The sequence below is a fragment of the Symphalangus syndactylus genome, chromosome 20 (genome assembly GCF_028878055.3).
Source record: "Symphalangus syndactylus isolate Jambi chromosome 20, NHGRI_mSymSyn1-v2.1_pri, whole genome shotgun sequence".
NCBI lineage: Eukaryota > Metazoa > Chordata > Mammalia > Primates > Hylobatidae > Symphalangus > Symphalangus syndactylus.
In genome coordinates this window covers 31,075,769-31,147,857 of record NC_072442.2, presented here as the reverse complement: position 1 = coordinate 31,147,857, position 72,089 = coordinate 31,075,769, and positions in this window count along the sequence as shown.

The window sequence follows — 72,089 nt, the reverse complement described above, 5'->3', positions numbered from 1 at the left end:
AGCAGCTCTGAAACCCTCCTTCTGTAGAAAGTGCAAGCAGACGTTCAGAGTGCTAAAGAGCCTGTAGTGGAAAAAAGAATATCTTCAAATAAAAACTACACAGAAGCATTCTGTGAAACTACTTTCAGTTCTGTGCATTCAAGTAACAGGGCTGAACATTACATTTGATTGAGCAGATCTGAAACACTCTTTCTGTAGAAAGTGCAAGCGGATATTCGAAGCGTTCAGGGGCTTATAGTGGAAAAAGAAATATGTTCAAATAATAACTACACAGAAGAATTCTGTGAAACTTCTTTCTATTACGTGCATTCAACTAACAGAGTTGAACCTTACCTTTGATGGAGTAGTTCTGAAACACTTTTTCTGTAGAAACTGCAAGCGGATATTCATAGCGCTAAGGGGCCTATACTGGAGAAAGGTGTATCTTCAAATAAAAACTACACAGAATCATTCCTTGAAACAATTTTGTGTGCTGTGCTTTCAGCTAGCAGAGTTCCACCTTACCTTTGATTGAGCAGTTCTGAAACACTCTTTCTCTAAAAATTGCAAGCGGACATTCACAGTGCTAAGGGGCCATTAGTGGAAAAAGGAATATCTTCAAATAAAAACTACACAGAAGCATTCTGCGAAACTTGTTCTTGTTCTGTGCATTCCACTAACAGAGTTCAATCTTACTTTTGATTGAGCAGATCTGAAACACTCTTTCTGTAGAAATTGCAAGGGGACATTCGGAACGCTTAGGGGCCTATAGAGGAAAAAGGATTATCTTCAAATAAAAACTGCGCAGAAGGATTCTGCGAAACTTCTTTCTGTTCTGTTAATTCAACTAGCAGAGTTCAACCATGCTTTTGATTGACCAGTTCTGAAACACTCTTTCTGTAGAAACTGCAAGTGGACATTCGCAGCGCTATGGGATGTACACTGGAAAAATGTATATCTTCAAATAAAAAATACACAGAATCATTCTGTGAAACTTCTTTCTGTTGTGTGCATTCAGCTAACAGAGTTCAACCTATTTTTGATTGAGCAGCTCTGAAACACTCTTTCTGTAGAAACTGCAAGCAGACATTCCGAGTGCTAAGGGGCCGGTAGTGGAAAAAGGTATATCTTCCAATAAAAACTACAAAGAAGCATTCTGCGAAACTTCGTTCTCTTCTGTGCATTCAACTAACAGAGTTGAATGTTACATTTGATTGAGCAGTTCTGAAACACTCTTTCTGTAGAAAGTGCATGTGGACATTCGAAGCGCTCAGGGGCGTATAGTGGAAAAAGGAATATCTTCAAATAGAAACTACACAGAAGCATTCTGTGAAACTTCTTTCTGTTCTGTGCATTCAACTAACAGAGTTGAAACTTACTTTCGAAGGAGCAGTTCTGAAACACTCTTTCTGTAGAAACTGCAAGCGGATATTCGCAGCGCTAATTGGCCTATTCTGGGAAAAGAAGTATCTTCAAATAAAAACAACACAGAATCATTCTGTGAATCTCCTTTCTGTTCTGTGCATTCATCTAACAGAGTTCCACCTTACTTTTGATTGAGCAGTTCTGAAACTCTTTCTGTAGAAACTGCAAGTGGACATTCAGAGTGCTAAGGGGCCATTAGTGGAAAAACGAATATCATCAAATAAAAACTAAACAGAAGAATTCTGTGAAACTTCCTTCTGTTCTGTGCATTCCACTAACAGAGTTACACCTTACTTTTGATTGAGCAGATCTGAAACATTCATTCTGTAGAAACTGCAAGCGGACATTCCTAGCGCTAAGGGGCCTATACTGGAGAAAGGCCTATCTTCAAATAAAAACTACACAGAATCATTCTGTGAAACTTCTTTCTGTTCTGTGCATTCAGCTAACAGAGTTCCACGTTACTTTGATTGAGCAATTCTGAAACAGTCTTTCTGTAGAAACTGCAAGCAGACATTCAGAGTGCTATGGGGCCTATAGTGGAAAAAGGGATATCTTCAAATAAAAACTACACAGAAACTTTCTGCGAAACTTCTTTCTCTTCTGTGCATTCAACTAACAGATTTGAACCTTACATTTGATTGAGCAGTTCGGAAACACTCTTTCTGTAGAAAGTGCAAGCGGACATTCGAAGAGATCAGGCGCGTAGTGGAAAAAAAGATATCCTCAAATAAAAACTACGCAGAAGCATTCTGTGAAATTTCTTTCTATTCTGTGCATTCAACTAACAGAGTTGAACTTTACTTTTAATGGAGTAGTTCAGAAACACTCTTTCTGTAGAAAGTGCAAGGGGACATTCGTAGCGCTAAGGGATCTATACTGGAAAAAGGAGTATCTTCTAACAAAAACTACACAGAATCATGCTGTGAAACATCTTTCTGTTCTGTGCATTCAGCTAACAGTATTCCAACTTACTTTTGATGGAGCAGCTCTGAAACATCTTTCTGTAGATACTGCAAGCGGACATTCGGAGCGCTAAGGGGCTTATAGTGGAAAAAGGGATATCTTCAAATAAAAACTGCACAGAAGCTTTCTGCGAAACATTTTTCTCTTCTGTGCATTCAACTAACAGCGATGAACCCTACATTTGATTGAGCAGTTCTGAAACACTCTTTCTGTAGAAAGTTAAAGCGGACATTCGAGGCGCTCAGGGGCGTATAGTGGAAAAAGAAATATATTCAAATAAAAACTGCACAGAAGGATTCTGCGAAACTACTTTCTGTTCTGTGCATTCAACTAGCAGAGTTGAACCTTACTTTTGATTGAGTAGTTCTGAAATTCTCTTTCTGTAGAAACTGCAAGCGGACATACGGGGCCCTAAGTGGCCCATAGAGGAAAAAGGAATATCTTCAAATAAAAACTACACAGAATCATTCTGTGAAACTTCTTTCTGTTCTGTGCATTCAACTAAGAGATTTCAACCTTACTCTTGATTGAGCAGTCCTGAAACACTCCTTCTGTAGAAACTGCAAGCAGACATTCGGAGCGCTAAGGTGCCTATAGTGGAAAAAGGAATATCTTCAAATAAAAACTACACAGAAGCATTCAGCCAAACATTTTTCTGTTCTGTGCATTCAACTAACAGAGTTCAACCTTACTTTTGATTGAGCAGTTCTGAAACACTCTTTTTGTAGAAACTGCAAGCGGACATTCGGAGCGCTAAGGGGCCTATAGTGGAAAAAGGAATATCTTCAAATAAAAACTACACGGAAGGATTCTGCGAAACTTCTTTCTGTTCTGTGCATTCAACAAACAGATTTCAACATTACTTTTGATTGAGCAGTTCTGAAATTCTGTTTCTGTACAAACTGCAAGCGGAAATTTGGAGCGCTAAGGGGCCTATAGTGGAAAAAGGAATATCTACAAATAAAAACTACACAGAAGCTTTCTGTGAAACATCTTTCTGTTCTGTTCATTCAACTAATAGAGTTGAACCTTCCTTTTGATGGAGCAGCTCTGAAACATCTTTCTGTAGAAACTGCAAGCCGACATTCGGAGCGCTAAGGGGCTTCTAGTGGCAAAAGGAATATCTTCCAATAAAAACTACACAGAAGCATTCTGTGAAACTTCTTTCTCTTCTGTTCGTTCTACTAACAGAGTTGAACCTTACATTTGATTGAGCAGCTCTGAAGCACTCCTTCTGTAGAAAGTGCAAGCAGACGTTCAGAGTGCTAAAGGGCCTATAGTGGAAAAAAGAATATCTTCAAATAAAAACTACACAGAAGCATTCTGCGAAACTTCTTTCAGTTCTGTGCATTCAAGTAACAGGGCTGAACATTACATTTGATTGAGCAGATCTGAAACACTCTTTCTGTAGAAAGTTCAAGCTGACATTCGAAGCGCTCAGGGGCGTACAGTCGAAAAAGGAATATCTTCAAATAAAAACTACACAGAAGCATTCTGTGAAACTTCTTTCTTTTCCGTGCATTCAACTAGCAGAATTGAACCTTACTTTTCGTGGAGTAGTTGTGAAACACTCTTTCTGTAGAAACTGCAAGCTGACATACCTAGCCCTAAGGGGCCCATACTGGAAAAAGGAATATCTTCAAATAAGAACTACACAGAATCATTCTGTGAAACTTCTTTCTGTTCTGTGCATTCAGCTAATGGAGTTCAACTTTACCTTTGATTGAGACGATCTCAAACACTCTGTGGAAACTGCAAGCGGACATTCAGAGCGCTAAGGGGCCTTATGTGGAAAAAAGAATATCTGCAGATAAAAACTACACAGAAGCATTCTGCAAAACTCCTTCCTGTTCTGTGCATTCAACTAACAGAGTTCAACCTTACTTTTGATAGAGCAATTCTGAAAATCTCTTTCTGTAGAAACTGCAAGCGGATATTCGGAGCGCTAAGCGGCCTATAGGGGAAAAAGGAATGTCTTCAAATAAAAACTACACAGAAGCATTCAGCCAAACAATTTTCTGTTCTGTGCATTCAACTAACAGAGTTGAACCTTACAGTTGATTGAGCAGTTCTGAAACACTCTTTCTGTAGAAACTGCAAGCAGACGTTCAGATTGCTAGGGGCCTATAGTGGAAAAAATATAGCCTAAAATCAAAACTACACAGAAGTATTCTGCGAAAATACTTTCTGTTCTGTGCATTCAACTAACACAGGTGAACCTTACTTTTGAATGTGCAGATCTGAAACACTTTCTGTAGAAACTGCAAGCACACATTCGGAGCGCTTATGGGCCTATATTGGAAAAAGGACTATCTTCAAATAAAAAGTGCACAGACGGATTCTGCGAAACATTTTTCTGTTCTGTGCATTCAAGTAGCAGAGTTCAACAGTACTTTTGAGTGACCAGTTCTGAAACATTCTTTCTGTAGAAATTGCAGGTGTACATTCTTAGCCCTAAGGGGCTTACAGTGGAAAAAGATATATCTTCAAATAAAAACAACACAGAAGCATTCTGTGAAACTTCTTTCTGTTCTGTGCATTCAACTAACAGAGTTGAAGCTTACTTTTGATTGAGCAGTTCTGAAACTCTCTTTCTGTAGAAACTTCAAGCGGACTTTCAGAGTGCTAAGGGGCCTATAGTGGAAAAAGGAATATCTGTACTTAAAAACTACAGAGAACCATTCTGCGAGACTTCTTCCTGTTCTGTGCATTCAACTAACAGAGTTGAACCTTACTTTTGAATGACCAGATTTGAAGCACTCTTTCTGTGGAAAGTGCCAGTGAACATTCGGAGGGCTTAGGGGCCTTTAGTGGAAAAAGGAATATCTTCAAAGAAAAACTGCACAGAAGGATTCTGCGAAACTTCTTTCTGCTCTGTTCATTCATCTAGCAGAGTTCAACCATTCTTTTGATTGATGAGTTCTGAAACACTCTTTCTGTAGAAACTGCAAGGGGACATTCGGAGCGCTAAAGGGCCTATAGTTGAAAAACGAATATATTCAAATAAAAACTACACAGAAACATTCTGTGAAACATTTTACTGTTCTGTGCATTCAACTAACAGAGTTCAACCTTACTTTTGATTGAGCAGTTCTGAAACACTCTTTCTGTAGAAACTGCAAGCGGACATTCGGAGCGGTTAGGGGCCTACAGTGGAAAAAGACATATCTTCAAATAAAAACTACACAGAAGAATTTTGTGAAACTTCTTTCTATTAAGTGCATTCAACTAACAGAGTTGAACCTTACCTTTGATGGAGTAGTTCTGAAACACTCTTTCTGTAGAAACTGCAAGCTGATATTCATAGCGCTAATGGGCCTATACTGGAGAAAGTTGTATCTTCAAATAAAAACTACACAGAATCATTCTTTGAAACATCTTTGTGTTCTGTGCTTTCAGCTAGCAGAGTTCCACCTTACTTTTAATAGAGCAGTTCTGAAACACTCTTTCTGTAGAAACTGCAAGCGGACATTCACGGTGCTAAGGGGCCTACGGTGGAAAAAGAATATCTTTAAATAAAAACTACACAGAAGCATTCTGCGAAACTTCTTCCTGTTCTGTGCATTCCACTAACAGAGTTGAATCTTACTTTTGATTCAGCAGATCTGAAACACTCTTTCTGTAGAAACTGCAAGTGGACACTCAGAACGCTTAGGGGCCTATAGTGGAAAAAGGACTATCTTCAAATAAAAACTGCGCAGAAGGATTCTGCGAAACTTCTTTCTGTTCTGTTAATTCAACTAGCAGAGTTCAACCATGCTTTTGATTGACCAGTTCTGAAACACTCTTTCTGTAGAAACTGCAAGCGGACATTCGCAGTGCTATGGGACATACACTGGAAAAAGGTATATCTTCAAATAAAAACTACACAGAATCACTCTGTGAAACGTCTTTCTGTTTTGTGCATTCAGCTAACAGAGTTCAAACTTATTTTTGATTGAGCAGTTCTGAAACACTCTTTCTGTAGAAACTGCAAGCAGACATTCCGAGTGCTAAGGGGCCGGTAGTGGAAAAAGGTATATCTTCCAATAAAAACTACACATAAGCATTCTGCGAAACTTTGTTCTCTTCCGTGCATTCAACTAACAGAGTTAGTTGAATTTGATACGCATTTGATGGAGCAGTTCTGAAACACTCTTTCTGTAGAAAGTGCATGCGGACATTCGAAGCGCTCAGGGGCGTATAGTGGAAAAAGAAATATCTTCAAATAGAAACTACACAGAAGCATTCTGTGAAACTCCTTTCTGTTCTGTGCATTCAACTAACAGAGTTGAACCTTACTTTCGAAGGGGCAGTTCTGAAACAGTCTTTCTGTAGAAACTGCAAGCGGACAATCGTAGCGCTAATTGGCCTATGCTGGGAAAAGAAGTATCTTCAAATAAAAACAACACAGAATCGTTCTGTGAAACTCCTTTCTGTTCTGTGCATTCCACTAACAGAGTTACACCTTACTTTTGATTGAGCAGATCTGAAACATTCTTTCTGTAGAAACTGCAAGCAGACATTCAGAGCACTAAGGTGTCTATAGTGGAAAAAGGAATATCTTCAAATAAAAACTACACAGAAGCAGGCAGCCAAACATTTTTCTGTTCTGTGCATTCAACTAACAGAGTTCAACCTTACTTTTGATTGAGTAGTTCTGAAACACTCTTTCTGTAGAAACTGCAAGCGGACATTCGGAGCGCTAAGGGGCCTATAGTGGAAAAAGGAATATCTTCAAATGAAAACTACACAGAAGCATTCTGCGAAACTTCTTTCTGTTCTGTGCATTGAACAAACAGAGTTCACCCTTACTTTTGATTGAGTAGTTCTGAAACACTGTTTCTGTACAAACTGCAAGCGGAAATTCGGAGCGGTAAAGGGCGTATAGTGGAAAAAGGAATATCTACAAATAAAAACTACACAGAAGCTTTCTGTGAAACATCTTTCTGTTCTGTTCATTCAACTAACAGAGTTGAACCTTCCTTTTGATGGAGCAGCTCTGAAACATCTTTCTGTAGAAACTGCAAGCCGACATTCGGAGCGCTAAGGGGCTTCTAGTGGAAAAAGGAATATCTTCCAATAAAAACTACACAGAAGCATTCTGCGAAACTTCTTTCTCTTCTGTTCATTCTACTAACAGGGTGGAACCTTACATTTGATTGAGCAGCTCTGAAACACTCCTTCTGTAGAAAGTGCAAGCAGACGTTCAGAGTGCTAAAGGGCCTATAGTGGAAAAAATAATATCTTCAAATAAAAACTACACAGAAGCATTCTGCGAAACTTCTTTCAGTTCTGTGCATTCAAGTAACAGGGCTGAACATTACATTTGATTGAGCAGATCTGAAACACTCTTTCTGTAGAAAGTTCAAGCTGACATTCGAAGCGCTCAGGGGCGTACAGTCGAAAAAGGAATATCTTCAAATAAAAACTACACAGAAGCATTCTGTGAAACTTCTTTCTTTTCCGTGCATTCAACTAGCAGAATTGAACCTTACTTTTCGTGGAGTAGTTGTGAAACACTCTTTCTGTAGAAACTGCAAGTGGACATACCTAGCGCTAAGGGGCCCATACTGGAAAAAGGAATATCTTCAAATAAGAACTACACAGAATCATTCTGTGAAACTTCTTTCTGTTCTGTGCATTCAGCTAACGGAGTTCAACTTTACCTTTGATTGAGACGATCTCAAACACTCTGTGGAAACTGCAAGTGGACATTCAGAGTGCTAAGTGGCCTTATGTGGAAAAAAGAATAACTGCAGATGAAAACTACACAGAAGCATTCTGCAAAACTCCTTCCTGTTCTGTGCATTCAACTAACAGAGTTCAACCTTACTTTTGATAGAGCAATTCTGAAAATCTCTTTCTGTAGAAACTGCAAGCGGATATTCGGAGCGCTAAGGGGCCTCTAGGGGAAAAAGGAATATCTTCAAATAAAAACTAAACAGAAGCATTCAGCCAAACAATTTTCTGTTCTGTGCATTCAACTAACAGAGTTGAGCCTTACAGTTGATTGAGCAGTTCTGAAACACTCTTTCTGTAGAAACTGCAAGCAGACGTTCAGAGTGCTAAGGGGCCTATAGTGGAAAAAAGTATAGCTTCAAATCAAAACTACACAGAAGTATTCTGCGAAACTACTTTCTGTTCTGTGCATTCAACTAACACAGGTGAACCTTACTTTTGAATGTGCAGATCTGAAACACTCTTTCTGTAGAAACTGCAAGCGCACATTCGGAGCGCTTAGGGGCCTTTATTGGAAAAAGGACTATCTTCAAATAAAATGTGCACAGACGGATTCTGCGAAACTTTTTTCTGTTCTGTGCATTCAAGTAGCAGAATTCAACAACACTTTTGAGTGACCAGTTCTGAAACACTCTTTCTGTAGAAATTGCAGGTGTACATTCTTAGCCCTAAGGGGCCTACAGTGGAAAAAGGTATATCTTCAAATAAAAACTACACAGAAGCATTCTGTGAAACTTCTTTCTGTTCTGTGCATTCAACTAACAGAGTTGAAGCTTACTTTTGATTGAGCAGTTCTGAAACTCTCTTTGTGTAGAAACTTCAAGCGGACTTTCAGAGTGCTAAGGGGCCTATAGTGGAAAAAGGAATATCTGTACTTAAAAACTACAGAGAACCATTCTGCGAGACTTCTTCCTGTTCTGTGCATTCAACTAACAGAGTTGAACCTTACTTTTGAATGACCAGATTTGAAACACTCTTTCTGTGGAAAGTGCCAGCGAACATTCAGAGGGCTTAGGGGCCTATAGTGGAAAAAGGAATATCTTCAAAGAAAAACTACACAGAAGGATTCTGCGAAACTTCTTTTCGTTCTGTGCATTCACCTAGGAGAGTTCAACAATTCTTTTGATTGTTCAGTTCTGAAACACTCTTTCTGTAGAAACTGCAAGGGGACATTCGGAGCACTAAAGGCCTATAGTTGAAAAACGAATATATTCAAATAAAAACTACACAGAAACATTCTGTGAAACATTTTACTGTTCTGTGCATTCAACTAACAGAGTTCAACCTTACTTTTGATTGAGCAGTTCTGAAACACTCTTTCTGTAGAAACTGCAAGTGGACATTCGGAGCGGTTAGGGGTCTACAGTGGAAAAAGTAATGTCTTCAAATAAAAACTACACAGAAGCATTCTGCGAACCTTCTTTCTGTTCTGTGCATTCAACTAACAGAGTTGAACCTTACATTTGATTGAGCAGTTCTGAAACACTTTCTGTAGAAAGTGCAAGCGGATATTCGAAGCGCTCAGGGGCTTATAGTGGAAAAAGAAATATCTTCACATAAAAACTACACAGAAGAAATTTGTGAACCTTCTTTCTATTAAGTGCATTCAACTAACAGGGTTGAACCTTTCCTTTGATGGAGTAGTTCTGAAACACTCTTTCTGTAGAAACTGCAAGCTGATATTCATAGCGCTAAGGGGCCTATACTGGAGAAAGTTGTATCTTCAAATATAAACTACACAGAATCATTCTTTGAAACATCTTTGTGTTCTGTGCTTTCAGCTAGCAGAGTTCCACCTTACTTTTGATAGAGCAGTTCTGAAACACTCTTTCTGTAGAAACTGCAAGCGGACATTCACGGTGCTAAGGGGCCTACAGTGGAAAAAGGAATATCTTCAAATAAAAACTACACAGAAGCATTCTGCGAAACTTCTTCCTTTTCTGTGCACTCCACTAAGAGAGTTGAATCTTACTTTTGATTGAGCAGATCTGAAACACTCTTTCTGTAGAAACTGCAAGGGGACACTCGGAACGCTTATGGGCCTATAGTGGAAAAAGGACTATCTTCAAATAAAAACTGCGCAGAAGGATTGTGCGAAACTTCTTTCTGTTCTGTTAATTCAACTAGCAGGGTTCAGCCATGCTTTTGATTGACCAGTTCTGAAACACTCTTTCTGTAGAAACTGCAAGCGGACATTCGCAGTGCTATGGGACGTACACTGGAAAAAGGTATATCTTCAAATAAAAACTACACAGAATCACTCTGTGAAACTTCTTTCTGTTGTGTGCATTCAGCTAACAGAGTTCAAACTTATTTTTGATTGAGCAGCTCTGAAACACTCTTTCTGTAGAAACTGCAAGCAGACATTCCGAGTGCTAAGGGGCCGGTAGTGGAAAAAGGTATATCTTCCAATAAAAGCTACACAGAAGCATTCTGCTAAACTTCGTTCTCTTCTGTGCATTCAACTAACAGAGTTGAACGTTACATTTGATTGAGAAGTTCTGAAACACTCTTTCTGTAGAAACTGCAAGCGGACATTCGAAGTGTTCAGGGGCGTATAGTGGAAAAAGAAATATCTTGAAATAAAAACTTCAGAGAAGGATTCTGTGAAAGTACTTTCTATTCTGTGCATTCAACTAGCAGAGTTGAACATTGCTTTTCATGGAGTAGTTCTGAAACACTCTTTCCGTAGAAACTGGAAGCGGACATAGCTAGTGCTAAGGGGCCCATATTGGAAAAAGGAATATCTTCAAATAAAAACTACACAGAATCATTCTGTGAAACTTCTTTCTGTTCTGTGCATTCAGCTAACAGAGTTCAACTTTAGCTTCGATTGAGACGATCTCAAACATTCTTTCTGTGGAAACTGAAAGCGGACATTCAGAGCGCTAAGGGGCCTTATGTGGAAAAAAGAATATCTGCAGATAAAAACTACACTGAAGCATTCTGCAAAACTCCTTCCTGTTCTGTGCATTCAACTAACAGAGTTCAACCTTACTTTTGATAGAGCAATTCTGAAACTCTCTTTCTGTAGAAACTGCAAGCGGATATTCGGAGCGCTAAGGGGCCTGTAGGGGAAAAAGGAATATCTTCAAATAAAAACTACACAGAAGCATTCAGCCAAACAATTTTCTGTTCTGTGAATTCAACTAACAGAGTTGAACCTTACAGTTGATTGAGCAGTTCTGAAACACTCTTTCTGTAGAAACTGCCATCAGATGTTCTGAGTGCTAATGGGCCTATAGTGGAAAAATGTATAGCTTCAAATAAAAATTACACAGAAGCATTCTGCGAAACTACTTTCTGTTCTGTGCATTCAACTGACACAGGTGAACCTTACTTTTGAAAGTGCAGATCTGAAACACTCTTTCTGTAGAAACTGCAAGCGGACATTCGGAGCGCTTGGGGCCTATATTGGAAAAAGGACTATCTTCAAATAAAAACTGCACAGACGGATTCTGTGAAACTATTTCTGTTCTGTGCATTCAAGTAGCAGAGTTCAACAGTACTTTTGAGTGACCAGTTCTGAAACACTCTTTCTGTAGAAACTGCAGGTGTACATTCTTAGCCCTAAGGGGCCTACAGTGGAAAAAGGTATATCTTCAAATAAAAACTACACAGAAGCATTCTGTGAAACTTCTTTCTGTTCTGTGCATTCAACTAACAGAATTGAACCTTACTTTTGATTGAGCAGTTCTGAAACTCTCTTTCTGTAGAAACGTCAAGCGGACATTCAGAGTGCTAAGGGGCCTATAGTGGAAAAAGGAATATCTTCCCTTAAAAACTACAGAGAAGCATTCTGCGAGACTTCTTCCTGTTCTGTGCATTGAACTAACAGAGTTAAACCTTACTTTTGAATGACCAGATTTGAAACACTCTTTCAGTGGAAACTGCAAGCGAACATTCGGAGGGCTTAGGGGCCTATAGTGGAAAAAGGAATATCTTCAAAGAAAAACTGCACAGAAGGATTCTGCGAAACTTCTTTCCATTCTGTGCATTCAACTAGCAGAGTTTAACCTTACTTTTAATTGAGCAGTTCTGAAACACTCTTTCTGTAGAAACTGCAAGCGGACATTCGGAGCGGTTAGGGGCCTATAGTGGAAAAAGTAATATCTTCAAATAAAAACTACACAGAAGCATTCTGCGAACCTTCTTCCTGTTCTGTGCATTCAACTAACAGATTTAAAACTTACATTTGATTGAGCAGTTCTGAAACACTCTTTCTGTAGAAACTGCAAGCAGATATTCGAAGCGCTCAGCGGCTTATAGTGGAAAAAGTAATATCTTCAAATAAAAACTACACAGAAGAATTTTGTGAAACTTCTTTCTATTACGTGAATTCAACTAACAGAGTTGAACCATACCTTTGATGGAGTAGTTCTGAAACACTCTTTCTGTAGAAACTGCAAGCGGACATTCATAGCGGTAAGGGGCCTATACTGGAGAAAGGTGTATCTTCAAATAAAAACTAAACAGAATCATTCTTTGAAACATCTTTGTGTTCTGTGCTTTCAGCTAGCAGAGTTCCACGTTACTTTTGATTGAGCAGTTCTGAAACACTCTTTCTGTAGAAACTGCAAGAGGACATTCACAGTGCTAAGGGGCCTACAGTGGAAAAAGGAATATCTTCAAATAAAAACTACACAGAAGCATTCTGCGAAACTTCTTCCTGTTCTGTGCATTCCACTAACAGAGTTGAATCTTACTTTTGATTGAGCAGATCTGAAACACTCTTTCTGTAGAAACTGCAAGGGGACATTCGGAACGCTTAGGGGCCTATAGTGGAAAAAGGACTATCTTCAAATAAAAACTGCGCAGAAGGATTCTGCGAAACATCATTCTGTTCTGTTAATTCAACTAGCAGATTTCAACCATGCTTTTGATTGAGCAGTTCTGAAACACTCTTTCTGTAGAAACTGCAAGCGAACATTCACAGTGCTAAGGGGCCTACTGTGGAAAAAGGAATATCTTCAAATAAAAACTACACAGAAGCATTCTGCGAAACTTCTTCCTGTTCTGTGCATTCCACTAACAGAGTTGAATCTTACTTTTGATTGAGCAGATCTGAAACACTCTTTCTGTAGAAACTGCAAGGGGACATTCGGAACGCTTAGGGGCCTATAGTGGAAAAAGGACTATCTTCAAATAAAAACTGTGCAGAAGGATTCTGCGAAACATCAATCTGTTATGTTAATTCAACTAGCAGAGTTCAACCATGCTTTTGATTGACCAGTTCTGAAACACTCTTTTTGTAGAAACTGCAAGCGGACATGCGCAGTGCTAAGGGACGTACACTGGAAAAAGGTGTATCTTCAAATAAAAACTACACAGAATCATTCTGTGAACCTTCTTTCTCTTGTGTGCATTCAGCTAACAGAGTTCAACCTTATTTTTGACTGAGCAGCTCTGAAACACTCTTTCTGTAGAAACTGCAAGCCGACATTCCGAGTGCTAAGGGGCCGGTAGTGGAAAAAGGTATATCTTCCAATAAAAACTACAAAGAAGCATTCTGCGAAACTTCGTTCTCTTCTGTGCATTCAACTAACAGAGTTGAACCTTACATTTGATTGAGCAGTTCTGAAACACCCTTTCAGTAGAAAGTGCATGCGGACATTCGAAGCGCTCACTTGCGTATAGTGGAAAAAGAAATATCTTCAAATAAAAACTACACAGAAGCATTCTGTGAAACTTCTTTCTGTTCTGTGCATTGAACTAACAGAGTTGAACCTTACTTTCGAAGGAGCAGTTCTGAAACAGTCTTTCTGTAGAAACTGCAAGCGGAACTTCGTAGCGCTAATTGGCCTATGCTGGGAAAAGAAGTATCTTCAAATAAAAACAACACAGAATCATTCTGTGAAACTCCTTTCTGTTCTGTGCATTCATATAACAGAGTTCCACCTTACTTTTGATTGAGCAGTTCTGAAACACTCTTTCTGTAGAAACTGCAAGCGGACATTCAGAGTGCTAAGGGGCCATTAGTGGAAAAAGGAGTATCTTCAAATAAAAACTAAACAGAAGCATTCTGTGAAACTTCTTTCTGTTCTGTCCATTCCACTAACAGAGTTACACCTTACTTTTGATTGAGCAGATCTGAAACATTCTTTCTGTAGAAACTGCAAGGGGACATTCCTAGGGCTAAGGGGCCTATACTGGAAAAAGGCCTATCTTGAAATAAAAACTACACAGAATCATTCTGTGAAACTTCTTTCTGTTCTGTGCATTCAGCTAACAGAGCTCCACGTTACTTTGATTGAGCAGTTCTGAAACACTCTTTCTGTAGAAACTGCAAGCAGACATTCAGAGTGCTGTGGGGCCAATAGTGGAAAAAGGGATAACTTCGAATAAAAACTACACAGAAGCTTTCTGCGAAACTTCTTTCTCTTCTGTTCATTCAACTAACAGAGTTGAAACTTACATTTGATTGAGCAGTTCTGAAACACTCTTTCTGTAGAAAGTGCAAGCGGACATTCGAAGCGATCAGGGGCGTATAGTGGAAAAAAGATATCTTCAAATAAAAACTACGCAGAAGCATTCTGTGAAACTTCTTTCCATTCTGGGCATTCAACTAACAGAGTTGAACTTTACTTTTAATGGAGTAGTTCTGAAACACTCTTTCTGTAGAAAGTGCAAGGGGACATTCGTAGCGCTAAGGGGCCTATACGGGAAAAAGGAGTATCTTCAAATAAAAACTACACAGAATCATGCTGTGAAACTTCTTTCTGTTCTGTGCATTCGGCTAACAGTGTTCCAACTTACTTTTGGTTGAGCAGTTCTGAAACACTCTTTCTGTAGAAACTGCAAGCAGACATACAGAGTGCTAAGGGGCCTATAGTGGAAAAAGTGATATCTTCAAATAAAAACTGCACAGAAGCTTTCTGCGAAACATTTTTCTCTTCTGTGCATTCAACTAACAGCGATGAACCTTACATTTGATTGAGCAGTTCTGAAACACTCTTTCTGTAGAAAGTGCAAGAGGACATTCGAGGCGCTCAGGGGCATATAGTGGAAAAAGGAATATATTCAAATAAAAACTGCACAAAAGGATTCTGCGAAACTACTTTCTGTTCTGTGCATTCAACTAGCAGAGTTGAACCTTACTTTTGATTGAGTAGTTCTGAAATTCTCTTTCTGTAGAAACTGCAAGCGGACATACGGAGCCCTAAGTGGCCCACAGTGGAAAAAGGAATATCTTCAAATAAAAACTACACAGAATCATTCTGTGAAACTTCTTTCTGTTCTGTGCATTCAACTACGAGATTTCAACCTTACTCTTGATTGAGCAGTCCTGAAACACTCTTTCTGTAGAAACTGCAAGCAGACATTCAGAGCACTAAGTTGTCTATAGTGGAAAAAGGAATATCTTCAAATGAAAACTACACAGAAGCAGGCAGCCAAACATTTTTCTGTTCTGTGCATTCAACTAACAGAGTTCAACCTTACTTTTGATTGAGTAGTTCTGAAACACTCTTTCTGTAGAAACTGCAAGCGGACATTCGGAGCGCTGAGGGGCCTATAGTGGAAAAAGGAATATCTTCAAATAAAAACTACACAGAATCATTCTGCGAAACTTCTTTCTGTTCTGTGCATTGGACAAACAGAGTTCAACCTTACCTTTGATTGAGCAGTTCTGAAACACTGTTTCTGTACAAACTGCAAGCGGACATTCGGAGCGGTAAGTGGCGTATAGTGGGAAAAGGAATATCTACAAATAAAAACTACACAGAAGCTTTCTGCGAAACATCTTTCTGTTCTGCTCATTCAACTAACAGAATTGCACCTTCCTTTTGATGGAGCAGCTCTGAAACATCTTTCTGTAGAAACTGCAAGCGGACATTCGGAGCGCTAAGGGGCCTATAGTGGAAAAAGGAATATATTCCAATAAAATCTACACAGAAGCATTTTGCGAAACTTCTTTCTCTTCTGTTCGTTCTACTAACAGAGTTGAACCTTACATTTGATTGAGCAGCTCTGAAACACTCCTTCTGTAGAAAGTGCAAGCAGACGTTCAGAGTGCTAAAGGGCCTATAGTGGAAAAAAGACTATTTTCAAGTAAAAACTTCACAGAAGCATTCTGCGAAACTTCTTTCAGTTCTGTGCATTCAAGTAACAGAGCTGAACATTACATTTGATTGAGCAGATCTGAAACAGTCTTTCTGTAGAAAGTTCAAGCTGACATTTGAAGCGCTCAGGGGCGTACAGTCGAAAAAGGAATATCTTCAAATAAAAACTACACAGAAGCATTCTGTGAAACTTCCTTCTTTTCCGTGCATTCAACTAGCAGAATTGAACCTTACTTTTCGTGGAGTAGTTGTGAAACACTCTTTCTGTAGAAACTGCCAGTGGACATACCTAGCGTTAAGGGGCCCATACTGGAAAAAGGAATATCTTCAAATAAGAACTACACAGAATCATTCTGTGAAACTTCTTTCTGTTCTGTGCATTCAGCTAACGGAGTTCAACTTTACCTTTGATTGAGACGATCTCAAACCCTCTGTGGAAACTGCAAGCGGACATTCAGAGCACTAAGGGGCCTTATGTGGAAAAAAGAATATCTGCAGATGAAAACTACACAGAAGCATTCTGCAAAACTCCTTCCTGTTCTGTGCATTCAACTAACAGAGTTCAACCTTACTTTTGATAGAGCAATTCTGAAACTCTCTTTCTGTAGAAACTGCAAGCGGATATTCGGAGCGCTAAGGGGCCTATAGGGGAAAAAGGATGGTCTTCAAATAAAAACTACACAGAAGCATTCAGCCAAACAATTTTCTGTTCTGTGCATTCAACTAACAGAGTTGAACCTTACAGTTGATTGAGCAGTTCTGAAACACTCTTTCTGTAGAAACTGCAAGCAGACGGTCAGAGTGCTAAGGGGCCTATAGTGGAAAAAAGTATAGCTTCAAATCAAAACTACACAGAAGTATTCTGCGAAACTACTTTCTGTTCTGTGCATTCAGCTAACACAGGTGAACCTTACTTTTGAATGTGCAGATCTGAAACACTCTTTCTGTAGAAACTGCAAGCGCACATTCGGAGCGCTTAGGAGCCTATATTGCAAAAAGGACTATCTTCAAATAAAAAGTGCACAGACGGATTCTGCGAAACTTTTTTCTGTTCTGTGCATTCAAGTAGCAGAGTTCAACAGTACTTTAGAGTGACCAGTTCTGAAACACTCTTTCTGTAGAAATTGCAGGTGTACATTCTTAGCCCTAAGGGGCCTACAGGGGAAAAAGGTATATCTTCAAATAAAAACTACACAGAAGCATTCTGTGAAACTCCTTTCTGTTCTGTGCATTCAACTAACAGAGTTGAACCTTACTTTTGATTGAGCAGTTCTGAAATTCACTTTCTATAGAAACTTCAAGCGGACTTTCAGAGTGGTAAGGGGTCGATAGTGGAAAAAGGAATATCTTCACTTAAAAACTACAGAGAAGCATTCTGCGAGACTTCTTCCTGTTCTGTGGATTCAGCTAACAGAGTTGAGACTTACTTTTGAATGACCAGATTTGAAACACTCTTTCTGTGGAAAATGCCAGCGAACATTCGGAGGGCTTAGGGGCCTATAGTGGAAAAAGTAATATCTTCAAAGAAAAACTGCACAGAAGGATTCTGCAAAACTTCTTTCCGTTCTGTGCATTCACCTAGCAGAGTTCAACCATTCTTTTGATTGATCAGTTCTGAAACACTCTTTCTGTAGAAACTGCAAGAGGACATTCGGAGCGCTAAGGGGCCTATAGTGGAAAAAGGAATATATTCAAATAAAAACTACACAGAAACATTCTGTGAAACATTTTACTGTTCTGTGCATTCAACTAACAGAGTTCAACCTGACTTTTGATTGAGCATTTCTGAAACACTCTTTCTGTAGAAACTGCAAGCGGACATTCGGAGCGGTTAGGGGCCTACAGTGGAAAAAGTAATATCTTCAAATAAAAACTACACAGAAGCATTCTGCGAACCTTCTTTCTGTTCTGTGCATTCAACTAACAGAGTTGAACCTTACATTTGATGGAGCAGTTCTGAAACACTTTCTGTAGAAAGTGCAAGCGGATATTCAAAGCGCTCAGGGGCTTATAGTGGAAAAAGAAATATCTTCAAATAAAAACTACACAGAAGAATTTTGTGAAACTTCTTTCTATTACGTGCATTCAACTAACAGAGTTGAACCTTACCTTTGATGGAGTAGTTCTGAAACACTCTTTCTGTAGAAACTGCAAGCGGATATTCATAGCGCTAAGGGGCCTATACTGGAGAAAGTTGTATCTTCAAATAGAAACTACACAGAATCATTCTTTGAAACATCTTTGTGTTCTGTGCTTTCAGCTAGCAGAGTTCCACGTTACTTTTGATTGAGCAGTTCTGAAACACTCTTTCTGTAAAAACTGCAAGCGGACATTCACAGTGCTAAGGGGCCTACAGTGGAAAAAGGAATATCTTCAAATAAAAACTACACAGAAGCATTCTGTGAAACTCGTTTCTGTTCTGTGCATTCAACTAACAGAGTTGAACTTTACTTTTGAAGGAGCAGTTCTGAAACACTCTTTCTGTACAAACGGCAAGCGGACATTCGTAGCGCTAATTGGCCTATGCTGGGAAAAGAAGTATCTTCAAATAAAAACAACACAGAATCATTCTGTGAAACCCCTTCCTGTTCTGTGCATTCATCTAACAGAGTTCCACCTTACCTTTGATTGAGCAGTTCTGAAACACTCTTTCTGTAGAAACTGCAAGCGGACATTCAGAGTGCTAAGGGGCCATTAGTGGAAAAAGGAGTATCTTCAAATAAAAACTAAACAGAAGCATTCTGTGAAACTTCTTTCTGTTCTGTGCATTCCACTAACAGAGTTACACCTTACTTTTTATTGAGCAGGTCTGAAACATTCTTTCTGTAGAAACTGCAAGCGGACATTCCTAGCGGTAAGGGGCCTATACTGGAAAAAGGCCTATCTTGAAATAAAAACTACACAGAATCATTCTGTGAAACTTCTTTCTGTTCTGTGCATTCAGCTAACAGAGTTCCACGTTACTTTGATTGAGCAGTTCTGAAACACTCTTTCTGTAGAAACTGCAAGCAGACATTCAAAGTGCTGTGGGGCCTATAGTGGAAAAAGGGATAACTTCAAATAAAAACTACATGGAAGCCTTCTGCGAAACTTCTTTCTCTTCTGTGCATTCAACTAACAGAGTTGAACCTTACATTTGATTGAGCAGTTCTGAAACACTCTTTCTGTAAAAAGTGCAAGCGGACATTCGAAGCGCTCAGGGGCGTATAGTGGAAAAAAAGATATCTTCAAATAAAAACTATGCAGAAGTATTCTGTGAAACTTCTTTCTCTTCTGTGCATTCACTAACAGAGTTGAACTTTACTTTTAATGGAGTAGTTCTGAAACACTCTTTCTGTAGAAAGTGCAAGGGGACATTCATAGCACTAAGGGGCCTATACTGGAAAAAGGAGTATCTTCAAATAAAAACTACACAGAACCATGCTGTGAAACTTCTTTCTGTTCTGTGCATTCAGCTAACGGGGTTCCAACTTACTTTTGATTGAGCAGTTCTGAAACACTCTTTCTGTAGAAACTGCAAGCAGACATACAGAGTGCTAAGGGGCCTATAGTGGAAAAAGGGATATCGTCAAATAAAAACTACACAGAAGCATTCTGTGAAACTTCTTTCTGTTCTGTGCATTCAGCTAACAGAGTTCCACGTTACTTTGATTGAGCAGTTCTGAAACACTCTTTCTGTAGAAACTGCAAGCAGACATTCAGAGTGCTGTGGGGCCAATAGTGGAAAAAGGGATAACTTCAAATAAAAACTACACAGAAGCTTTCTGCGAAACTTCTTTCTCTTCTGTTCATTCAACTAACAGAGTTGAAACTTACATTTGATTGAGCAGTTCTGAAACACTCTTTCTGTAGAAAGTGCAAGCGGACATTCGAAGCGATCAGGGGCGTATAGTGGAAAAAAGATATCTTCAAATAAAAACTACGCAGAAGCATTCTGTGAAACTTCTTTCCATTCTGGGCATTCAACTAACAGAGTTGAACTTTACTTTTAATGGAGTAGTTCTGAAACACTCTTTCTGTAGAAAGTGCAAGGGGACATTCGTAGCGCTAAGGGGCCTATACGGGAAAAAGGAGTATCTTCAAATAAAAACTACACAGAATCATGCTGTGAAACTTCTTTCTGTTCTGTGCATTCGGCTAACAGTGTTCCAACTTACTTTTGGTTGAGCAGTTCTGAAACACTCTTTCTGTAGAAACTGCAAGCAGACATACAGAGTGCTAAGGGGCCTATAGTGGAAAAAGTGATATCTTCAAATAAAAACTGCACAGAAGCTTTCTGCGAAACATTTTTCTCTTCTGTGCATTCAACTAACAGAGATGAACCTTACATTTGATTGAGCAGTTCTGAAACACTCTTTCTGTAGAAAGTGCAAGAGGACATTCGAGGCGCTCAGGGGCATATAGTGGAAAAAGGAATATATTCAAATAAAAACTGCACAAAAGGATTCTGCGAAACTACTTTCTGTTCTGTGCATTCAACTAGCAGAGTTGAACCTTACTTTTGATTGAGTAGTTCTGAAATTCTCTTTCTGTAGAAACTGCAAGCGGACATACGGAGCCCTAAGTGGCCCACAGTGGAAAAAGGAATATCTTCAAATAAAAACTACACAGAATCATTCTGTGAAACTTCTTTCTGTTCTGTGCATTCAACTACGAGATTTCAACCTTACTCTTGATTGAGCAGTCCTGAAACACTCTTTCTGTAGAAACTGCAAGCAGACATTCAGAGCACTAAGTTGTCTATAGTGGAAAAAGGAATATCTTCAAATGAAAACTACACAGAAGCAGGCAGCCAAACATTTTTCTGTTCTGTGCATTCAACTAACAGAGTTCAACCTTACTTTTGATTGAGTAGTTCTGAAACACTCTTTCTGTAGAAACTGCAAGCGGACATTCGGAGCGCTGAGGGGCCTATAGTGGAAAAAGGAATATCTTCAAATAAAAACTACACAGAATCATTCTGCGAAACTTCTTTCTGTTCTGTGCATTGGACAAACAGAGTTCAACCTTACCTTTGATTGAGCAGTTCTGAAACACTGTTTCTGTACAAACTGCAAGCGGACATTCAGAGCGGTAAGTGGCGTATAGTGGGAAAAGGAATATCTACAAATAAAAACTACACAGAAGCTTTCTGTGAAACATCTTTCTGTTCTGCTCATTCAACTAACAGAATTGCACCTTCCTTTTGATGGAGCAGCTCTGAAACATCTTTCTGTAGAAACTGCAAGCGGACATTCGGAGCGCTAAGGGGCCTATAGTGGAAAAAGGAATATATTCCAATAAAATCTACACAGAAGCATTTTGCGAAACTTCTTTCTCTTCTGTTCGTTCTACTAACAGAGTTGAACCTTACATTTGATTGAGCAGTTCTGAAACACTCTTTCTGTAAAAAGTGCAAGCGGACATTCGAAGCGCTCAGGGGCGTATAGTGGAAAAAAAGATATCTTCAAATAAAAACTACGCAGAAGCATTCTGTGAAACTTCTTTCCATTCTGGGCATTCAACTAACAGAGTTGAACTTTACTTTTAATGGAGTAGTTCTGAAACACTCTTTCTGTAGAAAGTGCAAGGGGACATTCGTAGCGCTAAGGGGCCTATACGGGAAAAAGGAGTATCTTCAAATAAAAACTACACAGAATCATGCTGTGAAACTTCTTTCTGTTCTGTGCATTCGGCTAACAGTGTTCCAACTTACTTTTGGTTGAGCAGTTCTGAAACACTCTTTCTGTAGAAACTGCAAGCAGACATACAGAGTGCTAAGGGGCCTATAGTGGAAAAAGTGATATCTTCAAATAAAAACTGCACAGAAGCTTTCTGCGAAACATTTTTCTCTTCTGTGCATTCAACTAACAGAGATGAACCTTACATTTGATTGAGCAGTTCTGAAACACTCTTTCTGTAGAAAGTGCAAGAGGACATTCGAGGCGCTCAGGGGCATATAGTGGAAAAAGGAATATATTCAAATAAAAACTGCACAAAAGGATTCTGCGAAACTACTTTCTGTTCTGTGCATTCAACTAGCAGAGTTGAACCTTACTTTTGATTGAGTAGTTCTGAAATTCTCTTTCTGTAGAAACTGCAAGCGGACATACGGAGCCCTAAGTGGCCCACAGTGGAAAAAGGAATATCTTCAAATAAAAACTACACAGAATCATTCTGTGAAATTTCTTTCTGTTCTGTGCATTCAACTAAGAGATTTCAACCTTACTCTTGATTGAGCAGTCCTGAAACACTCTTTCTGTAGAAACTGCAAGCAGACATTCAGAGCGCTAAGTTGTCTATAGTGGAAAAAGGAATATCTTCAAATGAAAACTACACAGAAGCAGGCAGCCAAACATTTTTCTGTTCTGTGCATTCAACTAACAGAGTTCAACCTTACTTTTGATTGAGTAGTTCTGAAACACTCTTTCTGTAGAAACTGCAAGCGGACATTCGGAGCGCTGAGGGGCCTATAGTGGAAAAAGGAATATCTTCAAATAAAAACTACACAGAATCATTCTGCGAAACTTCTTTCTGTTCTGTGCGTTGGACAAACAGAGTTCAACCTTACCTTTGATTGAGCAGTTCTGAAACACTGTTTCTGTACAAACTGCAAGCGGACATTCGGAGCGGTAAGTGGCGTATAGTGGGAAAAGGAATATCTACAAATAAAAACTACACAGAAGCTTTCTGTGAAACATCTTTCTGTTCTGCTCATTCAACTAACAGAATTGCACCTTCCTTTTGATGGAGCAGCTCTGAAACATCTTTCTGTAGAAACTGCAAGCGGACATTCGGAGCGCTAAGGGGCCTATAGTGGAAAAAGGAATATATTCCAATAAAATCTACACAGAAGCATTTTGCGAAACTTCTTTCTCTTCTGTTCGTTCTACTAACAGAGTTGAACCTTACATTTGATTAAGCAGCTCTGAAACACTCCTTCTGTAGAAAGTGCAAGCAGACGTTCAGAGTGCTAAAGGGCCTATAGTGGAAAAAAGACTATTTTCAAGTAAAAACTTCACAGAAGCATTCTGCGAAACTTCTTTCAGTTCTGTGCATTCAAGTAACAGAGCTGAACATTACATTTGATTGAGCAGATCTGAAACAGTCTTTCTGTAGAAAGTTCAAGCTGACATTTGAAGCGCTCAGGGGCGTACAGTCGAAAAAGGAATATCTTCAAATAAAAACTACACAGAAGCATTCTGTGAAACTTCCTTCTTTTCCGTGCATTCAACTAGCAGAATTGAACCTTACTTTTCGTGGAGTAGTTGTGAAACACTCTTTCTGTAGAAACTGCCAGTGGACATACCTAGCGTTAAGGGGCCCATACTGGAAAAAGGAATATCTTCAAATAAGAACTACACAGAATCATTCTGTGAAACTTCTTTCTGTTCTGTGCATTCAGCTAACGGAGTTCAACTTTACCTTTGATTGAGACGATCTCAAACCCTCTGTGGAAACTGCAAGCGGACATTCAGAGCACTAAGGGGCCTTATGTGGAAAAAAGAATATCTGCAGATGAAAACTACACAGAAGCATTCTGCAAAACTCCTTCCTGTTCTGTGCATTCAACTAACAGAGTTCAACCTTACTTTTGATAGAGCAATTCTGAAACTCTCTTTCTGTAGAAACTGCAAGCGGATATTCGGAGCGCTAAGGGGCCTATAGGGGAAAAAGGATGGTCTTCAAATAAAAACTACACAGAAGCATTCAGCCAAACAATTTTCTGTTCTGTGCATTCAACTAACAGAGTTGAACCTTACAGTTGATTGAGCAGTTCTGAAACACTCTTTCTGTAGAAACTGCAAGCAGACGGTCAGAGTGCTAAGGGGCCTATAGTGGAAAAAAGTATAGCTTCAAATCAAAACTACACAGAAGTATTCTGCGAAACTACTTTCTGTTCTGTGCATTCAGCTAACACAGGTGAACCTTACTTTTGAATGTGCAGATCTGAAACACTCTTTCTGTAGAAACTGCAAGCGCACATTCGGAGCGCTTAGGGGCCTATATTGGAAAAAGGACTATCTTCAAATAAAAAGTGCACAGACGGATTCTGCGAAACTTTTTTCTGTTCTGTGCATTCAAGTAGCAGAGTTCAACAGTACTTTAGAGTGACCAGTTCTGAAACACTCTTTCTGTAGAAATTGCAGGTGTACATTCTTAGCCCTAAGGGGCCTACAGGGGAAAAAGGTATATCTTCAAATAAAAACTACACAGAAGCATTCTGTGAAACTCCTTTCTGTTCTGTGCATTCAACTAACAGAGTTGAACCTTACTTTTGATTGAGCAGTTCTGAAATTCACTTTCTATAGAAACTTCAAGCGGACTTTCAGAGTGGTAAGGGGTCGATAGTGGAAAAAGGAATATCTTCACTTAAAAACTACAGAGAAGCATTCTGCGAGACTTCTTCCTGTTCTGTGGATTCAGCTAACAGAGTTGAGCCTTACTTTTGAATGACCAGATTTGAAACACTCTTTCTGTGGAAACTGCCAGTGAACATTCGGAGGGCTTAGGGGCCTATAGTGGAAAAAGTAATATCTTCAAAGAAAAACTGCACAGAAGGATTCTGCAAAACTTCTTTCCGTTCTGTGCATTCACCTAGCAGAGTTCAACCATTCTTTTGATTGATCAGTTCTGAAACACTCTTTCTGTAGAAACTGCAAGAGGACATTCGGAGCGCTAAGGGGCCTATAGTGGAAAAAGGAATATATTCAAATAAAAACTACACAGAAACATTCTGTGAAACATTTTACTGTTCTGTGCATTCAACTAACAGAGTTCAACCTGACTTTTGATTGAGCATTTCTGAAACACTCTTTCTGTAGAAACTGCAAGCGGACATTCGGAGCGGTTAGGGGCCTACAGTGGAAAAAGTAATATCTTCAAATAAAAACTACACAGAAGCATTCTGCGAACCTTCTTTCTGTTCTGTGCATTCAACTAACAGAGTTGAACCTTACATTTGATGGAGCAGTTCTGAAACACTTTCTGTAGAAAGTGCAAGCGGATATTCAAAGCGCTCAGGGGCTTATAGTGGAAAAAGAAATATCTTCAAATAAAAACTACACAGAAGAATTTTGTGAAACTTCTTTCTATTACGTGCATTCAACTAACAGAGTTGAACCTTACCTTTGATGGAGTAGTTCTGAAACACTCTTTCTGTAGAAACTGCAAGCGGATATTCATAGCGCTAAGGGGCCTATACTGGAGAAAGTTGTATCTTCAAATAGAAACTACACAGAATCATTCTTTGAAACATCTTTGTGTTCTGTGCTTTCAGCTAGCAGAGTTCCACGTTACTTTTGATTGAGCAGTTCTGAAACACTCTTTCTGTAGAAACTGCAAGCGGACATTCACAGTGCTAAGGGGCCTACAGTGGAAAAAGGAATATCTTCAAATAAAAACTACACAGAAGCATTCTGTGAAACTCGTTTCTGTTCTGTGCATTCAACTAACAGAGTTGAACTTTACTTTTGAAGGAGCAGTTCTGAAACACTCTTTCTGTACAAACGGCAAGCGGACATTCGTAGCGCTAATTGGCCTATGCTGGGAAAAGAAGTATCTTCAAATAAAAACAACACAGAATCATTCTGTGAAACCCCTTCCTGTTCTGTGCATTCATCTAACAGAGTTCCACCTTACCTTTGATTGAGCAGTTCTGAAACACTCTTTCTGTAGAAACTGCAAGCGGACATTCAGAGTGCTAAGGGGCCATTAGTGGAAAAAGGAGTATCTTCAAATAAAAACTAAACAGAAGCATTCTGTGAAACTTCTTTCTGTTCTGTGCATTCCACTAACAGAGTTACACCTTACTTTTTATTGAGCAGGTCTGAAACATTCTTTCTGTAGAAACTGCAAGCGGACATTCCTAGCGGTAAGGGGCCTATACTGGAAAAAGGCCTATCTTGAAATAAAAACTACACAGAATCATTCTGTGAAACTTCTTTCTGTTCTGTGCATTCAGCTAACAGAGTTCCACGTTACTTTGATTGAGCAGTTCTGAAACACTCTTTCTGTAGAAACTGCAAGCAGACATTCAAAGTGCTGTGGGGCCTATAGTGGAAAAAGGGGTAACTTCAAATAAAAACTACACGGAAGCCTTCTGCGAAACTTCTTTCTCTTCTGTGCATTCAACTAACAGAGTTGAACCTTACATTTGATTGAGCAGTTCTGAAACACTCTTTCTGTAAAAAGTGCAAGCGGACATTCGAAGCGCTCAGGGGCGTATAGTGGAAAAAAAGATATCTTCAAATAAAAACTATGCAGAAGTATTCTGTGAAACTTCTTTCTCTTCTGTGCATTCAACTAACAGAGTTGAACTTTACTTTTAATGGAGTAGTTCTGAAACACTCTTTCTGTAGAAAGTGCAAGGGGACATTCATAGCACTAAGGGGCCTATACTGGAAAAAGGAGTATCTTCAAATAAAAACTACACAGAACCATGCTGTGAAACTTCTTTCTGTTCTGTGCATTCAGCTAACGGGGTTCCAACTTACTTTTGATTGAGCAGTTCTGAAACACTCTTTCTGTAGAAACTGCAAGCAGACATACAGAGTGCTAAGGGGCCTATAGTGGAAAAACGGATATCTTCAAATAAAAACTACACAGAAGCATTCTGTGAAACTTCTTTCTGTTCTGTGCATTCAGCTAACAGAGTTCCACGTTACTTTGATTGAGCAGTTCTGAAACACTCTTTCTGTAGAAACTGCAAGCAGACATTCATAGTGCTGTGGGGCCAATAGTGGAAAAATGGATAACTTCAAATAAAAACTACACAGAAGCTTTCTGCGAAACTTCTTTCTCTTCTGTTCATTCAACTAACAGAGTTGAAACTTACATTTGATTGAGCAGTTCTGAAACACTCTTTCTGTAGAAAGTGCAAGCGGACATTCGAAGCGATCAGGGGCGTATAGTGGAAAAAAGATATCTTCAAATAAAAACTACGCAGAAGCATTCTGTGAAACTTCTTTCCATTCTGGGCATTCAACTAACAGAGTTGAACTTTACTTTTAATGGAGTAGTTCTGAAACACTCTTTCTGTAGAAAGTGCAAGGGGACATTCGTAGCGCTAAGGGGCCTATACGGGAAAAAGGAGTATCTTCAAATAAAAACTACACAGAATCATGCTGTGAAACTTCTTTCTGTTCTGTGCATTCGGCTAACAGTGTTCCAACTTACTTTTGGTTGAGCAGTTCTGAAACACTCTTTCTGTAGAAACTGCAAGCAGACATACAGAGTGCTAAGGGGCCTATAGTGGAAAAAGTGATATCTTCAAATAAAAACTGCACAGAAGCTTTCTGCGAAACATTTTTCTCTTCTGTGCATTCAACTAACAGCGATGAACCTTACATTTGATTGAGCAGTTTTGAAACACTCTTTCTGTAGAAAGTGCAAGAGGACATTCGAGGCGCTCAGGGGCATATAGTGGAAAAAGGAATATATTCAAATAAAAACTGCACAAAAGGATTCTGCGAAACTACTTTCTGTTCTGTGCATTCAACTAGCAGAGTTGAACCTTACTTTTGATTGAGTAGTTCTGAAATTCTCTTTCTGTAGAAACTGCAAGCGGACATACGGAGCCCTAAGTGGCCCACAGTGGAAAAAGGAATATCTTCAAATAAAAACTACACAGAATCATTCTGTGAAACTTCTTTCTGTTCTGTGCATTCAACTACGAGATTTCAACCTTACTCTTGATTGAGCAGTCCTGAAACACTCTTTCTGTAGAAACTGCAAGCAGACATTCAGAGCACTAAGTTGTCTATAGTGGAAAAAGGAATATCTTCAAATGAAAACTACACAGAAGCAGGCAGCCAAACATTTTTCTGTTCTGTGCATTCAACTAACAGAGTTCAACCTTACTTTTGATTGAGTAGTTCTGAAACACTCTTTCTGTAGAAACTGCAAGCGGACATTCGGAGCGCTGAGGGGCCTATAGTGGAAAAAGGAATATCTTCAAATAAAAACTACACAGAATCATTCTGCGAAACTTCTTTCTGTTCTGTGCGTTGGACAAACAGAGTTCAACCTTACCTTTGATTGAGCAGTTCTGAAACACTGTTTCTGTACAAACTGCAAGCGGACATTCGGAGCGGTAAGTGGCGTATAGTGGGAAAAGGAATATCTACAAATAAAAACTACACAGAAGCTTTCTGCGAAACATCTTTCTGTTCTGCTCATTCAACTAACAGAATTGCACCTTCCTTTTGATGGAGCAGCTCTGAAACATCTTTCTGTAGAAACTGCAAGCGGACATTCGGAGCGCTAAGGGGCCTATAGTGGAAAAAGGAATATATTCCAATAAAATCTACACAGAAGCATTTTGCGAAACTTCTTTCTCTTCTGTTCGTTCTACTAACAGAGTTGAACCTTACATTTGATTGAGCAGCTCTGAAACACTCCTTCTGTAGAAAGTGCAAGCAGACGTTCAGAGTGCTAAAGGGCCTATAGTGGAAAAAAGACTATTTTCAAGTAAAAACTTCACAGAAGCATTCTGCGAAACTTCTTTCAGTTCTGTGCATTCAAGTAACAGAGCTGAACATTACATTTGATTGAGCAGATCTGAAACAGTCTTTCTGTAGAAAGTTCAAGCTGACATTTGAAGCGCTCAGGGGCGTACAGTCGAAAAAGGAATATCTTCAAATAAAAACTACACAGAAGCATTCTGTGAAACTTCCTTCTTTTCCGTGCATTCAACTAGCAGAATCGAACCTTACTTTTCGTGGAGTAGTTGTGAAACACTCTTTCTGTAGAAACTGCCAGTGGACATACCTAGCGTTAAGGGGCCCATACTGGTAAAAGGAATATCTTCAAATAAGAACTACACAGAATCATTCTGTGAAACTTCTTTCTGTTCTGTGCATTCAGCTAACGGAGTTCAACTTTACCTTTGATTGAGACGATCTCAAACCCTCTGTGGAAACTGCAAGCGGACATTCAGAGCACTAAGGGGCCTTATGTGGAAAAAAGAATATCTGCAGATGAAAACTACACAGAAGCATTCTGCAAAACTCCTTCCTGTTCTGTGCATTCAACTAACAGAGTTCAACCTTACTTTTGATAGAGCAATTCTGAAACTCTCTTTCTGTAGAAACTGCAAGCGGATATTCGGAGCGCTAAGGGGCCTATAGGGGAAAAAGGATGGTCTTCAAATAAAAACTACACAGAAGCATTCAGCCAAACAATTTTCTGTTCTGTGCATTCAACTAACAGAGTTGAACCTTACAGTTGATTGAGCAGTTCTGAAACACTCTTTCTGTAGAAACTGCAAGCAGACGGTCAGAGTGCTAAGGGGCCTATAGTGGAAAAAAGTATAGCTTCAAATCAAAACTACACAGAAGTATTCTGCGAAACTACTTTCTGTTCTGTGCATTCAGCTAACACAGGTGAACCTTACTTTTGAATGTGCAGATCTGAAACACTCTTTCTGTAGAAACTGCAAGCGCACATTCGGAGCGCTTAGGGGCCTATATTGGAAAAAGGACTATCTTCAAATAAAAAGTGCACAGACGGATTCTGCGAAACTTTTTTCTGTTCTGTGCATTCAAGTAGCAGAGTTCAACAGTACTTTAGAGTGACCAGTTCTGAAACACTCTTTCTGTAGAAATTGCAGGTGTACATTCTTAGCCCTAAGGGGCCTACAGGGGAAAAAGGTATATCTTCAAATAAAAACTACACAGAAGCATTCTGTGAAACTCCTTTCTGTTCTGTGCATTCAACTAACAGAGTTGAACCTTACTTTTGATTGAGCAGTTCTGAAATTCACTTTCTATAGAAACTTCAAGCGGACTTTCAGAGTGGTAAGGGGTCGATAGTGGAAAAAGGAATATCTTCACTTAAAAACTACAGAGAAGCATTCTGCGAGACTTCTTCCTGTTCTGTGGATTCAGCTAACAGAGTTGAGACTTACTTTTGAATGACCAGATTTGAAACACTCTTTCTGTGGAAAATGCCAGCGAACATTCGGAGGGCTTAGGGGCCTATAGTGGAAAAAGTAATATCTTCAAAGAAAAACTGCACAGAAGGATTCTGCAAAACTTCTTTCCGTTCTGTGCATTCACCTAGCAGAGTTCAACCATTCTTTTGATTGATCAGTTCTGAAACACTCTTTCTGTAGAAACTGCAAGAGGACATTCGGAGCGCTAAGGGGCCTATAGTGGAAAAAGGAATATATTCAAATAAAAACTACACAGAAACATTCTGTGAAACATTTTACTGTTCTGTGCATTCAACTAACAGAGTTCAACCTGACTTTTGATTGAGCATTTCTGAAACACTCTTTCTGTAGAAACTGCAAGCGGACATTCGGAGCGGTTAGGGGCCTACAGTGGAAAAAGTAATATCTTCAAATAAAAACTACACAGAAGCATTCTGCGAACCTTCTTTCTGTTCTGTGCATTCAACTAACAGAGTTGAACCTTACATTTGATGGAGCAGTTCTGAAACACTTTCTGTAGAAAGTGCAAGCGGATATTCAAAGCGCTCAGGGGCTTATAGTGGAAAAAGAAATATCTTCAAATAAAAACTACACAGAAGAATTTTGTGAAACTTCTTTCTATTACGTGCATTCAACTAACAGAGTTGAACCTTACCTTTGATGGAGTAGTTCTGAAACACTCTTTCTGTAGAAACTGCAAGCGGATATTCATAGCGCTAAGGGGCCTATACTGGAGAAAGTTGTATCTTCAAATAGAAACTACACAGAATCATTCTTTGAAACATCTTTGTGTTCTGTGCTTTCAGCTAGCAGAGTTCCACGTTACTTTTGATTGAGCAGTTCTGAAACACTCTTTCTGTAGAAACTGCAAGCGGACATTCACAGTGCTAAGGGGCCTACAGTGGAAAAAGGAATATCTTCAAATAAAAACTACACAGAAGCATTCTGTGAAACTCGTTTCTGTTCTGTGCATTCAACTAACAGAGTTGAACTTTACTTTTGAAGGAGCAGTTCTGAAACACTCTTTCTGTACAAACGGCAAGCGGACATTCGTAGCGCTAATTGGCCTATGCTGGGAAAAGAAGTATCTTCAAATAAAAACAACACAGAATCATTCTGTGAAACCCCTTCCTGTTCTGTGCATTCATCTAACAGAGTTCCACCTTACCTTTGATTGAGCAGTTCTGAAACACTCTTTCTGTAGAAACTGCAAGCGGACATTCAGAGTGCTAAGGGGCCATTAGTGGAAAAAGGAGTATCTTCAAATAAAAACTAAACAGAAGCATTCTGTGAAACTTCTTTCTGTTCTGTGCATTCCACTAACAGAGTTACACCTTACTTTTTATTGAGCAGGTCTGAAACATTCTTTCTGTAGAAACTGCAAGCGGACATTCCTAGCGGTAAGGGGCCTATACTGGAAAAAGGCCTATCTTGAAATAAAAACTACACAGAATCATTCTGTGAAACTTCTTTCTGTTCTGTGCATTCAGCTAACAGGGTTCCACGTTACTTTGATTGAGCAGTTCTGAAACACTCTTTCTGTAGAAACTGCAAGCAGACATTCAAAGTGCTGTGGGGCCTATAGTGGAAAAAGGGGTAACTTCAAATAAAAACTACACGGAAGCCTTCTGCGAAACTTCTTTCTCTTCTGTGCATTCAACTAACAGAGTTGAACCTTACATTTGATTGAGCAGTTCTGAAACACTCTTTCTGTAAAAAGTGCAAGCGGACATTCGAAGCGCTCAGGGGCGTATAGTGGAAAAAAAGATATCTTCAAATAAAAACTATGCAGAAGTATCCTGTGAAACTTCTTTCTCTTCTGTGCATTCAACTAACAGAGTTGAACTTTACTTTTAATGGAGTAGTTCTGAAACACTCTTTCTGTAGAAAGTGCAAGGGGACATTCATAGCACTAAGGGGCCTATACTGGAAAAAGGAGTATCTTCAAATAAAAACTACACAGAACCATGCTGTGAAACTTCTTTCTGTTCTGTGCATTCAGCTAACGGGGTTCCAACTTACTTTTGATTGAGCAGTTCTGAAACACTCTTTCTGTAGAAACTGCAAGCAGACATACAGAGTGCTAAGGGGCCTATAGTGGAAAAAGGGATATCTTCAAATAAAAACTACACAGAAGCATTCTGTGAAACTTCTTTCTGTTCTGTGCATTCAGCTAACAGAGTTCCACGTTACTTTGATTGAGCAGTTCTGAAACACTCTTTCTGTAGAAACTGCAAGCAGACATTCAGAGTGCTGTGGGGCCAATAGTGGAAAAAGGGATAACTTCAAATAAAAACTACACAGAAGCTTTCTGCGAAACTTCTTTCTCTTCTCTTCATTCAACTAACAGAGTTGAAACTTACATTTGATTGAGCAGTTCTGAAACACTCTTTCTGTAGAAAGTGCAAGCGGACATTCGAAGCGATCAGGGGCGTATAGTGGAAAAAAGATATCTTCAAATAAAAACTACGCAGAAGCATTCTGTGAAACTTCTTTCCATTCTGTGCATTCAGCTAACAGTGTTCAAACTTACTTTTGATTGAGCAGTTTTGAAACACTCTTTCTGTAGAAACTGCAGGAGGACATTCAGAGTGCTAAGGGGCCTAGAGTGGAAAAAGGGATATCTTCAAATAAAAACTACACAGAAATTTTCTGCGAAACTTTTTTCTCTTCTGTGCATTCAACTAGCAGAGTTGAACGTTACATTTGATTGAGCAGTTCTGAAACACTCTTTCTGTAGAAACTGCAAGCGGACATTCGAAGTGTTCAGGGGCGTATAGTGGAAAAAGAAATATCTTGAAATAAAAACTGCAGAGAAGGATTCTGTGAAAGTACTTTCTGTTCTGTGCATTCAACTAGCAGAGTTGAACCTTACTTTTCATGGAGTAGTTCTCAAACACTCTTTCTGTAGAAACTGGAAGCGGACATAGCTAGCGCTAAGGGGCCCATACTGGAAAAAGGAATATCTTCAAGTAAAAACTACACAGAATCATTCTGTGAAACTTCTTTCTGTTCTGTGCATTCAGCTAACAGAGTTCAATTTCAGTTTTGATTGAGATGATCACAAACACTCTTTCTGTGGAAACTGCAAGCGGACATTCAGAGCGCTAAGGGGCCTTATGTGGAAAAAAGAATATCTGCAGATAAAAACTACACAGAAGCATTCTGCAAAACTCCTTTCTGTTCTGTGCATTCAACTAACAGAGTTCAACCTTACTTTTGATAGAGCAATTCTGAAACTCTCTTTCAGTAGATACTGCAAGCGGATATTTGGAGCGCTAGGTGGCCTATAGGGGAAAACGGAATATCTTCAAATAAAAACTACACAGAAGCATTCAGCCAAACAATTTTCTGTTCTGTGCATTCAACTAACAGAGTTGAACCTTACAGTTGATTGAACAGTTCTGAAACACTCTTTCTGTAGAAACTGCCATCAGACGTTCTGAGTGCTAATGGGCCTATAGTGGAAAAAAGTATAGTTTCAAATAAAAATTACACAGAAGCGTTCTGCGAAACTACTTTCTGTTCTGTGCATTCAATTAACACAGGTGAACCTTACTTTTGAATGTGCAGATCTGAAACACTCTTTCTGTAGAAACTTCAAGCAGACATTCGGAGCACTTAGGGGCCTATATTGGAAAAAGGACTATCTTCAAATAAAAACTGCACAGACGGATTCTGTGAAACATTTTTCTGTTCTGTGCATTCAAGTAGCAGAGTTCAACAGTACTTTTGAGTGACCACTTCTGAAACACTCTTTCTGTAGAAACTGCAGGTGTACATTCTTAGCCCTAAGGGACCTACAGTGGAAAAAGGTATATCTTCAAATAAAAACTACACAGAAGCATTCTGTGAAACTTCTTTCTGTTCTGTGCAGTCAACTAACAGAGTTGAACCTTACTTTTGATTGAGCAGTTCTGAAACTCTCTTTCTGTAGAAACTTCAAGCGGACTTTCAGAGTGCTAAGGGGCCTATAGTGGAAAAAGGAATATCTTCACTTAAAAACTACAGAGAAGCATTCTGCGAGACTTCTTCCTTTTCTGTGCATTCAACTAACAGAGTTGAACCTTACTTTTGAATGACCAGATTTGAAACACTCTTTCAGTGGAAACTGCCAGCGAACATTCGGAGGGCTTAGGGGCCTATAGTGGAAAAAGGAATATCTTCAAAGGAAAACTGCACAGAAGGATTCTGCGAAACTTCTTTCCATTGTGTGCATTCAACTAGCAGAGTTCAACCTTACTTTTGATTGAGCAGTTCTGAAACACTCTTTCTGTAGAAACTGCAAGCGGACATTCGGAGCGTTTAGGGGCCTAGAGTGGAAAAAGGGATATCTTCAAATAAAAACTACAGAGAAGCATTCTGCGAAACTGTTCTCTCTTCTGTGAATTCAAGTAACAGGGCTGAACATTACATTTCATTTAGCAGATCTGAAACAATCTTCCTGTAGAAAGTTCAAGCTGACATTCGAAGTGCTCAGGGGCGTACAGTCGAAAAAGAAATATCTTCAAATAAAAACTGCACAGAAGCATTCTGTGAAACTTCTTTCTTTTCCGTGCATTCAACTAACAGATTTGAACCTTACTTTTGATGGGGCAGTTCTGAAACACTCTTTCTGTAGAGACTGCAAGCGGATATTCTTTGCACTAAGGGGCCTATTCTGGAAAAAGGAGTATCTTCAAATAAAAGCTACACAGAAGCATTCTGTGAAACTTCTTTCTGTTTTGTGCATTCAGCTAACAGTGTTCAACCTTACTTTTGATTGAGCAGTTCTGAAACACCCTTTCTGTAGAAACTGCAGGCGGACATTCAGAGTGCTAAGGGGCCTATAGTGGAAAAAGGGATATCTTCAAATAAAAACTACACAGAAATTTTCTGCAAAACTTTTTTCTCTTCTGTGCATTCAACTAGCACAGTTGAACGTTACATTTGATTGAGCAGTTCTGAAACACTCTTTTTGTAGAAACTGCAAGCGGATATTCGGAGCGCTAAGGGGCCTATAGGGGAAAAAGGAATATCTTCTAATAAAAACTACACAGAAGCATTCAGCCAAACAATTTTCTGTTCTGTGCATTCAACTAACAAAGTTGAACCTTATAGTTGATTGAGCAGTTCTGAAACACTCTTTCTGTAGAAACTGCCATCAGACGTTCAGAGTGCTAAGGGGCCTATAGTGGAAAAAAGTATAGCTTCAAATAAAAACTACACAGAAGCATTCTGCGAAACTACTTTCTGTTCTGTGCATTCAGCTAACACAGGTGAACTTTACTTTTGAATGTGCAGATCTGAAACACTCTTTCTGTAGAAACTGCAAGCGGACATTCAGAGCACTTAGGGGCCTATATTGGAAAAAGGACTATCTTCAAATAAAAACTGCACAGACGGATTCTACGAAACATTTTTCTGCTCTGTGCATTCAAGTAGCAGAGTTCAACAGTACTTTTGAGTGACCAGTTCTGAAACACTCTTTCTGTAGAAACTGCAGGTGTACATTGTTAGCCCTATGGGGCCTACAGTGGAAAAAGGTATATCTTCAAATAAAAACTACACAGAAGCAGTCTGTGAAACTTCTTTCTGTTCTGTGCATTCAACTAACAGAGTTGAACCTTACTTTTGATTGAGCAGTTCTGAAACTCTCTTTCTGTAGAAACTTCAAGCGGACTTTCCGAGTGCTAAGGGGCCTATAGTGGAAAAAGGAATATCTTCACTTAAAAACTACAGAGAAGCATTCTGCGAGACTTCTTCCTGTTCTGTGCATTCAGCTAACAGAGTTGAACCTTACTTTTGAATGATCAGATTTGAAACACTCTTTCTGTGGAAACTGCAAGCGAACATTCGGAGCGCTTAGGGGCCTATAGTGGAAAAAGGAATATCTTCAAAAAAAACTGCACAGAAGGATTCTGTGAAACGTCTTTCCATTCTGTGCATTCAACTAGCAGAGTTCAACCATTCTTTTGATTGACCAGTTCTGAAACACTCTTTCTGTAGAAACTGCAAGTGGACATTCGGAGCGCTAAGGGGCCTATAGTGGAAAAACGAATATATTCAAATAAAAACTACAAAGAAACATTCTGTGAAACATTTTACTGTTCTGTGCATTCAACTAACAGAGTTCAACCATACTTTTGATTGAGCAGTTCTGAAACACTCTTTCTGTAGAAACGGCAAGCGGACATTCGGAGCGGTTAGGGGCCTATAGTGGAAAAAGAAATATCTTCAAATAAAAACTACACAGAAGCATTCTGCGAAGCTTTTTCTGTTCTGTGCATTCAGCTAACAGAGTTGAACCTTACATTTGATTGAGCAGTTCAGAAACACTCTTTCTGTAGAAAGTACAATCTGATATTCGAAGCGCTCAGGGGCTTATAGTGAAAAAAGAAATATCTTCAAATAAAAACTACACAGAAGAATTTTGTGAAACTTCTTTCTATTACGTGCATTCAACTAACAGAGTTGAACCTTTCCTTTGATGGAGTAGTTGTCAAACACTGTTTCTGTAGAAACTGCAAGCGTACAGTTATAGTGCTAAGGGGCCTATACTGGAGAAAGTTGTATCTTCAAATAAAAACTAAACAGAATCATTCTTTGAAACATCTTTGTGTTCTGTGCTTTCAGCTAGCAGAGTTCCACCTTACTTTTGATTGAGGAGTTCTGAAAAACTCTTTCTGTAGAAACTGCAAGCGGACATTCACAGTGCTAAGGGGCCTACTGTGGAAAAAGGAATATCTTCAAATAAAAACTACACAGAAGCATTCTGCGAAACTACTTCCTGTTCTGTGCATTCCACTAACAGAGTTGAATCTTACTTTTGATTGAGCAGATCTGAAACACTCTTTCTGTAGAATCTGCAAGGGGACATTCGGAACGCTTAGGGGCCTATAGTGGAAAAAGGACTATCTTCAAATAAAAACTGCGCAGAAGGATTCTGCGAAACTTCTTTCTGTTCTGTTAATTCAACTAGCAGAGTTCAACCATGCTTTTGATTGACCAGTTCTGAAACACTCTTTCTGTAGAAACTGCAAGCGGACATTCGCAGCGCTAAGGGACGTACACTGGAAAAAGTTATATCTTCAAATAAAAACTACACAGAATCATTCTGTGAACCTTCTTTCTGTTGTGTGCATTCAGCTAACAGAGTTCAACCTTATTTTTGATTGAGCAGCTCGGAAACACTCTTTCTGTAGAAACTGCAAGCAGAAATTCCGAGTGCTAAGGGGGCGGTAGAGGAAAAAGGATTATCTTCCCATAAAACCTACACAGAAGCATTCTGCGAAACTTCGTTCTCTTCTGTGCATTCAACTAACAGAGTTGAACTTTACATTTGATGGAGCAGTTCTGAAACACTCTTTCTGTAGAAAGTGCATGCAGACATTCGAAGCCCTCAGGGGCGTATAGTGGAAAAAGAAATATATTCAAGTAAAAACTGTACGGAAGGATTCTGCGAAACTACTTTCTGTTCTGTGCATTCAACTAGCAGAGTTGAACTTTACTTTTGATTGAGTAGTTCTGAAACTCTCTTTCTGTAGAAACTGCAAGCGGACATACGGAGCCCTAAGGGGCCCATAGTGGAAAAAGGAATATCTTCAAATAAAAACTACACAGAAGCATTCTGTGAAACTTCTTTCTGTTCTGTGCATTCAGCTAACAGAATTCAACTTTACCTTTGATTGAGACGATCTCAAACACTCTTTCTGTGGAAACTGCAAGCGGACATTCAGAGCGTTAAAGGGCCTTATGTGGAAAAAAGAATATCTGCAGATAAAAACTACACAGAAGCTTTCTGCAAAACTCCTTTATGTTCTGTGCATTCAACTAACAGAGTTCAACCTTACTTTTGATAGAGCAATTCGGAAACTCTCTTTCTGTAGAAACTGCAAGCGGATATTCGGTGCGCTAAGGGGCCTATAGGGGAAAAAGTAATATCTTCAAATAAAAACTACACAGAAGCATTCAGCCAAACAATTTTCTGTTCTGTGCATTCAACTAACAGAGTTGAACCTTACAGTGGATTGAGCAGTTCTGAAACACTCTTTCTGTAGAAACTGCAAGCAGACGTTCAGAGTGCTAAGGGGCCTATAGTGGAAAAAAGTATAGCTTCAAATCAAAACTACACAGAAGCATTCTGTGAAACTACTTTCTGTTCTGTGCATTCAACTAACACAGGTGAACCTTACTTTTGAATGTGCAGATCAGAAACACTCTTTCTGTAGAAACTGCAAGAGGACATTCGGAGCGCTTAGGGGCCTATACTGGAAAAAGGACTATCTTCAAATAAAAACTGCAGAGACGGATTCTGTGAAACTATTTTCAGTTCTGTGCATTCAAATAGCAGAGTTGAACAGTACTTTTGATTGACCAGCTCTGAAACACTCTTTTTGTAGAAACTGCAGGTGTACATTCTTAGCCCTAAGGGGCCTACAGCGGAAAAAGGGATATCTTCAAATAAAAACTACACAGAAGCATTCTGTGACACTTCTTTCTGTTCTGTGAATTCAACTAACAGATTTGAACCGTACTTTCGATTGAGCAGTTCTGAAACTCTCTTTCTGTAGTAACTTCAAGCGGACTTTCAGAGTGCTAAGGGGCCTATAGTGGAAAAAGGAATATCTTCACTTAAAAACTACAGAGAAGCATTCTGCGAGACTTCTTCCTGTTCTGTGCATTCAACTAACAGAGTTGAACCTTACTTTTGAATGACCAGATTTGAAACACTCTTTCTGTGGAAACTGACAGCGAACATACGGAGGGCTTAGGGGCCTATAGTGGAAAAAGGAATATCTTCAAAAAAAAATGCACAGAAGGATTCTGTGAAACTTCTTTCCATTCTGTGCATTCAACTAGCAGAGTTCAACCTTTCTTTTGATTGAGCAGTTCTGAAACACTCTTTCTGTAGAAACTGCAAGCGGATATTCGGAGCGGTTAGGGGCCTATAGTGGAAAAAGTAATATCTTCAAATAAAAACTACACAGACGCATTCTGCGAACCTTCTTTCTATTCTGTGCATTCAACTAACAGAGTTGAACTTTACATTTGATTGAGCAGTTCTGAAACACTCTTTCTGTAGAAAGTGCAAGCGGATATTCGAAGCGCTCAGGGGCTTATAGTGGAAAAAGAAATATCTTAAAATAAAAACTACACAGAAGAAATTTGTGAAAATTCTTTCTATTATGTGCTTTCAACTAACAGAGTTGAACCTTACCTTTGATGGAGTAGTTCGGAAACACTCTTTCTGTAGAAACTGCAAGGGGATATTCATAGCGCTAAGGGGCCTATACTGGAGAAAGGTGTATCTTCAAATAAAAACTACACAGAATCATTCTTTGAAACATCTTTGTGTTCTGTGCTTTCTGCTAGCAGAGTTCCACCTTACTTTTGATTGAGCAGTTCTGAAACACTCTTTCTGTAGAAACTGCATGCGGACATTCACAGTGCTAAGGGGCCTAAAGTGGAAAAAGGAATATCTTCAAATAAAAACTACACAGAAGCATTCTGTGAAACTTCTTCCTGTTCTGTGCATTCCACTAACAGAGTTGAATCTTACTTTGATTGAGCAGATCTGAATCACTCTTTCTGTAGAAACTGCAAGGGGACATTCTGAACCCTTACGGGCGTATAGTGGAAAAAGGACTATCTTCAAATAAAAACTGCTCAGAAGGATTCTGCGAAACTTCTTTCTGTTCTGTTCATTCAACTAGCAGAGTTCAACCATGCTTTTGATTGAGCTGTTCTGAATCACTCTTTCTGTAGGAACTGCAAGCGGACATTCGCAGCGCTAAGGGACGTACACTGGAAAAAGTTATATCTTCAAATAAAACTACACAGAATCATTCTGTGAAACTTCTTTCTGTTGTGTGCATTCAACTAACAGAGTTCAACCTTATTTTTGATTGATCAGCTCTGAAACACTCTTTCTGCAGAAACTGCAAGCATATATTCCGAGGGCTAAGGGGCCAGTAGTGGAAAAAGGTATATCTTCCAATAAAAACTACACAGAAGCATTCTGCGAAACATCGTTCTCTTCTGTGCATTCAACTAACAAAGTTGAACATTACATTTGATTGAGCAGTTCTGAAACACTCTTTCTGTAGAAAGTGCATCCGGACATTCGAAGCGCTCAGGGGCGTATAGTGGAAAGAGAAATATCTTCAAATAAAAACTACACAGAAGCATGCTGTGAATCTTCTTTCTGCTCTGTGCATTCTACTAACAGAGTTGAACCTTACTTTCGAAGGAGCAGTTCTGAAACACTCTTTCTGTAGAAACTGCAAGCGGATATTCGTAGCGCTAAGGGGCCTATTCTGGAAAAAGATGTATCTTCAAACAAAAACAACACAGAATCATTCTGTGAAACTCCTTTCTGTTCTGTGCATTCAGCTAACAGAATTCCACCTTACTTTTGATTGAGCAGTTCTGAAACTCGCTTTCTGTAGAAACTGCAAGCGGACATTCAGAGTGCTAAGGGGCCATTAGTGGAAAAAGGAATATCTTCAAATAAAAACTGAACAGAAGCATTCTGTGAAACTTCTCTCTGTTCTGTGCATTCCACTAACAGAGTTACACCTTACTTTTGATTGAGCAGATCTGAAACATTCTTTCTGTAGAAACTGCAAGCGGACATTCGTAGCGCTAAGGGGCCTATACTGGAAAAAGGCGTATCTTCAAATAAAAACTACACAGAATCATTCTGTGAAACATCTTTCTGTTCTGTGCATTCAGGTAACTGAGTTCCACGTTACTTTGATTGAGCAGTTCTGAAACACTCTTTCTGTAGAAACTGTAAGCAGACATTCAGAGTGCTGTTGGGCCTATAGTGGAAAAGGAGATATCTTCAAATAAAAACTACACAGAAGCTTTTTGCGAAACTTCTTTCCCTTCTGTGCATTCAACTAACAGAGTTGAACTTTACATTTGATTGAGCAGTTCTGAAACACTCTTTCTGCAGAAAGTGCAAGCGGACATTCGAAGCGATCAGGGGCGTATAGTGGAAAAAAGATATTTTCAAATAAAAACTACACAGAAGCATTCTGTGAAAATTCTATTCTGTGCATTCAACTAACAGAGTTGAACTTTACTTTTAATGGAGTAGTTCTGAAACAATCTTTCTGTAGAAAGTGCAAGGGGACATTCGTAGCGCTAAGGGGCTATACCGGAAAAAGGAGTATCTTCAAATAAAAACTATACAGAATCATGCTGTGAAACTTCTTTCTGTTCTGTGCATTCACCTAAGAGTGTTCCAACTTACTTTTGATTGAGCAGCTCTGAAACACTCCTTCTGTAGAAACTGCAAGCAGACATACAGAGTGCTAAGGGGCCTATAGTGGAAAAAGGGATATCTTCAAATAAAAACAGCACAGAAGCATTCTGCGAAACATTTTTCTCTTCTGTGCATTCAACTAACAGAGTTGAACCTTACATTTGATTGAGCAGTTCTGAAACACGCTTTCTGTAGAAAGTGCAAGTGGACATTCGAAGCGCTCAGGGGCGTATAGAGGAAAAGAAATATATTCAAATAAAAACTGCACTGAAGGTTCTGTGAAACTACTTTCTGTTCTGTGCATTCAACTAGCGGAGTTGAACCTTACTTTTGATTGAGAAGTTCTGAAATTCTCTTTCTGTAGAAACTGCAAGCGGACATACGGAGCCCTAAGGGGCCCATAGTGGAAAAAGGAATATCTTCAAATAAAAACTACACAGAATCATTCTGTGTAACTTCTTCCTGTTCTGTCCATTCAACTAAGAGTTTTCAACCTTACTCTTGATTGAGCAGTTCTGAAACACTCTTTCTGTAGAACCTGCAAGCGGACATTCGGAGCGCTAAGGGGCCTATAGTGGAAAAAGGAATATCTTCAAATAAAAACTACACAGAGGCATTCTGCGAAACTTCTTTCTGTTCTGTGCATTCGACAAACAGAGTTCAACCTTACTTTTGATTGAGCAGTTCTGAAACACTCTTTCTGTACAAACTTCAAGCGGAAATTCGTAGTGGTAAGGGGCCTATAGTGGAAAAAGGAATATCTATAAATAAAAACTACACAGAAGCTTTCTGTGAAACAACTTTCTGTTCTGTTCATTCAACTAACGGAGTTGAACCTTCCTTTTGATGGAGCAGCTCTGAAACATATTTCTGTAGAAACTGCAAGCGGACATTCAGAGCGCTAAGGGGCTTAGAGTGGAAAAAAAATATCTTCAAATAAAAACTACACAGAAGCATTCTGCGAAACTTCTTTCTCTTCTGTTCATTCTACTAACAGAGTAGAACCTTACATTTGATTGAGCAGTTCTGAAACACTCCTTCTGTAGAAAGTGCAAGCAGACGTTCAGAGTGCTAAAGGGCCTATAGTGGAAAAAAGATTATCTTCAAATAAAAACCACACAGAATCATTCTGTGAAACTTCTTTCTGTTCTGTGCATTCAGCTAACAGAGTTCAACCTTACTTTTGATTGAGCGGTTCTGAAACACTCTTTCTGTAGAAACTGCAAGCGGACATTCAGAGTGCTAAGGGGCCTATAGTGGAGAAAGTAATATCTTCAAACAAAAACTACACAGAAGCATTCGGTGAAACTTCTTCCTGTTCTGTGTATTCCACTAGCAGAGTGGAAACTTACTTCTGATTGAGCAGATCTGAAACACTCTTTCTGTACAAACTGCAAGCGGACATTCGGAACACTTAGAGGCCTATAGTGGAAAAAGGACTATATTCAAATACAAACTGCACAGAAGCATTCTGCGAAACTTTTTTCTCTTCTGTGCATTCAAGTAACAGGGCTGAACTTTACATTTGATTGAGCAGATCTGAAACACTCTTTCTGTAGAAAGTTCAAGCTGACATTCGAAGCGCTCCGGGGCGTATTTTCGAAAAAGGAATATCTTCAAATAAAAACTACACAGAAGCATTCTGTGAAACTTCTTTCTGTTCTGTGCATTCAACTAAGAGATTTCAACATTACTCTTGATTGAGCAGTTCTGAAACTCTCTTTCTGTAGAAACTGCAAGCGGACATTCAGAGCGCTAAGGTGCCTATGGTGGAAAAAGGAATAAAAACTACACGGAAGCATTCAGCCAAACATTTTTCCGTTCTGTGCATTCAACTAACAGAGTTCAACCTTACTTTTGATTGAGCAGTTCTGAAACACTCTTTCTGTAGAAACTGCAAGCAGACATTCCGAGTGCTAAGGGGCCGGTAGTGGAAAAAGGTATATCTTTCAATAAAATCTACACAGAAGCATTCTGCGAAACTTCGTTCTCTTCTGTGCATTCAACTAACAGAGTTGAACTTTACATTTGACTGAGTACTTCTGAAACACTCTTTCTGTAGAAATCGCATGCGGACATTCGAAGCGCTGAGGGGCGTAGAGTGGAAAAAGATATATCTTCAAATAAAAACTACACAGAAATATTCTGTGAAACTTCTTTCTCTTCTGTGCATTCAACTAACAGCGTTGATCCTTACTTTCGAAGGAGCAGTTGTGAAACAGTCTTTCTGTAGAAACTGCAAGCGGACATTCGTAGCGCTAAGGGGCCTATGCTGGAAAACGAAGTATCTTCAAATAAAAACAACACAAAATCATTCTGTGAAACTCCTTTGTTTTCTGTGCATTCAGCTAACAGAGTTCCACCTCACTTTTGATTGAGCAGTTCTGAAACACTCTTTCTGTAGAAACTGCAAGCGGACATTCAGAGTGCTAAGGGGCCATTAGTGGAGAAAGGTATATCTTCAAATAAAAACTACACAGAATCATACTGTGAAACTTCTTTCTGTTCTGTGCATTCAGCTAACAGAGTTCCACGTTACTTTGATTGAGCAGTTCTGAAACACTCTTTCTGTAGAAACTGCAAGCAGACATTCAGAGTGCTGTGGGGCCTATAGTGGAAAAAGGGATATCTTCAAATAAAAACTACACAGAAGCTTTCTGCGAAACTTCTTTCTCTTCTCTGCATTCAGCTAACAGAATTCAACCTTCCTTTTGATTGAGCACTTCTGAAACACTCTTTCTGTACAAACTGCAAGCGGACATTCGGAGCGCTAAGGTGCCTATAGTGGGAAAAGGGATATCTTCAAATAAAAACTACACAGAAGCATTCTGCGAAACATTTTTCTCTTCTGTGCATTCAAGTAACAGGGCTGAACAATACATTTGATTGAGCAGATCTGAAACACTCTTTCTGTAGAAAGTTCAAGCTGACATTCAATGCGCTCAGGGGCGTATAGTCCAAAAAGGAATATCTTCAAATAAAATCTACACAGTAGCATTCTGTGAAACTTCTTTCTTTTCCGTGCATTCAACTAACAGATTTGAACCTTACTTTTGATGGAGCAGTTCTGAAACACTCTTTCTGTAGAGACTGCAAGCGGACATTCTTAGCACTAAGGGGCCTATACTGGAAAAAGGACTATCTTCAGATAAAAACTACACAGAAGCATTCTGTGAAACTTCTTTCTGTTCTGTGCATTTAGCTAACAGTGTTCAACCTTACTTTTGATTGAGCAGTTCTGAAACACTCTTTCTGTAGAAACTGCAGGCGGACATTCAGAGTGCTAAGGAGCCTATAGTGGAAAAAGGGATATCTTCAAATAAAAACTACACAGAAATTTTCTGTGAAACTTTTTTCTCTTCTGTGCATTCAACTAGCAGAGTTGAACGTTACATTTGATTGAGCAGTTTTGAAACACTCTTTCTGTAGAAAGTGCAAGCGGACATTCGAAGCGCTCAGGGGCGTATAGTGGAAAAAGAAATATCATGAAACAAAAACTGCACAGAAGGATTCTGTGAAAGTGCTTTCTGTTCTGTGCATTCAACTAGCAGAGTTGAACCTTACTTTTCATGGAGTATTTCTGAAACACTCTTTCTGTAGAAACTGCAAGCGGACATACCTAGCGCTAAGTGGCCCATACTGGAGAAAGGAATATCTTCAAATAAAAACAACACAGAATCATTTTGTGAAACTTCTTTCTGTTCTGTGCATTCAGCTAACAGAGTTCAACTTTACCTTTGATTGAGACGATCTCAAACACTCTTTCTGTGGAAACTGCAAGCGGGCATTCAGAGCGCTAAGGAGCCTTATGTGGAAAAAGAATATCTGCAAATAAAAACTACACAGAAGCATTCTGCAAAACCCCTTTCTGTTCTGTGCATTCAACTAACAGAGTTCAACCTTACTTTTGATAGAGCAATTCTGAAACTCTCTTTCTGTAGAAACTGCAAGCAGATATTCGGAGCGCTAAGGGGCCTATAGGGGAAAAAGGAATATCTTCAAAGAAAAACTACACAGAAGCATTCAGCCAAACAATTTTCTGTTCTGTGCATTCAACTAACAGAGTTGAACCTTACAGTTGATTGAGCAGTTCTGAAACACTCTTTCTGTAGAAACTGCCATCAGACGTTCATAGTGCTAAGGGGCCTATAGTGGAAAAAAGTATAGCTTCAAATAAAAACTACACAGAATCATTCTGCGAAACTACTTTCTGTTCTGTGCATTCAACTAACACAGGTGAACCTTACTTTTGAATGTTCAGATCTGAAACACTCTATCTGTGGAAACTGCAAGCGGATACTTGGAGCGCTTAGTGGCCTATAGTGGAAAGAGGGGTATCTTCAAATAAAAGCCACACAGAATCATTCTGTGAAACTTCTTTCTGTTCTGTGCATTCAGCTATCAGAGTTCAACCTTACTTTTGATTGAGCAGTTCTGAAACACTCTTTCTGTAGAAACTGCAAGCGGACATTCAGAGTGCTAAGGGACCTATAGTGGAGAAAGGAATATCTTCAAATAAAAACTACACAGAAGCATTCTGCGAAACTTCTTCCTGTTCTGGGTATTCCACTAGCAGAGTGGAAACTTACTTCTGATTGAGCAGATCTGAAACACTCTTTCTGTAGAAACTTCAAGCGGACATTCGGAGCGCTTAGGAGTCTATATTGGAAAAAGGACTATCTTCAAATAAAAACTGCACAGACGGATTCTGCGAAACATTTTTCTGTTCTGTGCATTCAAGTAGCAGAGTTCAACAGTACTTTTGATTGACCAGTTCTGAAACTCTCTTTCTGTAGAAACTGCAGGTGTACATTCTTAGCCCTAAGGGGCCTACAGTGGAAAAAGGTATATCTTCAAATAAAAACTACACAGAAGCATTCTGTGAAACTTCTTTCTGTTCTGTGCATTCAACTAACAGAGTTGAACCTTACTTTTGATTGAGCAGTTCTGAAACTCTCTTTCTGTAGAAACTTCAAGCGGACTTTCAGAGTGCTAAGGGGCCTATAGTGGAAAAAGGAATATCTTCCTTTAAAAACTACAGAGAAGCATTCTGCGCAACTTCTTCCTGTTGTGTGCATTCAACTAACAGATTTGAAACTTACTTTTGAATGACCAGATTTGGAACACTCTTTCTGTGGAAACTGCCATTGAAAATTCGGAGGGCTTAGGGGCCTATATTCAAAAAAATAATATCTTCAAAGAAAAACTGCACAGAAGGATTCTGAGAAACTTCTTTCCATTCTGGGCATTCAACTAGCAGAGTTCAACCATTCTTTTGATTGACCAGTTCTGAAACACTCTTTCTGTAGAAACTGCAAGTGGACATTCGGAGCGCTAAGAGGCCTACAGTGGAGAAACGAATATATTCAAATAAAAACTACACAGAAACATTCTGTGAAACATTTTACTGTTCTGTGCATTCAACTAATAGAGTTCAACCCTACTTTTGATTGAGCAGTTGTGAAACACTCTTTCTGTAGAAACTGCAAGTGGACATTCGGAGCGCTATGGGGCCTATAGTGGAAAAAGGAATATCTTCAAATAAAAACTACAAAGAAGCATTCTGCGAAACTTCTTTCTCTTCTGTTCATTCTACTAACAGAGTTGAACCTTACATTTGATTGAGCAGTTCTGAAACACTCCTTCTGTAGAAAGTGCAAGCAGACGTTCAGAGTGCTAAAGGGCCTATAGTGGAAAAAAAAATATCTTCAAATAAAAACTACACAGAAGCATTCTGACAAACTTCTTGCAGTTCTGTGCATTCAACTAACATAGATGAACCTTACTTTTTAATGAGCATATTTGAAACACTCTTTCTGTGGAAACTGCAAGCGGATATTCGGAGCGCTTAGTGGCCTATAGTGGAAAGAGGGGTATCTTCAAATAAAAACCACACAGAATCATTCTGTGAAACTTCTTTCTGTTGTGTGCATTCAGCTAACAGAGTTCAACCTTACTTTTGATTGAGCAGCTCTGAAACTCTCTTTCTGTAGAAACTGCAAGCAGACATTCCGAGTGCTAAGGGGCCGGTAGTGGAAAAAGGTATATCTTACAATGAAAACTACACAGAAGCATTCTGCGAAACTTCGTTCTCTTCTGTGAATAAAACTAACAGAGTTGAACCTTACATTTGATTGAGTAGTTCTGAAACACTCTTTCTGTAGAAATCGCATGCGGACATTCGAAGCGCTCAGGGGCGTATAGTGGAAAAAGGAGTACCTTCAAATAAAAACTACACAGAATCATTCTGTGAAACTTCTTTCTGTTCTGTGCATTCAGCTAACAGAGTTCCACGTTACTTTGATTGAGCAGTTCTGAAACACTCTTTCTGTAGAAACTGCAAGCAGACATTCAGAGGGCTGTGGGGCCTATTGTGGAAAAAGGGATATCTTCAAATAAAAATTACACAGAAGATTTCTGCGAAACTTCTTTCTCTTCTTGCATTCAACTAACAGAGTTCAACCTTCCTTTTGATTGAGCAGTTCTGAAACACTCTTTCTGTACTAACTGCAAGCGGACATTCGGAGCGCTAAGGTGCCTATAGTGGAAAAAGGGATATCTTCAAATAAAAACTACACAGAAGCATTCTGTGAAACATTTTTCTCTTCTGTGCATTCAAGTAACAGGGCTGAACATTACATTTGATTGAGCAGATCTGAAACACTCTTTCTGTAGAAAGTTCAAGCTGACATTCGAAGCGCTCAGGGGCATATAGTCGAAAAAGGAATATCTTCAAATAAAAACTACACAGAAGCATTCTGTGAAACTTCTTTTTTTTCCGTGCATTCAACTAACAGATTTGAACCTTACTTTTGATGGAGCAGTTCTGAAACACTCTTTCTGTAGAGACTGCAAGCAGACATTCTTAGCACTAAGGGGCCTATACCGGAAAAAGGTATATCTTCAAATAAAAACTACACAGAAGAATTCTGTGAAACTTCTTTCTGTTCTGTGCATTCACCTAACAGTGTTCAACCTTACTTTTGATTGAGCAGTTCTGAAACACTCTTTCTGTACAAACTGCAGGCGGACATTCAGAGTGCTAAGGGGCCTATAGTGGAAAAAGGGATATCTTCAAATAAAAACTACACAGAAATTTTCTGCGAAACTTTTTTCTCTTCTGTGCATTCAACTAACAGAGTTGAACGTTACATTTGATTGAGCAGTTTTGAAACACTCTTTCTGTAGAAAGTGCAAGCGGACATTCGAAGCGCTCAGGGACGTATAGTGGAAAAAGAAATATCATGAAATAAAAACTGCACAGAAGGATTCTGTGAAAGTACTTTCTGTTCTGTGCATTAAGCTAGCAGAGTTGAACCTTACTTTTCATGGCGTAGTTCTGAAACACTCTTTCTGTAGAAATTGCAAGCGGACATACCTAGCGCTAAGTGGCCCATACTGGAGAAAGGAATATCTTCAAATAAAAAAAACACAGAATCATTCTGTGAAACTTCTTTCTGTTCTGTGCATTCAGCTAATAGAGTTCAACTTTACCTTTGATTGAGATGATCTCAAACACTCTTTCTGTGGAAACTGCAAGCGGACATTCAGAGCGCCAAGGGGACTTATGTGGAAAAAGAATATCTACAGATAAAAACTACACAGAAGCATTCTGCAAAACCCCTTTCTGTACTGTGCATTCAACTAACAGATTTCAACCTTACTTTTGATAGAGCAATTCTGAAACTCTCTTTCTGTAGAAACTACAAGCAGATATTCGGAGCGCTAAGGGGCCTATAGGGGAAAAAGGAATATCTTCAAATAAAAACCACACAGAAGCATTCAGCCAAACAATTTTCTGTTCTGTGCATTCAACTAACAGATTTGAACCTTACAGTTGATTGAGCAGTTCTGAAACACACTTTCTGTAGAAACTGCCGTCAGACGTTCATAGTGCTAAGGGGCCTATAGTGGAAAAAAGTATAGCTTCAAATAAAAACTACACAGAAGCATTCTGCGAAACTCTTTTCTGTTCTGTGCATTCAACTAACAGAGTTCAACCTTTCTTTTGATAGAGCAATTCTGAAACTCTCCTTCTGTAGAAACTGCAAGCGGATACCCGGAGCGCTAAGGGGCCCATAGGGGAAAAAGGAATACTTTCAAATAAAAACTACACAGAAGCATTCAGCCAAACAATTTTCTCTTCTGTGCATTCAACTAACAGAGTTGAACCTTACAGTTGATTGAGCAATTCTGAAACACTCTTTCTGTAGAAACTGCAAGCAGTCGTTCAGAGTGCTAAGGGGCCTATAGTGGAAAAAAGTATAGCTTCAAATAAAAACTACACAGAAGCATTCTGCGAAACTACTTTCTGTTCTGTGCATTCAACTAACAAAGGTGAACCTTACTTTTGAATGTGCAGATCTGAAACACTCTTTCTGTGGAAACTGCAAGCGGATATTCGGAGCGCTTAGTGGCCGATAGTGGAAAGAGGGGTATCTTCAAATAAAAACCACACAGAATCATTCTGTGAAACTTCTTTCTGTTCTGTGCATTCAGCTAACAGAGTTCAACCTTACTTTTGATTGAGCAGTTCTGAAACACTCTTTCTGTAGAAACTGCAAGCGGCCATTCAGAGTGCCAAGGGGCCTATAGTGGAAAAAGGAGTATCTTCAAATAAAAGCTACACAAAAGCATTCTGCGAAACTTCTTCCTGTTCTGTGCATTCCACTAACAGTGTTGCACCTTATTTTTGATTGACCACATCTGAAAAACTCTTTCTGTAGAAACTGCAAGCGGACATTCGGAGCGCTTAGGGGCCTATATTGGAAAAAGGGCTATCTTCAAATAAAAACTGCACAGAAGGATTCTGTGAAACTTTTTTCTGTTCTGTGCATTCAACTAGCAGAGTTCAACCATACTTTTGATTGAACAGTTCTGAAACACTCTTTCTGTAGGAACTGCAAGCGGATATTCATAGCGCTATGGGGACTATACTGGAAAAAGGAATATCTTCAAATAAAACTACACAAAATCATTCTGTGAAACTTCTTTCTCTTCTTTGCATTCAGCTAACAGAGTTCAACCTTACTTTTGATTGAGCAGATATGAAACACTCTTTCTGTGGAAACTGCAAGCGGATATTCGGAGCGCTATAGGGCCTACAGTGGAAAAAGGAATATCTTCAAATAAAAACTACACAGAAGCATTCTGCAAAACTTCTTTCTGTTCTGTGCATTCAACTAACAGAGTTCAACCTTACTTTTCATTGAGCAGTTCTGAAACACACTTTCTGTACATACTGCTAGCGAACATTCAGAACGCTAAGGGGCCTATAGTGGAAAAAGGAATATCTTCACATAAAAAATACACAGAATCATTCTGCGAAACTTCTTTCTGTTCTGTGCATTCATCTAACAGAGTTGAAAATTACTTTTCTTGAGCAGTTCTGAAACACTCTTTCTGTACAAAATGCAAGCGGATATTCAGAGAGATAAGGGGCCTATAGTGGAAAAAGTATTATCTTCAAATAAAAATTACACAGAAGCATTCTGCGAAACTTCTTTCTGTTCTGTGCTTTGAACTAACAGAGTTCAACCTTACTTTTGATTGAGCAGTTCTGAAACACACTTTCTGTAGAAACTGCAAGCGGACACTCAGAGCGCAAAGGGACCTATAGTGGAAAAAGGAATATCTTGAAATAAAAACTACACAGAAGCATTCTGCGAAATTACTTTCTGTTCTGTACATTCAACTAACAGAGTTGAACCTTACCTTTGATGGAGCAGTTCGGAAACACTCTTTCTGTAGAAACTGAAAGCGGACATTCAGAGCGCTAACTGGCTTATACTGGAAAAAGGAGAATCTTTAAATAAAAACTACACAGAATCATTCTGTGAAACTTCTTTCTGTTCTGCGCATTCAGCTAACAGAGTTCCACCTTACTTTTGATTGAGCAGTTCTGAAACACTCTTTCTGTAGAAACTGCAAGCAGACATTCAGAGTGCTAATGGGCCTATAGTGGAAAAAGGGTTATCTTAGATAAAAAATACACAGAAGCATTCTGCGAAACTTGTTTCTCTTCTGTGCATTCAACAAACAGAGTTGAACCATACTTAGGATTGAGCTGTTCTGAAACACTCTTTCTGTAGAAAGTGCAAGCGGACATTCGTAGTGCTCAGGGGCGTATAGTGGAAAAAGGAATATCTACAAATAAAAACTACACAGAGGCATTCTGTGAAACTTCTTTCTATTCTTTGCATTCAAATAAGAGAGTTGAACCTTAGTTTTGAGGGAGTAGTTCTGAAACACTCTTTCTGTAGAAACTGCAAGCGGACATTCGTAGAGCTAAGGGGCCTATAATGGAAAAAGAAGGATCTTCAAATAAAAACTACACAGAATCATTCTGTGAAACTTCTTTCTGTTCTGTGCATTCAGCTAAAAGAGTTCCACCTTTCTTTTGATTGACTAGTTCTGAAACACTCTTTCTGTAGAAAATGCAAGCCGACATTCAGAGTGCTATTTGGCCTATAGTGGAAAAAGGAATATCTTCAAATAAAAACTACACATAAGCATTCTGCGAAGCTTCATCCTATTCTGTGAATTCCACTAACAGAGTTGAACCTTACTTTTGATTGAGAAGATCTGAAACACTCTTTCTGTAGAAACTGCAAGCAGACATTCTGAGCGCTTAGGGGCCTATAGTGGATAAAGGACTGTCTTCAAATAAAAACTGGACAGAAGGATTCTGTGAAGCTACTTTCTTTTCTGTGCATTCAACTAGCAGGCTTCAACCATACTTTGGATTGACCAGTTCTGTAACACTCTTTCTGAAGAAACTGCAAGGGGACATTCGGAGCGCTAAGAGACCTACAGTGGAAAAAGGAATAACTTCAAATAAGAACTATACAGAAGCATTCTGCGAAACTTCTTTCTGTTCTGTGCATTCAACTGTCAGAGTTGAAATTTACTTTTGAATGAGCACTTCTGAAACACTATTTGTGTAGAAACTGCGAGCGGACATTCGGAGCGCCAAGAGGCAAATAGTGGAAAAAGGAATATCTTCAAATAAAAACGACACAGAAGCATTCTGTGAAACTTCTTTCTGTTCTGTGCATTCAACTAAAAGAGTTGAAATTTACATCTGACTGAGCACTTCTGAAAAACTGTTTGTGTAGAAACCGCAAGTGGACATTTGGAGCGCTAAGGGGCCTATAGTGGAAAAAGGAATATCTTCAAATAAAAACTACACAGAAGCATTATGCCAAACTTCTTTTTGTTCCATGCATTGAACTAACAGAGGTGAACTTTACCTTTGATTGAGCAGTTCTGAAACACACTTTCTGTAGAAACTGCAAGCGGAGATTCGGAACGGTAAACGGCCAGTAGTGGAAAAAGGAATGTCTACAAATAACAACTACACAGAAGAATTCTGTGAAACTTCTTTCTTTCTGTGCATTCAACTAAGAGAGTTGAACCTTACTTTTGATTCAGCAGTTCTGAAACACTGTCTGTGTAGAAACTGGTAGCGGACATTCAGAGCGCCAAGGGGCCAATAGTGGAAAAAGGAATATGTTCAAATAAAAACTACACAGAAGCATTCTGCGAAACTTCTTTCTGTTCTGTGCATTCAATTAAGAGATTTGAAACTTACTTTCGATTGAGCAGTTCTGAAACACTCTTTCTGTAGAAACTGCAAGTGCCCATTCGTAGCCCTAAGGGGCCTATAGGGGAAAAAGTAATATCTTCAAATAAAAACTACATAGAAGCGTTCTGCGAAACTACTTTCTGTTCTCTGCATTCAACTAATAGAGTTGAACCTTTCTTTTGATTGAGCAGATCTGAAACACTCTTTCTGTAGAAACTGCAAGCGGACATTCGGATCGCTAAGGGGCCTACAGTGGAAAAAAGAATATCTTCAAATGAAAACTACACAGAAGTATTCTGCGAAACTTCTTCCTGTTCTGGGAATTCAACTCACAGATTTGAAACTTACTTTTGATTGAGCAGTTCTGAAACACTCTTTCTGTAGAAACGGCAAGCGGACATTTGGAGCCCTATCCGGCCTATAGTGGAAAAAGGAATAACTTAAAATAAAAACTACACAGAATCATTCAGCGAAACTTCTTTCTGTTGTGTGCATGCAAGTAAGTGAGTTGAACCTTACATTTGATTGAGCAGTACTGAAACACTCTTTCTGTAGAAACTGCCAGCAGACATTCGGAGCGCCAGTGGGCCTATAGTGGAAAAAGAAATATCGTCAAATAAAAACTACACAGAAATATTCTGTGAAACTACTTTCTGTTCTGTGCATTCAACTAACAGAGTTGAACCTTACTTTTGATTGAGCAGTTCTGAAAGGCTCTTTCTGTAGAATCGGCAAGGGGACATTCAGAGAGCTAAGGCGCCTATAGTGGAAAAAGGAATATCTTCAAATAAAAACTACATAGAAGCATTCTGCAAAACTTCTTTCTGTTCTGTGCATTCAACTAACAGAGTTGAAACTCACTTTTGATTGAGCAGTTCTGAAACACTCTTTCTGTAGAAACTGCAAGCGGATATTCGGAGCGCTAAGCGGCCAATAGAGGAAAAAAGGAATATCTTCAATAAAAACTATACAGAAGCATTCTGCGAAACTTTTTTCTGTTCTGTGCATTCAACTGTAAGAATTGAACCTTTCTTTTGATTGAGCAGTTGCGAAACACTTTCTGTAGGAACTGCAAGTGGACATTCATAGCGCTACGGTGTCGATAGTGGAAAAAGGAATATCTTCAAATAAATACTAAACAGAAGCATTCTGCGAAACTACTTTCTCTTCTGTGCATTCAACTCACAGAGTTGAATCTTACATTTGATTGAGCAGTTCTGAAACAGTCCTTCTGTAGAAACTGCAAGCGGACATTCGGAGCGCTAAGGCGCCTATACTGGAAAAATAATATCTACAAATAAAAACTACACAGAAGAATTCTGCGAAACTTCTTTCTGTTCTCTGCATTCAACTAACAGAGTTGAACCTTACTTTCGATTGAGCGGTTCTGAAACACTCTTTCTGTAGAAACTGCAGGCGGACATTCAGAGCTCTTAGGGGCCTGTAGTGGAAAAAGGAATAACTTCAAATGAAAACTACACAGAAGCATTCTGTGAAACTTCTTTCTGTTCTCCATATTCAACTAACAGAGTTCAACCTTACTTTTGATTGAGCAGTTCTGAAACACTCTTTCTGTAGAAACTGCAAGCGCACATTCGGAGCGCTAAGGGGCCTATAGTGGAAAAACGAATACCTTCAAATGAAAACTACACAGAAGCATTCTGCGAAACTTCTTTCTGTTCTGTGCATTCAACCCACACAGTTGAACCTTACTTTTGATTGAGCAGTTGTGAAACACTCTTTCTGTAGAAACTGCAAGCGGACATTCGGAGCGCTAAGGGGCCTATAGTGGAAAAAGGTATATCTTCAAATAAAAACTAAACAGAAGCATTCTGCAAAACTTGTTTCTGTTCTGTGCATTCAACTCACAGAGTTGAACCTTACTTTTGATTGAGCAGTTTTGAAACCCTCTTTCTACAGAAACTGCAAGCAGAGATTGAGAGCGCTAGTGGGCCTATAGTGGAAAAAGGAATATCTTCAAATAAAAACTACACAGAAGTATTCTGCGAACTTCTCTCTGTTCTGTGCATTCAACTAACAGATTTGAACGTTACTTTTATAGAGCAGTTCTGAAACACTCTTTCTGTAGATTCGGCAAGCGTACATTCAGCGTGCTAAGGCGCCTATAGTGGAAAAAGGAATGTCTTCAAATAAAAACTACACAGAAGCATTCGGCGAAACTTCATTCTGTTCCGTGCATTCAAATAACAGAATTGAACCTTAGTTTTGATTGAGCCGTTCTGAAACACTCTTTCTCTAGAATCTTAAAGTGGACAGTCAGGGCGCAAAGGGGCCTATAGAAGAACAAGGAATATCTTCAAATATAAGCTACACAGAAGCATTCTGCGAAACATCTTTCTGTTCTGTGCATTTAACTAACAGAGTTGAAACTCACTTTTGATTGAGCAGTTCTGAAACACTATTTGTGGAGAAAGTGCAAGCGGACATTCGGAGCGCTAAGGGGCCTATAGTGGAAAAAGGAATATCTTCAAAGAAAAACTACACAAAAGCATTCTGCGAAACTTCTTTCTGTTCTCTGCATTCAACTAACAGAGTTGAAACTTACTTTTGATTGAGCAGTTCTGAAACCCTCTTTCTGTAGAAACTGCAAGCGGACATTCGGAGCGCTAAGGGGCCTATAGTGGAAAAAGGAATATCTTCAAATAAAAACTAAACAGAAACATTCTGCGAAACTTCTTTCTGTTCTGTGCATTGAGCTCACAGAGTTGAACCTTACTTTTGACTGAGCAGTTCTGAAACTCTCTTTCTGTAGAAACTGCAAGAGGACATTCGGAGCGCTAACGGGCCTATAGTGGAAAAAGCAATATCTTCAAATAAATACTACACAGAAGCATTCATTGAAACTTCTTTCTGTTCTGTGAATTCAACTAAGTGAGTGGAATCTTACTTTTGATTGAGCAGTTCTGAAACACTCTTTCTGTAGAAACTGCAAGCACACATTCAGAGTGCTAGGGGGCCTATAGTGGAAAAACGAATATCTTCAAATAAAAACTACACAGAAGCATTCTGCGAAACTTCTTTCTATTCTGTGCATTCAACCCACAGAGTTGAACTTTACCTTTGATTGAGCAGTTGTGAAATACTCTTTCTGCAGAATCGGCAAGTGGATATTCGGAGCGCTAAGGGCCTATAGTGGAAAAAGGAACATCTTCAAATAAAAACTACACAGAAATATTCTGCGAAAATTCTTCTCTTCTGTGCATTCAAATAACAGAGTTGAAACTTTCTTTTGATTGAGCAGTTCTGAAACACTCTTTCTGTAGAATCAGCAAGCGGATATTCGTAGCGCTATGGGGCCTATAGTGGAAAAAGGAGTGTCTTCAATAAAAGCTACACAGAAGCATTCTGCGAAAGTGCTTTTTGTTCTGTGAAATCAACTAACAGACTTTAACCTTACTTTTGCATGAGCAGTTCCTAAGCGCACTTTCTGTAGAAACTGAAAGTGGACACTCGGGGCGCAAAGGGGCCTATAATCCAGCAAGGAATATCTTCAAATATAAACTACACAGAAGCATTCCGCGAACCTTCTTTCTCTTCTGTGCATTCAACTAACAGAGATGAAAGATACTTTCGATTGGGCAGTTCTGAAACACTCTTTGTGGAGAAACTGCAAGCGGACAATCGGAGCGCTAAGGCGCCTATAGTGGAAAAAGGAATATCTTCAAATAAAAACTACACAGAAGCATTCTGCGAAACTTCTTTCTGTTCTCTGCATTCAACTAACAGAGTTGAACCTTTCTTTTGATTGAGGAGTTCTGAAACACTCTTTCTGTAGAAACTGAAAGCGGACATTCGGAGCGCTAAGGGGCCTATAGTGGAAAAACGAATATCTTCAAATGAAAACTACACAGAAGTATTCTGCGAAACTCCTTTCTGTTCTGTGCATTCAATCCACATATTTGAACCTTACTTGTGATTGAGCAGTTGTGAAACACTCTGTAGAAACTGCAAGCGGACATTCAGAGCGCTAAGGGGCCTATAGTGGAAAAAGGAATATCTTCAAATAAAAACTAAACAGAAGCATTCTGCGAAACTTCTTTATGTTCTGTGCATTCAGTTCACAGAGTTGAACCTTATTTTTCATTGAGCAGTTCTGAAACACTCTTTCTGTAGAAACTGCAAGCAGACTTTCGGAGAGCTAACGGGCCTATATTGGAAAAAGGAATATCTTCAAATAAAAACTACAGAGAAGCATTCAGTGAAACTTCTTTCTGTTCTGTGCATTCAACTAACTGAGTTGAACCTTACTTTTGATTGAACATTTCTGAAACACATTTTCTGTAGAATCTGCAACCGGACATTCGGAGTGATAAGGGGCCTATAGTGGAAAAAGGAATATCTTCAAATAAAATCTACACAGAAGCATTCTGTGAAACTTCTTTCCATTCTGTGAATTCTAATTACAGAGTTGCAGCATACTTTTGATTGAGCAGTTCTGAAACACTCTTTCTGTAGAAACTGGAAGCAGACATTTGGAGTGTGAAATGGCAAGTAGTGGAAAAAGGAATATCTTCAAATAAAAACTACACAGAAGCATTCTGCAAAAGTTCTTTCTGTTCTGTGCATTCAACTAACAGAGTTGAACCTTACCATTGATTGAGCAGTTCTGAAAAACTCTTTCTGTAGAAACTGCGAGGAGATATTCGGAGCGCTATGCGGCCTTTATTGGAAAAAGGAATATCTTCAAATAAAAACTACATAGAAGCATTCTGCGAACCTTCTTTCTGTTCTGTGCATTCAACTAACAGAGTTGAAATTTACTTTTGATTGAGCACTTCTGAAACACTCTTTGTGTATATACCGCAAGCGGACATTCGGAGCTCTAAGGGGCCTATAGTGGAAAAAGGAATATCTTCAAATAAAAATTACACAGAAGCATTTTGTGAAACTTCTTTCTGTTCTGTGCATTCAACTGACAGTTTTGAACCTTATTTTTGATTGAACAGTTCTGAAACTGTATTTCTGTAGAAACTGCAAGCAGAAATTTGGATCACTAAGGGGCCTATAGTGGAAAAACGAGTATCTTCATATAAAAACTACACAGAAGCATTCTGCGAAACTTCTTTCTGTTGTGTGTATTCAACTAATAGAGTTGAACCTTACTTTTGAGCAGTTCTGAAAGACACTTACTGTAGAAACTGCAAGCGCACATTTGGAGCACTATGGGGCCTTTAGTGGAAAAAGGAATATCTTCAAATAAAAACTACAAAGAAGTATTCTGTGAAACTTCTTTCTGTTCTGTGCATTCAACTAACAGAGTTGAACCTAACTTTTGATTGAGCAGTTGTGAAATACTCTTTCTGCAGAATCGGCAAGTGGATATTCGGAGCGCTAAGGGCCTATAGTGGAAAAAGGAACATCTTCAAATAAAAACTACACAGAAATATTCTGCGAAAATTCTTCTCTTCTTTGCATTCAAATAACAGAGTTGAAACTTTCTTTTGATTGAGCAGTTCTGAAACACACTTTCTGTGGAAATTGCAAGTGGACATTCTTAACACTTTGGGGCCTATAGTGGAAAAAGGAGTGTCTTCAATAAAAGCTACACAGAAGCATTCTGCGAAAGTGCTTTTTGTTCCGTGAAATCAACTAACAGACTTTAACCTTACTTTTGCATGAGCAGTTCCTAAACGCACTTTCTGTAGAAACTGAAAGCGGACATTCGGGGCGCAAAGGGGCCTATATTGCAGCAAGGAATATCTTCAAATATAAACTACACAGAAGCATTCCGCAAACCTTCTTTCTGTGCATTCAACTAACAGAGATGAAAGATACTTTCGATTGAGCAGTTCTGAAACACTTTTTCTGTAGAAACTGCAAGCGGACATTCGGAGCGCTAAGGCGCCTATAGTGGAAAAAGTAATATCTACAAATAAAAACTACACAGAAGCATTCTGTGAAATTTCTTTCTGTTCTCTGCATTCAACTAACAGTGTTGAACCTTACTTTCGATTGAGCAGTTCTGGAACACTCTTTCTCTATAAACTGTAAGTGGACATTCAGAGCTCTTAGGGGCCTATAGTGGAAAAAGGAATATCCTCAAATGAAAACTACACAGAAGCATTCTGCGAAACGTCTTTCTTTTCTCTGCATTCAACTAATAGAGTTGAACCTTACTTTTGATTGAGCAGTTCTGAAACACTCTTTCTGTAGAAACTGCAAGCGGACGTTCGGAGCGCTAAGGGGCCTATAGTGGATAAACGAATATCTTCAAATGAAAAATACACAGAAGCATTCTGCGGAACTTCTTTCTGTTCTGTGCATTCAATCCACACAGTTGAACCTTACTTTTGATTGAGCAGTTGTGAAACACTCTTTCTGTAGAAACTGCAAGCGGACATTCGGAGCGCTAATTGGCCTATAGTGGAAAAAGTTTTATCTTCAAATAAAAACTAAACAGTAGCATTCTGCGAAACTTGTTTCTGTTCAGTGCATTCAACTCACAGAGTTGAACTTTACTTTTGATTGAGCAGTTCTAAAACACTATTTCTATAGAAACTGCAAGCGGAGATTCGGAGCGCTAGTGGGCCTACAGTGCAAAAAGGAATATCTTCAAATAAAAACTACACAGAAGTATTCTGCAAAACTTCTCTCTGTTCTGTGCGTTCAACTAACAGAGTTGATCATTACTTTTATAGAGCAGTTCTGAAACATTCTTTCCGTAGAATCGGCAAGCGGACATTCGGCGCGCTAAGGCACCTATAGTGGAAAAAGGAATGTCTTCAAATAAAAACTACACAGAAGCATTCGGCGAAACTTCATTCTGTTCCATGAATTCAACTAATAGAATTGAACCTTACTTTTAATTGAGCAGTTCTGAAACACTCTTTCTGTAAAATCTGAAAGTGGAAAGTCTGGGCGCAAAGGGGCCTATTTAGGAACAAGGAATATCTTCAAATATAAACCACACAGAAGCATTCTGCGAAACTTCTTTATTCTCTCTGCATTCAACTAACAGGGTTGAAGCTTTCTTTTGATTGAGCAGTTCTGAAACACACTTTCTGCAGAAACTGCAAGTGGACATTCGGAGCGCTAAGGGGCCTATAGTGGAAAAAGGAATATCTTCCAATAAAAACTAAACAGAAACATGCTGGGAAACTTCTTTCTGTTCTGTGCATTCAGCTCACAGAATTGAACCTTACTTTTGATTGAGCAGTTCTGAAACACTCTTTCTGTAGAAACTGCAAGCGGACATTCGGAGCGCTAACGGGCCTATAGTGGAAAAAGGAATATCTTCAAATAAATACTACACAGAAGCATTCAGCGAAACTGCTTTCTGTTCTGTGCATTCAACTAAGTGAGTTGAAGCTTACTTTTGATTGAGCAGTTCTGAAACACTCTTTCTGTAGAAACTGCAAGCGCACATTCGGAGCACTAGGGGGCCTATAGTGGAAAAACGAATATCTTCAAAGGAAAACTACACAGAAGCATTCTGTGAAACTACTTTCTATTCTGTTTATTCAACCCACAGAGTTGAACCTTACCTTTGATTGAGCAGTTGTGAAATACTCTTTCTGTAGAATCGGCAAGCAGATATTCGGAGCGCTAAGGGGCCTATAGTGGAAAAAGGAACATCTTCAAATAAAAACTACACAGAAAGATTCTGCAAAATTTCTTTTCTTCTGTGCATTCAACTAACAGAGATGAACCTTTCTTTTGATTGAGCAGTTCTGAAACACTCTTTCTGTAGAATCAGAAAGCGGATATTCGTAGCGCTAAGGGGCCTATAGTGGAAAAAAGGAATATCTTCAATAAAAGCTACAGAGAAGCATTCTGCAAAAGTGCTTTTTGTTCTGTGAAATCAACTAACAGACTTGAACCTTACTTTTACATGAGCAGTTCTGAAACGCACTTTCTGTAGAAACTGAAAGCGGACATTCGGGGCACAAAGGGGCCTATATTGCAGCAAGGAATATCTTCAAATATAAACTACACAGAAGCATTCTTCGAACCTTCTTTCTGTTCTGTGCATTCAACTAACATAGTTGAAAGATACTTTCGATTGAGCAGTTCTGAAACACTCTTTGTGGAGAAACTGCAAGCGGACAATCGGAGCGCTAAGGAGCCTATAGTGGAAAAAGGAATATCTTGAAATATAAACTACACAGAAGCATTCTGTGACACTTCTTTCTGTTCTCTGCATTCAACTAACAGAGTTGAACCGTTCTTTTGATTGAGGAGTTCTGAAACACTCTTTCTGTAGAAACTGCAAGCGGACATTCGGAGCGCTAAGGGGCCTATAGTGGAAAAACGAATATCTTCAAATGAAAACTACACAGAAGCATTCTGCGAAACTTCTTTCTGTTCTGTGCATTCAACCCACATATTTAAACCTTACTTTTGATTGAGCAGTGGTGAAACACTATGTAGAAACTGCAAGCGGACATTTGGAGTTCTAAGGGGCCTATAGTGGAAAAAGAATTATCTTCAAATAAAAACAAAACAGAAGCATTCTGCGAAACTTCTTTATGTTCTGTGCATTCAGTTCACAGGGTTGAACCTTACTTTTGATTGAGCAGTTCTGAAACACTCTTTCTGTAGGAACTGCAAGCGGACTTTCGAAGCGCTAACGGGCCTATAGTGGAAATAGGAATATATTCAAATAAAAACTACACAGAAGAATTCAGTGAAACTTCTTCCTGTTCTGTGCATTCAACTAACTGAGTTGAACCTTACTTTTGATTGAGCATTTCTGAAACACTCTTTCTGTACATACTGCTAGCGGACATTCAGAACGCTAAGGGGCCTATAGTGGAAAAAGGAATATCTTCACATAAAAAATACACAGAAGCATTCTGTGAAACTTCTTTCCATTCTGTGAATTCTAATAACAGAGTTGCACCATACTTTTGATTGAGCAGTTCTGAAACACTCTTTCTGAAGAAACTGGAAGCAGACATTTGGAGCGTGAAGTGGCAAATAGTGGAAAAAGGAATATCTTCAAATAAAAACTACACAGAAGCATTCTGCAAAACTTCTTTGTGTTCTGTGCATTCAACTAACAGAGTTGAACCTTACCATTCATGAGCAGTTCTGAAACACTCTTTCTGTAGAAAATGCGAGGGGACATTCGGAGCGGTATGCGGTCTATATTGGAAAAAGGAATATCTTCAAATAAAAACTACACAGAAGCATTCAGCGAACCTTCTTTCTGTTCTGTGCATTCAACTAACACAGTTGAAATTTACTTTTGATTGAACACTTCTGAAACACTCTTTGTGTATACACCACAAGCGGATATTCGGAGCGCTAAGGAGCCTATAGTGGAAAAAGGTATATCTTGAAATAAAAACTACACAGAAGCATTTTGTGAAACTGCTTTCTGTTCTGTGCATTCAACTGACAGTGTTGAACCTTATTTTTGATTGAACAGTTCTGAAACACTCTTTCTGTAGAAACTGCAATTGGACATTCGGAGCGCTAAGGGGCCTATAGCGGAAAAACGAGTATCTTCATATAAAAACTACACAGAAGCATTCTGTGAAACTTCTTTCTGTTCTGTGTATTCAACTAATAGAGTTGAACCTTACTTTTGATTGAGCAGTTCTGAAACACACTTTCTGTAGGAACTGCAAGCGGACATTCGGAGCGCTAAGAGGACTATCGTGGAAAAAGGAATATCTTCAAACAAAAACTACACAGACGAATTCTGCAAAACTTCTTCTGTTTTATGCATTCAACTAACAGAGTTGAACCTTACATTTGATTGAGCAGTTCTGAAACACTCTTTCTGTAGAAACTGGAAGCGGACAGTCGGAGCGCTAATGGGCCTATAGTGGAAAAACTTATCTTCAAATAGAAACTACATAGAAGTATTGTGCGAAACTTGTTTCGGTTCTGTGCAATCAACTAACAGAGTTGAATCTTACTTTTGATTTAGCAGTTCTGAAACACTCTTTCTGTAGAAACTGCAAGCGGACATTCGGAGCGCTAAGGGGCCTACAGTGGAAAAACGAATATCTTCACATGAGAACTGCACAGAAGCATTCTGTGAAACTACTTTCTGTACTGTGAATTCAACACACAGAGTTGAAACATACTTTTGATTGAGCAGTTCTGAAACACTCTTTCTGTGGAAACTGCAAGCGGACATTCGGAGCACTAAGGCGCCAATAGCGGAAAAAGGAAAATCTTCAAATAAAAACTACACAGAAGCATCCTGTGAATCTTCTTTCTGTTGTGTGCTTTGAACTAACAGAGTTGAACCTTACTTTTGATTGAGCAGTTCTGAAACAGTCTTTCTGTAGAAACTGCCAGCGGACATTCGGAGCGCCAGGGGCCCTATTGTGGAAACAGGAATATCTTCAAATATAAACTACACAGAAATATTCTATGAAACTACTTTCTGTTCTGTGCATTCAACTAACAGAGTTGAATCTTACTTTTGATTGAGGAGTTCTGACAGGCTCTTTCTGTAGAATCGACAAGGGGACATTCGGAGCGCTAAGGCGCCTATAGTGGAAAAAGGAATATCTTCAAATAAAAACTACACAGAAGCATTCTGCGAAACTACTTTCTGTTCTCTGCATTCAACGAACAGAGTTGAACCTTACTTTTGATTGAGCAGTTCTGAAACACTTTCTGTAGAAACTGCAAGTGGACATTCGGAGCGCTAATGGGCCTATAGTGGAAAAAGGAATATCTTCAGATAAAAACTACACAGAAGCATTCTGCGAAACATCTTTCTGTTCTGTGAATTCAACTCGCAGAGTTGAACCTTACTTTTGATTCAGCAGTTCTGAAAAACTATTTCTGTAGAAACAGCAAGCGGAGATTCGGAGCGGTAGGGGGCCTATAGTGGAAAAAGGAATATCTTCAAATAAAAACTACACAGAAGTATTCTGCAAAACTTCTTTCTCTTCTGTGCATTCAAGTAACAGATTTAACCTTATTTTTGATACAATAGTAATGAAACTCTCTTTCTGTACAATTGGCAACGGACATTTTGTGCGATGGGGCGCCTATATTAGAAAAAGGAAAATCTTCAAACAAAAACTACACAGAAGCATTCTGCGAAATTTCTTTTTGTTCCGTGAATTCAACTAACAGACTTGAAACTTACTTTTGATTGAGCAGTTCTCCAACACTCCTTCTGTAGAAACTGAAAGTGGACATTAGGGGCGCAAAGGGGCCTGTAGTGGAGCAAGGAATATCTTCAAATATAAACTACACAGAAGCATTCTGCGAACCTTCTTTCTGTTCTGTGCATTCAACTAACAGAGTGGAAAGATACTTTCGATGGAGCAGTTCTGAAACAGTCTTTGTGGAGAAACTGCAAGCGGACATTCTGAGCGCTAAGGGGCCTATAGTGGAAAAAGGAATATCTTAAAATTAAAACTACACAGAATCATTCTGCGTAACTTCTTTCTGTTCTGTGCATTCAACTAACAGAGTTGTACCTTACTATTGATTGAGCAGTTCTGAGACACTCTTTCTGTAGAAACTGCAAGTGCCCATTCGGAGCCCAAAGGGGCCAATATGGGAAAAAGTAATATCTTCAAATAAAAACTACATAGAAGCATTCTGCGAAACTTCTTTCTGCTCTCTACATTCAACAAGCAGAGTTGAACCTTACTTTTCGTTGAGCAGTTCTGAAACACACTTTCTGTAGAAACTGCAAGCGGACATTCAGAGCGCTAAGGGCCCTATAGTTGAAAAAAAGGAATATCTTCAATAAAAACTACACAGAAGCATTCTGCGAAACTTTATTCTGTTCTTTGAATTCCACTATAAGAGTTGAACCTTTCTTTTGATTGAGCAGTTGTGAAACACTTTCTGTAGAAACTGCAAGTGGACATTCATAGCGCTAACGGGTCTATAGTGGAAAAAGGAATACCTTCAAATAAATACTAAACAAGCATTCTGCGAAACTTCTTTCTGTTCTGTGCATTGAACTCACAGAGTTGAACCTTACATTTGATTGAGCAGTTCTGAAACAGTCTTTCTGTAGAAACTGCAAGCGGACATTCGGAACGCTAAGGCGCCTATAGTGGAAAAAGTAGTATCTACAAATAGAAACTACACAGAAGCATTCTGTGAATCTCCTTTCTGATCTGTGCATTCAACTGACTGAGATGAACATTACTTTTGATCGTGCAGTTCTGAAACACACTTTCTGTAGAAACAGTAAGCGGAGATTTGGAGCGCTAGGGGGCCTATAGAGGAAAAAGGAATATCTTCAAATAAATACTACACAGAAGTATTCTGCGAAACTTCTTTCTGTTCTGTGCATTCAAGTAACAGAGTTGAAGCTTACTTTTGATACAGAGTAATGAAACACTCTTTCTGTACAATCGGCAACGGACATTTGGCACGCTGAGGTGCCTATAATGGAAAAAGGAAAATCTTCAAACAAAAACTACACAGAAGAATTCTGCGAAATTTCTTTTTGTTCCGTGAATTCAACTAACAGACTTGAAACTTACTTTTGATTGAGCAGTTCTCCAACACTCTTTCTGTAGAAACTGAAAGTGGACATTAGGGGCGAAAAGGGGCCTATAGTGGAGCAAGGAATATCTTCAAATATAAACTACACAGAAGCATTCTGTGAACCTTCTTTCTGTTCTGTGCATTCAACTAACAGAGTTGAAAGATACTTTCGATTGAGCAGTTCTGAAACAGTCTTTGTGGAAAAACTTCAAGCGGATATTCGGAGCGCTAAGGGGCATATAGTGGAAAAAGGAATATCTTAAAATAAAAACTACACAGAAGCATTCTGTGAAACTTCTTTCTGTTCTGTGCATTCAACTAACAGAGTCGAACCTTAGTTTTGATTGAGCAGTTCTGAAACACTCTTTCTGCAGGAACTGCAAGCGGACATTCGTAGCACTAGGGGACCAATAGTGGAAAAAGGAATATCTTCAAATAAAAACTACACAAAAGTATTCTGTGAAACTACTTTCAGTTCTGTGCATTCAACTAACAGAGTTGAACATTACTTTTGATTGAATAGTTCTGAAACACTCTTTCTGTAGAAACTGCAAGCGGACATACGGAGCGCTAAGGGGCCTATAGTGGAAAAACGAATATCTTCAAATAAAAACTACACAGAAGAATTCTGCGAAGCTTCTTTCTGTTCTGTGTATTCAACTAATAGAGTTGAACCTTAGTTTTCATTGAGCAGTTCTGAAACACTCTTTCTGTAGAATCCGCAAGCGGACATTCGGTGCGCTAAGAGGCCTATCGTGGAAAAAGGAATATCTTCAAATAAAAACTACACAGAAGCATTCTGCGAAACTTCTTTCTGTTCTGTGCATTCAAATCACAGAGTTGAACCTTACTTTTGGCTGAGCAGTTCTGAAACACTCTTTGTGTAAAAACTGCAAGCAGACATTCGGAGCGCTAGGGGTCCTATGGTGGAAAAAAGAATATCTTCAAATAAAAACTACACAGAAGCATTCTGTGAAACTTCTTTCTGTTCTGTGCATTCAACTATCAGAGTTGAACCTTACTTTTGATTGAGTAGTTCTGAAACACTCTTTCTGTAGAATCGGAAAGCGGACATTCGTAGCGCTAAGGGGCCTAGAGTGGAAAAAGGAATATGTTCAAATAAAAACTACACAGAAGTATTCTGCGAAACTTCTTTTTGTTCTGTGAATTCAACTAACAGACTTGAACCGTACTCTTGATTGAGCAGTTCTGAAAAACTCTTTCTGTAGAAACTGCAAGCGGACATTCGTAGCGTTAAGGGTCCTATAGTGGAAAAAGGAGTATCTTCAAATAAAAACAAAACAGGAGCATTCTGCGAAATTTCTTTCTGTTCTTTGCATTCAACTAACAGAGTTGAAGCTTACTTTTGATTGAGCAGTTCTGAAACACTCTTTCTGTAGAAACTCCAAGTGCCCATTCGGAGCCCTAAGGGGCCTTTAGGGGAAAAAGTAATATCTTCAAATAAAAACTACATAGAAGCATTCTGCGAAACTTCTTTCTGCTCTGTCCATTCAACAAGCAGAGTTGAACCTTACTTTTCATTGAGCAGTTCTGAAATACACTTTCTGTAGTAACTGCAAGTGGACATTCAGAGCGCTAAGGGGCCTATAGTTGAAAAAAAGGAATATCTTCAATAAAAACTACACAGAAGCATTCTGCGAAACTTTATTCTGTTCTTTGCATTCCACTATAAGAGTTGAACCTTTCTTTTGATTGAGCAGTTGTGAAACACTTTCTGTAGAAACTGCAAGTGGACATTCGTAGCGCTAACGGGTCTATAGTGGAAAAAGGAATATCTTCAAATAAATACTAAGCAGAAGCATTCTGCGAAACTTCTTTTTGTTCCGTGAATTCAACTAACAGACTTGAACGTTACTTTTGATTGAGCAGTTCTGCAACACTCTTTCTGTAGAAACTGAAAGTGGACATTCGGGGCACAAAGGAGCCTATAGTGGAGCAAGGATTATCTTCAAATATAAACTACACAGAAGCATTCTGCGAAAGTTCTTTCTGTTTTGTGCATTCAACTAACAGATTTGAAACTCACATTTGAATGAGCACTTATGAAACACTCTTTGTGGAGAAACTGCAAGCAGATATTCGGAGCGCTAAGTGGCTTATAGTGGAAAAAGAATATCTTCAAATAAAAACTACACAGAAGCATTGTGCGAAACTTCTTTCTGTTCTCTGCATTCAACTAACAGAGTTGAACCTTTCTTTTGATTGAGGAGTTCTGAAACACTCTTTCTGTAGAAACTGAAAGCGGACATTCGGAGCGCTAAGGGGCCTATAGTGGAAAAACGAATATCTTCAAATGAAAACTACACAGAAGTATTCTGCGAAACTCCTTTCTGTTCTGTGCATTCAATCCACATATTTGAACCTTACTTGTGATTGAGCAGTTGTGAAACACTCTGTAGAAACTGCAAGCGGACATTCAGAGCGCTAAGGGGCCTATAGTGGAAAAAGGAATATCTTCAAATAAAAACTAAACAGAAGCATTCTGCGAAACTTCTTTATGTTCTGTGCATTCAGTTCACAGAGTTGAACCTTATTTTTCATTGAGCAGTTCTGAAACACTCTTTCTGTAGAAACTGCAAGCAGACTTTCGGAGAGCTAACGGGCCTATATTGGAAAAAGGAATATCTTCAAATAAAAACTACAGAGAAGCATTCAGTGAAACTTCTTTCTGTTCTGTGCATTCAACTAACTGAGTTGAACCTTACTTTTGATTGAACATTTCTGAAACACATTTTCTGTAGAATCTGCAACCGGACATTCGGAGTGATAAGGGGCCTATAGTGGAAAAAGGAATATCTTCAAATAAAATCTACACAGAAGCATTCTGTGAAACTTCTTTCCATTCTGTGAATTCTAATTACAGAGTTGCAGCATACTTTTGATTGAGCAGTTCTGAAACACTCTTTCTGTAGAAACTGGAAGCAGACATTTGGAGTGTGAAATGGCAAGTAGTGGAAAAAGGAATATCTTCAAATAAAAACTACACAGAAGCATTCTGCAAAAGTTCTTTCTGTTCTGTGCATTCAACTAACAGAGTTGAACCTTACCATTGATTGAGCAGTTCTGAAAAACTCTTTCTGTAGAAACTGCGAGGAGATATTCGGAGCGCTATGCGGCCTTTATTGGAAAAAGGAATATCTTCAAATAAAAACTACATAGAAGCATTCTGCGAACCTTCTTTCTGTTCTGTGCATTCAACTAACAGAGTTGAAATTTACTTTTGATTGAGCACTTCTGAAACACTCTTTGTGTATATACCGCAAGCGGACATTCGGAGCTCTAAGGGGCCTATAGTGGAAAAAGGAATATCTTCAAATAAAAATTACACAGAAGCATTTTGTGAAACTTCTTTCTGTTCTGTGCATTCAACTGACAGTTTTGAACCTTATTTTTGATTGAACAGTTCTGAAACTGTATTTCTGTAGAAACTGCAAGCAGAAATTTGGATCACTAAGGGGCCTATAGTGGAAAAACGAGTATCTTCATATAAAAACTACACAGAAGCATTCTGCGAAACTTCTTTCTGTTGTGTGTATTCAACTAATAGAGTTGAACCTTACTTTTGAGCAGTTCTGAAAGACACTTACTGTAGAAACTGCAAGCGCACATTTGGAGCACTATGGGGCCTTTAGTGGAAAAAGGAATATCTTCAAATAAAAACTACAAAGAAGTATTCTGTGAAACTTCTTTCTGTTCTGTGCATTCAACTAACAGAGTTGAACCTAACTTTTGATTGAGCAGTTGTGAAATACTCTTTCTGCAGAATCGGCAAGTGGATATTCGGAGCGCTAAGGGCCTATAGTGGAAAAAGGAACATCTTCAAATAAAAACTACACAGAAATATTCTGCGAAAATTCTTCTCTTCTTTGCATTCAAATAACAGAGTTGAAACTTTCTTTTGATTGAGCAGTTCTGAAACACACTTTCTGTGGAAATTGCAAGTGGACATTCTTAACACTTTGGGGCCTATAGTGGAAAAAGGAGTGTCTTCAATAAAAGCTACACAGAAGCATTCTGCGAAAGTGCTTTTTGTTCCGTGAAATCAACTAACAGACTTTAACCTTACTTTTGCATGAGCAGTTCCTAAACGCACTTTCTGTAGAAACTGAAAGCGGACATTCGGGGCGCAAAGGGGCCTATATTGCAGCAAGGAATATCTTCAAATATAAACTACACAGAAGCATTCCGCAAACCTTCTTTCTGTGCATTCAACTAACAGAGATGAAAGATACTTTCGATTGAGCAGTTCTGAAACACTTTTTCTGTAGAAACTGCAAGCGGACATTCGGAGCGCTAAGGCGCCTATAGTGGAAAAAGTAATATCTACAAATAAAAACTACACAGAAGCATTCTGTGAAATTTCTTTCTGTTCTCTGCATTCAACTAACAGTGTTGAACCTTACTTTCGATTGAGCAGTTCTGGAACACTCTTTCTCTATAAACTGTAAGTGGACATTCAGAGCTCTTAGGGGCCTATAGTGGAAAAAGGAATATCCTCAAATGAAAACTACACAGAAGCATTCTGCGAAACGTCTTTCTTTTCTCTGCATTCAACTAATAGAGTTGAACCTTACTTTTGATTGAGCAGTTCTGAAACACTCTTTCTGTAGAAACTGCAAGCGGACGTTCGGAGCGCTAAGGGGCCTATAGTGGATAAACGAATATCTTCAAATGAAAAATACACAGAAGCATTCTGCGGAACTTCTTTCTGTTCTGTGCATTCAATCCACACAGTTGAACCTTACTTTTGATTGAGCAGTTGTGAAACACTCTTTCTGTAGAAACTGCAAGCGGACATTCGGAGCGCTAATTGGCCTATAGTGGAAAAAGTTATATCTTCAAATAAAAACTAAACAGTAGCATTCTGCGAAACTTGTTTCTGTTCAGTGCATTCAACTCACAGAGTTGAACTTTACTTTTGATTGAGCAGTTCTAAAACACTATTTCTATAGAAACTGCAAGCGGAGATTCGGAGCGCTAGTGGGCCTACAGTGCAAAAAGGAATATCTTCAAATAAAAACTACACAGAAGTATTCTGCAAAACTTCTCTCTGTTCTGTGCGTTCAACTAACAGAGTTGATCATTACTTTTATAGAGCAGTTCTGAAACATTCTTTCCGTAGAATCGGCAAGCGGACATTCGGCACGCTAAGGCACCTATAGTGGAAAAAGGAATGTCTTCAAATAAAAACTACACAGAAGCATTCGGCGAAACTTCATTCTGTTCCATGAATTCAACTAATAGAATTGAACCTTACTTTTAATTGAGCAGTTCTGAAACACTCTTTCTGTAAAATCTGAAAGTGGAAAGTCTGGGCGCAAAGGGGCCTATTTAGGAACAAGGAATATCTTCAAATATAAACCACACAGAAGCATTCTGCGAAACTTCTTTATTCTCTCTGCATTCAACTAACAGGGTTGAAGCTTTCTTTTGATTGAGCAGTTCTGAAACACACTTTCTGCAGAAACTGCAAGTGGACATTCGGAGCGCTAAGGGGCCTATAGTGGAAAAAGGAATATCTTCCAATAAAAACTAAACAGAAACATGCTGGGAAACTTCTTTCTGTTCTGTGCATTCAGCTCACAGAATTGAACCTTACTTTTGATTGAGCAGTTCTGAAACACTCTTTCTGTAGAAACTGCAAGCGGACATTCGGAGCGCTAACGGGCCTATAGTGGAAAAAGGAATATCTTCAAATAAATACTACACAGAAGCATTCAGCGAAACTGCTTTCTGTTCTGTGCATTCAACTAAGTGAGTTGAAGCTTACTTTTGATTGAGCAGTTCTGAAACACTCTTTCTGTAGAAACTGCAAGCGCACATTCGGAGCACTAGGGGGCCTATAGTGGAAAAACGAATATCTTCAAAGGAAAACTACACAGAAGCATTCTGTGAAACTACTTTCTATTCTGTTTATTCAACCCACAGAGTTGAACCTTACCTTTGATTGAGCAGTTGTGAAATACTCTTTCTGTAGAATCGGCAAGCAGATATTCGGAGCGCTAAGGGGCCTATAGTGGAAAAAGGAACATCTTCAAATAAAAACTACACAGAAAGATTCTGCAAAATTTCTTTTCTTCTGTGCATTCAACTAACAGAGATGAACCTTTCTTTTGATTGAGCAGTTCTGAAACACTCTTTCTGTAGAATCAGAAAGCGGATATTCGTAGCGCTAAGGGGCCTATAGTGGAAAAAAGGAATATCTTCAATAAAAGCTACAGAGAAGCATTCTGCAAAAGTGCTTTTTGTTCTGTGAAATCAACTAACAGACTTGAACCTTACTTTTACATGAGCAGTTCTGAAACGCACTTTCTGTAGAAACTGAAAGCGGACATTCGGGGCACAAAGGGGCCTATATTGCAGCAAGGAATATCTTCAAATATAAACTACACAGAAGCATTCTTCGAACCTTCTTTCTGTTCTGTGCATTCAACTAACATAGTTGAAAGATACTTTCGATTGAGCAGTTCTGAAACACTCTTTGTGGAGAAACTGCAAGCGGACAATCGGAGCGCTAAGGAGCCTATAGTGGAAAAAGGAATATCTTGAAATATAAACTACACAGAAGCATTCTGTGACACTTCTTTCTGTTCTCTGCATTCAACTAACAGAGTTGAACCGTTCTTTTGATTGAGGAGTTCTGAAACACTCTTTCTGTAGAAACTGCAAGCGGACATTCGGAGCGCTAAGGGGCCTATAGTGGAAAAACGA